Source organism: Musa acuminata, chromosome BXJ1-3 (genome assembly GCF_036884655.1).
Source record: "Musa acuminata AAA Group cultivar baxijiao chromosome BXJ1-3, Cavendish_Baxijiao_AAA, whole genome shotgun sequence".
Taxonomy (NCBI): Eukaryota; Viridiplantae; Streptophyta; class Magnoliopsida; order Zingiberales; family Musaceae; genus Musa; species Musa acuminata.
Genome location: NC_088329.1, coordinates 89492 through 150439, shown reverse-complemented (window position 1 = coordinate 150439; position 60948 = coordinate 89492). Strand labels below are relative to the sequence as shown.

General features: G+C 43.5%; 4 protein-coding genes across 10 annotated transcripts; 3 read left to right on the top strand and 1 right to left on the bottom strand.

The window, feature by feature from the left end:
* The first annotated feature begins 2246 nt into the window (after positions 1-2246).
* LOC135614220 (uncharacterized) lies at positions 2247-6761 on the top strand. Of its 3 annotated transcripts, none has more exons than XM_065111348.1 (8): positions 2247-2636; positions 3076-3163; positions 3250-3335; positions 4341-4419; positions 4515-4565; positions 5522-5643; positions 5733-5804; positions 6268-6761. In XM_065111348.1, exons 1-8 carry the CDS (start codon positions 2293-2295, stop codon positions 6368-6370), a joined length of 945 nt encoding a protein of 314 aa, XP_064967420.1. In that variant the 5' UTR covers positions 2247-2292; the 3' UTR covers positions 6371-6761. The 3 variants fall into 3 exon arrangements, with proteins under 3 accessions (XP_064967420.1, XP_064967415.1, XP_064967428.1); XM_065111343.1 differs by having other exon boundaries at positions 4506-4565; XM_065111356.1 differs by lacking the exon at positions 4515-4565.
* A 1486-nt stretch (positions 6762-8247) lies between these two features.
* LOC135614211 (choline transporter protein 1-like) lies at positions 8248-14722 on the top strand. Of its 2 annotated transcripts, none has more exons than XM_065111333.1 (10): positions 8248-8549; positions 9109-9467; positions 9948-10093; positions 10572-10755; positions 11007-11080; positions 11153-11266; positions 11480-11836; positions 12474-12731; positions 13253-13480; positions 14386-14722. In XM_065111333.1, exons 1-10 carry the CDS (start codon positions 8341-8343, stop codon positions 14575-14577), a joined length of 2121 nt encoding a protein of 706 aa, XP_064967405.1. In that variant the 5' UTR covers positions 8248-8340; the 3' UTR covers positions 14578-14722. The 2 variants fall into 2 exon arrangements, with proteins under 2 accessions (XP_064967405.1, XP_064967400.1); XM_065111328.1 differs by having other exon boundaries at positions 12471-12731.
* A 7814-nt stretch (positions 14723-22536) lies between these two features.
* LOC135614201 (uncharacterized) lies at positions 22537-32559 on the top strand. 4 transcript variants are annotated; one of them, XR_010487452.1, is made up of 11 exons: positions 22537-22747; positions 22825-23049; positions 23139-23237; positions 23585-23673; positions 24320-24436; positions 25733-25853; positions 26938-27022; positions 27168-27277; positions 29564-29710; positions 30455-30551; positions 32036-32202. XR_010487452.1 is itself a non-coding variant. In XM_065111299.1 (11 exons), the coding sequence occupies exons 1-11, from the start codon at positions 22667-22669 to the stop codon at positions 32339-32341; spliced, it is 1482 nt and encodes a 493-aa protein (XP_064967371.1). In that variant the 5' UTR covers positions 22537-22666; the 3' UTR covers positions 32342-32559. The 4 variants fall into 4 exon arrangements, 3 of the variants coding, with proteins under 3 accessions (XP_064967371.1, XP_064967380.1, XP_064967393.1); XM_065111299.1 differs by having other exon boundaries at positions 29564-29715; positions 32036-32559; XM_065111308.1 differs by lacking the exon at positions 30455-30551 and having other exon boundaries at positions 32036-32559.
* A 3399-nt stretch (positions 32560-35958) lies between these two features.
* LOC135635814 (nuclear transcription factor Y subunit C-3-like) lies at positions 35959-36276 on the bottom strand. The gene has a single exon (XM_065147172.1). The coding sequence runs from the start codon at positions 36274-36276 to the stop codon at positions 35959-35961; it is 318 nt and encodes a 105-aa protein (XP_065003244.1).
* Positions 36277-60948: the final 24672 nt, after the last annotated feature.

The following is a 60948-nucleotide window of genomic DNA, read 5'->3' as shown; positions in this document are numbered from 1 at the left end:
GCTTAACTGCTGTTGGGACTTATGGTTTAAGCTCAAATACATCACGGTTGGATTAAAATAAGTCACCTACTACTTTTGTAGAATGATTTGCTCTATGGTATTCTCTGCTCCCTTTAGAAGCCAATAGGTACCTCCATTAAGAAGCTCATCCTTCTTACCAATTGAACAAGATGTGATACAAGAGAAACTGCATGTCTCGACACTAGCATGCGATTAGTTAAATCATCATCGGTAAGCAACTTGAGGATCTCACATCTTTACTGCTCCTGCAAAGAGTTACTGCAACAAGTTACTAAAACAATAACAATAGAACTATTTGAGATCTTTTGTCGCACTTGAGATTCGTAACAAATCATCTCTTACTTCAAATAGTAATATTTAAATCTTTATTTACGATTTTTAATAGGATTTTTTTAGGTCTTCTGCTATCTCTTTTCGTTTCACTAATTGTAATTGTTTTATATATTTTAACTCCAACATTGATAGGTCTCTTATATATTTTTGATAAATCATATGATTGAGGGTTCGAAACCTCATCCGATATATATATATATATATATATGAAGATATCAGCTAGTTTAGTTGGTAAATACTTTGGCAGTACATCGCAAGGTCCTCGACTCAGATCTCGTCTTCGCCACTTACCCTTTGCAACAAAAAAAAAAAAAACATTGATAGGTTTCTTTAACACATGTCGATACCATTCTATTCTTTCTCAATTGATTCTCTATTAAAGCTATTACGAATGTAAATATTTTTTATTTTTATCTATCCTCAGTAACCCACTAATCAATCTACCACAGCATTCTCATCTCAGTTATACGATTTTTTTGTTTATATTATTTCTTAACTATCCAACGCTTAGGACTTGTAGAATTCTTCTTTTAATCCAAAAGAAAGGGTCACTAGTCTAATAATCCATAAAGCATCACTTGTATCCATAGTTCATCAAGTAGTTAACAAGCTTGTCAAGCAAATATGACGCTGACAGGTTCGGTGTTATGCACAGGTTAGTAGTTTTTTCACTTGTATTGCCAATTCCACGGCAACAACCACCCAAAACCAAACCTTTATACCAATCTTCAAACGTGATTTTAGATTCCTTGCATTTATCGTTGCAGATAGAACCATACTATAAGTGTATCACATGCATGCATGTAGAGATTTAAGGTATCACCTAATTACTTAGGAGTTCAAAGTGAGACTAGTAACTTCAATCATTCGAAAGAATCTAAATAGTCTGGAGTTGCAGAACAAGTAGAGAACTTATCTCATTACTTCCTTTGAGGTAAAGAAGGTCACAATTAATATCAGCTAGACATGATCATCCATTATTTGGTACCTTTTAGCGAACAGCTTACCTCCATGTAGGGATGCGTCTGCATCAGGCCGGACCTCGACAAGCCCCCCGGTACGCATTCCTTTGTTCTGGTGTCCGCTTGCTGAAGATCTTTCTTCAGCGTCACCGAGTAAAACTCACGGAGTCGTCTCCCCTCAGAATCACACTGGGGTATATCCATGTTGTCGCGACCCAGTTCCACCCGTGTCCATGAAATGTTCCACCTTTTGCCTTGGCAAATCACCGTCTTTGCGATAAAATTGTAGATCCTGCCCTTGCCCTCCTCATCCCCAGCATAACGATTGTGCACCGTGGATGATCTCGGCCACCTCGTGACAGCACAGCTCCACCACTGCAGCATGGAGTTGGTTCTTGCCACGAAACGGGGCCGTGATGCCTTCCAGGTACCTCACATAGCGCCGTTCGTCAGCCACGATCAGCATCTTCCCTGATGGCTTTGGAGATGAAGCCGAAGCGGGGTTGTCGCGATGCGGGCCATTGTCATCGGAGGGAAGGCCGGGCTTGCGGTCGGTATGCGCGACCGTGGCTGCGGCGGATAGGGAGGATGGAGTCCTTTGGATCGATTCACGGTTTGGAGAGGGGAGGGAGTGGAGAAGAGGGGAAGCAGAGGAAGAAACCATCGGGATCGGAATAAGGCCGCGAGGTGGGGGGAGACGAGTGCGGAGTGAAGGAAATTGAGAAATCCGATAAAGCATCGGATGCACATTCTTCCGGGTCGGATTCAATCGTCGGAATCCGTTTTGCACGGAATGGATACAGAATTTATGCGTTCGTTTCAAAAATGTTAATTCGGATTTCGGGTCCATCTTCCGGGTCGGATTGAATTCGGTCTCCGGATCTCTCAGTTTCAAGCGGGTTTACATATACCGGAGTTCCCTTTCGCCTCTTTCTCGTGTTGTTCATCGGGCACGCAGGATCGGGAGAACGAAACAATGCTGGCTGGCGGTTTTCTCCCTTCTCCATTCCCAGCTTTCTCTCGGTCGCCTCCTCTTCCTTATGCTCTTTCAAGGAATTGTCTCCGATCATGTAACAGCCGGCATGTGCTCTCCCACTGCGCCCAAAACCGCGGCAGCAGCAGGGCATGTATTGCGACCCGTGCTGCCGTTTCGAGAGGAGAAGATGATGATGAAGAAAAGGAAGGAGAAGGGGATGGGCGTTCTCCCGGAGCGGCGAAGGGGTCGGGGACGTCAGCACGAGGGAGGCGGCTGCTTAAAGTGAGGGAGGAGAAGCGCAAGAGGGAGTACGACCGCATCCTCAACTACCCCTCCTGGGCCAAGTCTGTAACTTTTTCCTTCTCTTGACGTTTAATTATTTTAACTTCTTTTCCTTTAACGAAATGGAGAAGGAATTATACCTTTTTTTGCTATAAGCATGAATGGTTTTGTCTGATAGCTGGCTAAAATTGAAACATTTGATGCGCAAAGTTTGTTTGACATAATGTCTGTTTGACTGTTTATTGGACGTTCACCTACGGTACTTTCTTCTTCTGCTTACCTGTAATTGTAATTTTATTTCTGGTGTCTTCTGCATAGTTGACATGCTTTGCCAATGCAATCATATTAATTCTTCTTTCTTTACTGCTATTAAGAAAAAAAAAAGAAAATAAATTCTTTACATGATAGTTTTCCACACCTGAAATATTTAAATTAGCGATTAATTATTTTCAAGATGGTGCATCAATACTACCTTGTCACTGTGTTTTCCTCTGTGTTAAGAATATTAGAGAATGCATGCAAAGATGATGCTGAACTTCGTGCAGTTCTTGGGGATAGCATTGGGAACCCAGAGTTGATGAGAAAGAGGGTATGCCATACAATATCTACATTGCATGCTTATGAAGGAGAACAATGCTGGCTGTACCTGACAGACCTTATCTCTGTACTTGACAGGTTGAGGAAAGAGTTCGGACAAAAGGTAGAGACTTTCGCAAGTCGAAGACAGGATCTGTTCTTGCTTTCAAAGTTAGCTTTAGAGAGTGAGAAACATGAATCTATTATTTTCTCTTCTGTTTCTTTTCTGTCATTCTATGATTATTTTGTTGACCAGATAAATAGTTGGTAGAACTTCAGTAGAAAATGAGTGGCATGCGTTTGATGATGGTTTCCATGTGAATTTCTTTGGTGTTTGGACTAACTATTATTAAGAAATAAGAATTGTGGATAACTTCTCTGTCTTGCTTAATAAAACAAACATCTGTGTACTTATTGTATAACAAAGTAGAAAGAAAATGTAAATGGTTATATATGGATATGAGGGCTTATAATCTATAATTACTAACTAATAACTAGACATTATTTTCACTGTTTTTATAATTGCAAAACTTAAATAGCTAATGGAAGTATAAGCACTATTGTCTTCACTCCTGTGTATCAGGCACAATAGGCATGTATTGTATATTCTAGATATTGTGCAGGACTTCTGCTCTTTTAAGAATATGTATGTGCAATCATGATTACATTGGAAAGGAAACAATCACCATTTTCATTTTTATATATCATGTAAAAAAAAAGAATAGGTAGTAAAAAGAAAGGTAATCATTCCCCCTTTTCAAATGTGCTATCATTGTATTACTTATCATTTTGGTAGTGCTTGACCTTCCTATTGCCCATATTGAGCTAGTGTCACAGTACAGTAAGGTAGGATAAGGCCACATCGTTAACAATCTAACCCAAGAGAAATTTTATATGACCATATTGTTGAAATTAGATAGCAATCAGAGACCACTAAAGATAACAAGATATAAACACAATGGCAACACAAAACTAAAGTAGATGATAGCTGATGGTGACACCATTTTTATTGTGCACAAGTATATTAGTGATCTACTGATTCTTGATTTCTGTCTGTATATTTTGAGTGAGCTCTCTACTTGATTACTTTTTGTCTCTATTACTAGAGCTCTTTACTTGATTTCTTTTTGTCTTTAATAGACATCTTTCTGTTTGGCTCTACTGAGTGCTTCTCTTTCTATTCTATGCAGTTTTAATCCTTTAGACTCATTCATATGGTTTGAACTTTATGGTGCTCCATCAGATCGTGATGTTGACCTTCTTGGTAGTGTAAGTTGATTGTTCTAGCAGTTTAGCATTTTTCTTCATCCTTTACCTGTGAGATGGTGCTATGCATTCATTTATTTCTGATTCAGGTTATTCAGTCATGGTATGTTATGGGGCGTTTGGGAGCTTTTGACTCTTCAAATTTACAGGTAGCTCAAATCGAACATGTGACATGATGCAGTTTCCATAAGTTCTTAGGTTATGTAATTTGTAATTTTTGAGAAGTTCTCGGACAAATTATTTTGATCAGTTTGTCTATCCTACTGGAATGAAATCAGATATAGGATTTCTGATGGACCATATATAGATGGAACATAAGTATTATCTTTCAAGTTGAAGCAACTGGAGCTTACCTTGTGCCACCATTATTTAAGACATAGGAAGAGCAAAGCTGAGGAAGGACCAGTGCATTTATCAAGCTAATCATGGGAAACCAGATATCTCCGGTAGTATTATGCATCTCAGACAATGAAAAGTGTCTATAAGCAAATCTGTAACTGCTTTTACCATTATGGACTTGAGTGTTAGTATGTCCCAGGTACCTTGGTAACATGGTGACATGTTTGTCGTAGTTTATAATTAAGGGGAAATAGTTCAGAATTTAGAATTGGGTCTGGCACAAGTTTGAAAATACTAGGGACAAGCAATTTTCCTCTAAAATAGAGTAAATAAGATTTGATGCAAAACAGAGTATTTTTGGGTAGAGAATTGTTGTTGACAATTATGCCAAGAATTATTTAGCCAAATAAAATACAAAATCTTGTATGCTACTCATATCTTCTTCTTTGATTTGAATATGCTGCCACTATACTTGGTAATCAGCACTGTTTAAATAAAATTATGGAATGTTATTCAAGATGCATTAGGCTTGTAAGAAACCAGAAATGACTACCATGAGAAGCTCCATTTTCACATAGGAGTAATCTAAATAGGGCAAATAATTCACATGGGAATGTTTGAAGTCTGCAGCATGTTGGTTGTCCAATGCAGCTTTCCTAGAGACACAGGAGCCAGAAGACAATAATGAGAATATTGCAATCTTCCTTTACATTTTTTGTGTTGTTTTCTTGTTTGGCTGTAACTCTCTCTAATTTGTCTACTTCAGTTGGCCAACTCATCCATGGACTACAATCCTTTGTACGACTCTGATAAAGCTGTGCAATCAATGTCTTCATCCTTCCATGATATTGGTGATGTTGAATTTCAGGACAACTGGGGCAGGGTTTGGTAAGGAATTTCCTGCAAAGTATTGCCACTATCAAAGGATATCTTCCGTTTGTAGCCTGCTTTCAGTTACCTTGTTATTTTCATTGCAGGGTTGATCTTGGAACTTCTGATTTCTTTGCTGTGGATGTATTGCTTAATTGCCTTACTGTATTGAGCTCAGAGTAAGGCTCTCTTTAAAAAGATGTTTCTACTTACTGTGCTATTTCAGTTTAATGCTTAAAGTTACAGTTATTCTCATCAATTATTTGATTGTAAGCCTAGGAAAATCCTTTTACATCTTAATATTTACCTGCCGGTTTGATTAACAGCTTTTCTCATTTGGAAATGGAGACACCCAAGATTTCCTTGTTGATTAATCAGTTCCTAATCTTCTGACAAAACCAAAGTTTCAGAACAGTGGCATAAGCAGCGAAAAAAATTACAAAAAATTGTGTATCTACCCCCACTCTTATGGTTGTACGAGATTGAGTTAACATTAGATCATAAAAGACAGTGAAACTAAATTGATCACAAGATATGACGATAGTATAATTTAACTCCTGATCTGCACTTAGCAATTTCGGTTAAGTTTTATGTTCCATTCATGCTCATCAGTTGTTCATCTTGGTTCTGTCTCGTGGGCAGATACTTGGGTATCCAACAAGTGGTATTCGGTGGGCGACGTATGGGCGACTGGGAAGAGGGCATGATGAGCGCAGAGTACGGATACAAGCACTTCAAAATTTGAGATGAAACAACACAAAGAAGCTGAAGTACAGATGAAAGAGTTTCACGATGTGACTTTATATCAGAATCTCAATTTCTCAGGCTAGCCAATTCTTTTGAAGCTGCCTAGTGGGAAGACCATACGGAAATCAGATGAGAATAAAGAGCAACTATTTTAACAATATGTTCTTTCTTGTGAAGCATGCTCAAGGAATAGCAGAGTCGAGCTTAATTGGATCAGGGAGAGGTAGGGCTGTAAGACTTGCTTTTACATGGAAGCTGCAGTACAGATTGTGTTGCATTTTGCTACGATAGTGCAAACAATTTACTGTACACAAATTTGGCACTGTATTGAACGTTTGAAAGCACCGCCTCTAGTTTTAATTTGGAAGAAGGTCTCTCTTAACCATCCATTGTGAAGATGCATCTTATTGCACAGGCAACAAAACGGTTCATATAGATAATGCATTAATTACTGTGATGCCTAATAATTTTACATACTATTTTACATAATAGATAATGCATGGTTTTATGTGTCTATCCTTTTAAAGGTTTGAAAGTAATATATTTGTTCTTACGAATTTTATGTATATTATTTCTGTTAATAATTATAATTAATATTATCATTGGGACCTAGGAATCTTCAATAATGGGATCCCTGAGGACAATACGGATGATCGCGATGCATAAAGAAATGATATATTGATACACATACAGATAATGATGTGAGTGATTGAGTATATATATATATATATATATATTAATTGGAATAATATATATAATAAAAATCAATGATCTCAAAGGTAAATGAATAGTGGGATGATCGTATAATAACTTCTTTTGTCAATTCAAATTCTAAAATTTATCCAAAGTTTTCACAAACACTAGTTCACCTCGTTCAGCACTAATTCAAACCAATAGTTATGACTCATTCGACTAATAGTTATAAGTCAACTATATACTTTAAGATTTTCCACTCCCCAACCAAGGCATTCTCATGCTTTTACAATATATTTGTATATAGTTAGAAATTGTATTGGGATAGAGCTGAAATTTCTTGAGACTCGGGAGTAGAAACAGAGGATCTTGACTGGATGAGGTAAGATCAAGCAAAGTGCCTCAAAAAAGCATGCTTGCCTATTGTTTATGGTACATTTAGCTGAACCGTAACGAGTGCTATAATCACAACCAATACCTCGAACCGATAACAAAGAAAAATATGAGGAATGAATGCAGTCTATAACTAACGGCTAACGATAATCTCACAATGTGGTGACTCATTCCTTCCAAATTCCAACTGTGCAGGAATGGGGGTACATAGTTGATGGAAGAAGAACGATTGGCAGCAGACGGTTCAGGAATTCGGGCAGTGAGATCTATTGATTTTGCTAACGATTTTGAGATATTTTACAGTTGACTAGCGAGGTCAAAATAGGTTGAAGAATCGCCGGATGACATGACTTGAATTGGCAACATACAACTTCTGATGATAGTTACGGGTTAAAGCTATTCTTTTCTCAAAAAAAAAAAAAAAAAAAAAAAAATATATATATATATATATATATATATATATATATATATAAAATTCATCCGCCAGCCGTCCCATTCAGCGGACCAGGACGCTTCGCGGTGCGAGGGAACCCTTCGGTGGGGAAACAGCAGAGAAACGGTATCCCCCGTGGCAACTCCACCAAGGATCTGTTTATCTAATCGCGGTGAAAGTCGTTGACTCATATTTTGCAACAACCCGAAGCCGCTCTTTCTAAAAAGCCCATTCCCACATTTTCCCTTCGCTGCACCCTCATCATACTCTTAACTAACCGTTCCTAATCCAATAACAAAATTATTGAAATTTAAACCACAATTATTTCGTATAATAAAGCTGGTCCGAAGGGATAGAGGACCGATGCGTCTACTTTCTCCTTTCCCAAGGGAGTGCGCTCTTGAGCTCCTCTCGCTCTCTCCCGGTCTAACGCTTCGCTTAGGGAGGAGATGGGCGGACCGCTGGGAGCGATCATAGGGCGGTACCCGGCGGCGGCCGCTTCGGGCGGCAATGAGGACGGGCGGATCGGTGGTGACGGTGGCATCATAAGGCACAACAGGAAGTGCAGGGATTTGGTGTTCCTCATCATCTTCATCGCCTTCTGGGTGGCCATGATCGTTAATTCCAGCTTTGGGTTCAACCAAGGAAACCCACTTCGGTAATTCTTCTCTCTTTCACCTCTAAATCGCGCATCTGACTCTTTCTCTCGTTGAAGGAAAAAGATGATCTTTTTCTTGGGTCAAAAGTTTCTTTGTCTCTCCCTTTTCCCCATCTCACCCAAAATGTTATGCTTTGTGGTGAAATCGTTTCTTTCTTTACGAGTTTGTTGCGATTTCTTAGCTGCATTGCCTCAGATCATCGGGTTTGTTTGTGAAGCTGATGTGAAGAAGGTTGAAGAAACATGTCGAGAAGGTTTTGATGTCTGGTTCGAGCAGCTTGTTACGGACGATAGAATCACCAAATAGCGAGATATCCTGCTTCATTCTTGTCGGGTGTTTGGATTCTTGTAGTTCATTCGGGTGTCTTCTTCTTGAAGCATATATTAAGATGCTGAAAAACTTTTACTGCATTCGTCTCTTCTGGAAGTGGAATTTTGGGCTTATATTCGCATATTTTCCATCTTTACGAAGTCATACATCTATTTTGATGGTAATTATTCTTCAAGTTTGCTTTTTCTGGTAATCCCTTGATCGACCGAAGAAAACTATCTGATGCAGGCTTATGTACGGGCTGGACTACAAAGGAAACATCTGCGGGAACAGGCATGCAGACCCTGACTTGCGTGAACTGGAGGTCAGATATTGGCTAAATCCTAACCAGGTCTACCAGAGTGGTCTTAAGAATAGCCAGTTCGATCTAGCTGATGCAAAGAGCATATGCTTGATGGAATGTCCTATTCCTTCGGAAGATGGTATCAACTGGGTCTGTGATTACCCAGAGGGAGACATCCGCCTCTCCGTGGATGATTGGATTGACAGGGACTATGACTACTATGAGTACCTAACAACAGAGACGATGAATAGTTCTCTGCAGCTCCAAGGCCCATGCTACCCTGTCATATTTCCAAGTGTGAATGGTAAGTATTATAAATCTTTCTATAAGTGATTTTGCACTTGCTCCATGAAAGAACATCGATTTGCTATCATTACAAGGAACCAAAAAATTCTGTTACTTGCTCCTTGTGTTTGGCTTTTGTTCCTTGAGCTTTGTACAATACATGCTTCTCAACGAATGGTTGTCTGCATGGTACCGATGTCTATGCAATGGCATATGTCAGGACCAACAACAGCATGGATGATCCATATAGATGTGGTATTTTCTAGGATGCCTTTCAGAGTATTTAAATGGTTTTTCTAGTTCTTGTCATTCGGTGATTTGGATTCTTAGTTTCGTGATAAACACATTATGGCAAGGGCCATCTTTTCGTGCTTAAGTTGCATGCTTCGGATGGCGTTGCATGTATCATCATTGTCAAGTGTTCATTTTCAAAATCTCATCATACTATTATCTTTATTAAAAGAACAGTTAACCAAGTTACGTTCTTTTGTGACTTTAGTTTACTGGAGCTGTCAGTTTATTGCGCGTGCATCAAATGTTTCTTTGAAGCAGTGGCAGCAGATGGGCGGTGTTGACATTGACGAAAACATCATGATAGATAAAACTATTCATAGAGCCATCAACTCTCCATCAGCTGTATTAAAGGTTGGTGATTTTGTCAGAGACTGGTAGTTTCTGCCTTGAACATATACCCTTCAAGTTTTAGTTCTGTGGTTCTGCTCTGAGCTTTCTTGCTAAAAGTGACAATTTAGATTAGAATGACCTTTTCATCTAAATGCTGATCTAGATCACCCTATTCTTTTCACATGTTCAGGAAACTCCACTTTTACCAGTTGGGATAAAATCCTGGAATGCAGCCAGCATTGGGGGATGAGTTTGATTTCTATTTGGTGTTAAAAAAAGAAGCTTAGAGTTTTTCGAAATAAACCCTTCGTTTTTTTTTTTTTTGAAGTGGATATGGATTATCTCATACTTCATTATATTCATGTTGAACGTGGACCCAAAATGACACTTATCATATAAGCACAACCTTACTTGTCATATATGCATTATCATTCTCTTTCCCCAAGAGTACCTCATCATCTGATTGAAACCATTGCTCATGAAATTTTCTGCTATGCAGAGATACATGGCAGATATTTGGAAAGCTGGGCCTGTCTTAGTTGTCTGCGGAGGAATTCTACCCCTCTTTTTGTCCATTATCTGGCTATTGATGATACGCCATTTTGTTGCTGGAATGACTTGGATAACAGTGATTCTCTTCAATGCCCTTGTAATATCTGTGGCAATGCTTTATTACAGAAAAGGTCAGATGTACATTTCCCACAAATGCTCTTTTGTAGTTGAGCAGTTATTATGCTGCATGTCCTGTTGACCAAATGTTTCTAGTACAAAATTGTTTGATGTCAACAATGAAAAATGGCCAATTTATTCATTTTCCAAATGTAAATACATCTCATGATCGAGGCTATGATTATACATTTTCATCTTATTTTCTAATGAAAACTTTCTTCTTAACTATAAGCATTGAACAGAAGTGTTATTTGATGTTTTTCAGCTGGGTGGATTGGTAGTGATGCCTTATCAGTTGTTATTGGTGAAAGCGACCCCTACGTTCACATAAGTGGCCGGGTTTGTCCCTATCATAAGACAAGCATTTGGTAATTGTCTCTTTGTTTTGGCTTACTTCAAGCGTCAATGCAGGAAATAAATCACCTTCATGTTGTAGCTGTTCTTATGACAATAGTCATGATTATTTCCTTCCTTTCTTCAATAGCGATTGTCCGCCGACTACTTATAGCAACATCTGTTTTAAAGGTAATTATGATTTTGAAAGCAGCTGAATCTGCAACTACAATTTCTTACATGAGCTGGCAAAATCCAGTTTGCTTTGTTGAGCATCTTCAAACTCACGTAGTATTTCAGAAACATCATGATCAGGATTTTGCAATTGGTATCTTCTTTATGCATTTTAAGAATAGTATGCTTCATCATGTAAAAGTAAAAGCTAACTTCTCTGTGCTTATTCAGGTTGCAGCTAAAGTCATAGGTGAAGTTCAGGCTCTTATAATTTTCCCAATACTGCCATATGTTATCCTTGCAATATTCTATGTTTTCTGGTTTTCTGCTGCCCTTCATCTTTTCAGCTCTGGCCAGATCCTCAAAAATGATTGCAATGTTAATTGCTGTTCATTTGACCTGAAGTCTAACAGGGTCAATTGTGATAATTGTTGTGGCTATAGTATCCATTACACTCCTCATATTGGAATATCTATCCTTTTTCACCTATTTGGATGTTACTGGGCAACACAGTTTATCATTGCATGCTCATCAACTGTAATTGCTGGATCGGTTGCCTCTTACTACTGGGCTCGTGGTGAGATTTCGGTAAGTAAAGCTGCAATTTTAGCTGTTTGAGACTCAGGATCTGTTTATATCTATGCAGGAACAATTCTGCATGCACTTAAGCTCACCGAGTTCGGAAATTTGAAATCTGGAAGTGTAGTTAAATCTTTAATAACTTCAGAAATTATATTAGTGCAAAAGTGGTCTGGTCATAACTTGATAGAAATCCTTGAAGTTCTCTTGCATCTTAAATTATTGTTATCTGGCTCTTGGGGTTCTTAGTAAATCCTTTTTTGTTGGGTGGATACCAGTCCAGAAATTAAAATCCTTGAGTGTAACAATATATTTCTATTTCAAGAAACACAGATGTCTTACATGTTTTTGCTTTTTATGTGTGTTGGCCCAGACTGGTACGAGTCCAGGACCCAAATTAAATATCCTTCAGCATAACAATAATTTAAAGAAGCCACAAATATCTTGCTATATTTTTTGTTTTTATGGTGTTCAGAATTCAGATGATGCAATGTCTTTATCTACCTTATTTAAAGAACATCATACTGTGCAACATGGAAAAGTTCAAATATTTATTGAGCTCAGCATGAACCTTATGATATTGATTATCCATTTTCTCTTGTTATTCCATTTTTGGTAGATGACTCTCTTAATTTGAATGCAGCAGGAGATTCCATTTCTTCCTGTATTTTCTTCAATGAAACGGCTCTTGCGATACAATCTAGGATCTGTGGCACTTGGTTCCCTTATTGTATCAATTGTTGAATGGGTGCGATTCATACTTGAGGCTTTACGCCGCAGGATAAGACATGGGGATCCTGCTCCAGTAACCTGCATTGAAAAGTTGATGTCCACTTCTTCTCAGTGCTGCTTAGGATGCATTGATTGGACCATCAAGTCTGTGAATCGTAATGCATATATTATGGTAAGATTTTGGATAGAAGCTTGTACTTCACGTCCATGCAGGACATGCAACATTTAATATTTCTGCCTCTAAAGAGCAGATAAAGCTTGCTCTCTTGTTCCTTAATTAAGTTGATTTTCAATTTGCGAAGTACTTCATAAAACTGATATGTCAATCAATTTTCTTATGTTCGAATTTCTTGTGTCCTTGGTGTTGCAAAGAATCTCAGAACTTTGACGAAGGCTTGAAAGAGCCTTACTTTCGACTTTGGCAACATTTTAAATGTCATTTGCAATCCCCTCCATAACTGAATTTTCATATTTTCTATACCAAAAAGGACAGATGAGGGAGATTTCTTTATTTCATTATTACATCTTCATTTGAGTGTATATAGGAGTTAAAGCAACTAACATCAACCACAAATTTATGATCATCACTAACTAGAATTAGTGCGACATTGTTCATTTGCAAGTCCTAGCGTGTTCTATATTTAAAATATTTTGTTTTATGGCAAACTTATATTGGTCATTTTTATCACACAGATTGCTATCACAGGAAAAGGATTTAACAGAGCATCTGCTATTGCTACTGGGTTGATTGTGAACAATATATTGCGCATAGGAAAGGTCAATGTCATTGGAGATGTGATTCTTTACCTTGGAAAATTATGTGTCAGCCTCTTTTGTGCATTATTTGCATTCCTCATGCTGGACACCCACAAATACAAGTCTGCCCATAACAAGATTTCATCCCCTTTGTTCCCTGTTCTGGTAAGTTTTCTTTTAAAATGTTACTTCCAATTTCTTTCGATTGCCTGGTTCCTGTGAGTTATTTTGTTGAGAGTTGCATATCATTGCACAAACCATACTCGATTGAATTTGAATTTCCGTAGAGACAAACTTGACCAATGCACAATAGAAAATCAGCAAGACATCAGGTCTAGGATAGTCTTGGAGTATTTTATTTGGTGTATGGCATCAGAGGATTGCTTCATGATTCCTCAAGTTTGTCTCGGAAATAGTTCATGATTTCTCAAGTTTGTCTAGGAAATAGACTTATCTGAATTTTAATGAACAGCTCCCTGTGTAACTTGTTGCGATCATGCAGTGGTAGCGGCATAATATGTGTGTCAAACTGTCTTAAATCACTCTAATTCATTTGATGAGATTTCCGAAAGTCTTTCTCATTTCTTAATTACTGACAAAGGATGCAAAGCCAGCTATTGGATTTACGAAGCATTTTGCTTCATGCATTTTGTGCAATATGTCGATCGTCCAATATTCCTAATACATAAGAATTATAGTGACAAAAAAAGTTTCTTGATCCCTTTACAAGATTAGTTAACATTTATGCAACAAAGATGTACTTGGGATAGGAGCGAATAAGGAAAATAAACTTAAATGTCTTAGTTTAGGAAATTAAATTCACTTCTAATTTAACTATCAGTTTAGTCAAAGTGAAGTGTCTGCATAGTGGCATGAGTACAATTAGAGTAAACAACTTGCTGGTCAAATGTTCTTGGCATGGTCATGGGGTCTGTTTCTTGAAATCTCGAGTTCTTCATTCTTGTAAGGCTTGTCTCCAGACAGAAGCATTTCCTGCTGGATTATAATTATCCTTTGTTCTTGGAGATGTAACTTGAAGCCCAGAGTAACATGCTTGCATCTTCATGTAGGTAAGTTGGGGGCTTGGCTACGTAGTTGCAACGCTCTTCTTTGCAGTGGTCGAGATGTCAATTGATACAATCATACTCTCCTTCTGCCAAGATGCTGAAGAGCATCAAGGAACTGCACAATATGCACCTCCGCTGCTCATGGCAACACTAGATGGGCAAGGAGAGATGCAGAGACTGACACAAGGCTCTTAGGCTTGCGTATCATCGCCGAGTTTACCTGCCCTTTTCCGATTCTTCTAATATGTTTTATTAATTATTGTGGCATTTCATTTGTATTATTCCAGTGTGACTTGCCATTTCCTGTTTAAGCCAACTATCCAACAGATATGGTTTCGAAGCCCTTTTTGTACCACGGGCACGAGAACCTCTTGGGACCAGTCATGATGGCTATGGTTCTCTTGGGACCGGTCATGATGGCTATAAAGGACTGTAAGCACCCTCTTGAGCGACCATATAATATTCTGTTATTAACTCTATTATATATATATATATATATATATATATATATATATATATATATATATATATATATATATATATATATATATATATATATATATATATATATATATATATATATATATATATATATATATATATATATATATATATATATATATATATGGTAGAATCCAAATGTTGGGTTCAGAAGGCCTTAGCACGGGGTAAGAGGACGCAGAGGCGGGTACTCTTGAAGAATATGCCACAGTGTTACCATTCTAGTTGCCATGAAGGAAGCAGTGCGTAGCGGAGATTGTGCTGGTAGGGGCAGAGGCTCAGGATCCAGACAATGGTGCACAAACTACAGTGAAGTCAGTGGACTTCGGGAGCTACTAGGCGACGGACTGTCCTAGAGCGGTGCTTCATCTAGGTGTGACCCAAGAGTGGGTGGATGAAGATCGATTGCCAAAGGAGCGAACAAAATCGAAGGTGGAGGAGACCCTGCGATGTATTGGCAGAGGCCACACATGGAGGGTTCACATTTCGAGTTTATTCCTAAAGGATCAGAATGCAATGGAGATGTCACCAGGAGGCGACATGGTGCAGCAGATCGTGGTGGAACAGTTCGTGGCAATGCGATACACACAACACAGTCCCGGGAGGGACTGGATCATATGGAGGTATGATCGGGAGCTATTGGAAGCTCCACTTCGGTGAACAACACGACGGCAAGAAGGGCTATGGATTCAAGGAGTGAAGGCCATGGTACCGCAGAGGCGGGTCTTCCGTGCGTGCATCGAATTTTGCATCGGATGAAAACTTTAGTCATCAGCATATGAGGGCTGTGTTCCACTAAGGGAAAAGTTCGAATGCAAGTACCAGTGAGTCCCATGGGAGGGACTTGATCATGCAGAGGTATGATCGAAGCAGCTGGAGAGTTGGACTGCTCCAGAGCTCATATTCGCTTAAGGGAGCCCGGCAAGTCAGAGGATAAGACCGAGTAAGTGAACGTTGCTACCAAGGAAGCTAAGGAGAACAGAATCGGTGCAAACCCTACAATGTGATGGCAGAAACCATGCATGGGAGTTGTAGTTTGTCTTTCCATCGACCAAACAGACTGCTTGGAGAACACAGAGGTGTTGAAGCAGGAGGTCGAAAGGGGTGAGGAAGCGACGACGAGTCCAGCGGGACTTAGCTACCCAAAATCAAGCATCAGTCAGAATGGAGGTGGACTCAGAGGAGTGCCACAGAGACATATCTACTGATCGTGAAGAAAAGGGATACAGATGCGAGGAGACGGATAGTAGGGCCATGGGCATGGCAGCGCCATGGTACCGCAGAGGCGGGACTTCCGTGAAAGCCATTGATCCCTTGCTCTCATGGAGGGAGAGCGCTTGGTCGTGAAAGGGGCCGAGGAGGTGGAGAATGCAGAGGCAATCTTCAAGTACCGAGACAAGGCTGAAGGGCAGAGGCCGAAGAACTTCGTAAGACCGGTGTCAACAAGTTTCTGATAAGACCCTAAAGTCCTATCGTAGGCTCTGATACCAATTGGTAAGACCCTAAAGTCTTATCGTGGAAGAAAGGGGAAAAATGGGGATGATAATGATCGCTTCGAGGGGATCGGCCTCCTTGATCGCTTCGAGGGGATCGACCCTCCTTGATCTCTTCGAGGGGATCGACCCTCCTTGATCGCTTCGAGGGGATCGGCCCTCCTTGATCTCTTCGAGGGGATCGGCCCTCCTTGATCACTTCGAGGGGATCAGCCTCCTAGGGTTTGTCCAAAGACAGAATAGTATTTTTCATAGATTACCGAAAAGAAGCAGTTACATCCATATTTATAGAGTTCCACCCAAAGTCCATCAGGACTTGAACTCTAATAATAAATAAATATTAAATAAACCTCTACTTGACTCTAACTGAACCAAATCGACTCAATAAACAACTAGACTAACCAGACTCAATAAACATTATTCAAAAGCTTATAAAAAGGGTCCTAACAGTTCCTCCCTCTTCAAATCAGTCTTGTCCTCAAGGCTGAGCAGCATCAATCTCGGGGAGCTTCTCTTTCAGCACTAGCCATAGACTATCTGCAACGCATCACAACCCGTTGATCAAGTAAGTATGATCTCCACTTTTTGACAATGTAAGCAATAGGTCGATCTTTCAGTGTAGTAATCGTTGTAAGAAATTCCTGGCCTTTGCTATCATAAGTTAAGATCCGTCCATCAGCTTCGAATATATCACAGCCTTCAATGTGGTGGGCTAATTGGGCTACAACTTTCCTGTCCATAAAATTATTAGTGCTATCTGTATCAATCAAAATAGTGACAGGTTGATGCTTCAAAGTTCCTCCGATTTTTATAGTTTGTGGGTTAGCATAGCCAGCCAATGCATGCACTGTATGTGTGATGGCTTCAATATCTTCATCAGTTTCCATACCTTCATAATCGGAGTCCAACTCTTCTGCTTTCGGTTCCTCTCTAATTGGCTCAATCATCATATGTTGCCCTTGTTTACATTGGTGCTCCATACTCCATTTTTCATCATAGTACAAACCCCTTACTGATCTTTCCTTGCTAATTTTTTTCTCATGTAGATTTGTAAATGAGATCGCAGCTATCATAGTACGGGGTTGACGAGCCTTAACTTCACACCGGATCTCTGGAATAAGCTCTTCAATAAATGTATCCAGAAGTTGTCGGTCTGACCAATCTCTAGCTTGATTTGATAATCTTTCAAACCTACTATGATATTCTAACACTGTAGAAGTCTGACGAATTTTGGCGAGCTGGCAATCAACATTCTCATATTCAGATGGGCCAAAACGAACAAGAAGCCCTCTTTTGAACTACTCCCACGAAGGAACTCCGTGGAAAGTTTCATACCAATCGTACCACTGGAGTGCATCTCTCTCGAGTTGGATTGAGGCCACTTCTACCTTGGATTCTTCTGGGGTTCTGTAAAGATGAAAAAACTTTTCTGCCTTAGAGATCCAATTGGTCGGATCTCCATCTTTCCATCTCGGAAATTCCATCTTCATGTGTGAGTAATTTGTGTCATAATCTTGGGGCCCTTTTCCTGTATTTTCAGATCTGTGCAACATAGTACTTGAGCTCCCACCTTGTTGAAATTTACTAAGGCTCCCCAGTAAGTCCTTTTTGAAATCATTAAGTACTTCTTGTAACCGGTTCTCAATTCTAATTTCCAATGCTTCCATTTGTGCTTTCATTGAGTTATCGGTGGCCATTGCGTAAGACTGCAAATTTGTCATCTCAACTCCTGTTTTTGGTGTCGGACAAGGGCATCAACACTGTAGATGCGAAGTTACCGAGGAGGTGGACGCCAAGGGCAGTGCTGCGGTCACTATGTTGGAGGAAGAGTAGCTGCCCTGTTTCTATCACTGCGTGGGGTGAGAGCGCCGGGGTTGGAAGGCGACTGCGTTGATGTGGTTGCAGTTGCTGCAACCCAAGGGCGATCGCCGAGCAACGGGGTTGAGGCAAGGCAGCGTACTTGCTGCGGTTGCTGCGTTCGCTGTTGGAGGGCTGCTGCTGCAGAACAAGGGGTTGGTCGTTGGCCGGGAGCGACGACGGTGGTTACAATCGGTGGCTGCGGTAGCCGAGGGTGCTACTATTTTTGTTGCTGCGTACTCTGTTTTTGTCGCACCACCGGAGGAGTTGGCCGGAAGGATCACGAGCAGTTGAGGAGAAGGCTGCGGTGACTGGCAGCAGCGGTGGTCGCTGGCCGGAGTGCAGCGTTGGCGGTGGAGAAGGAGGTAGTGAGGGTCGCGGCCGGGATCGAAGGGGGCTGCAGCAACAGAGGAAGCTCTGTTTCTGCAACCGTTGCAACGAGGGCTGCGGCAACCGGTGGCTGCGGCTGCGACCCAAGGGGGGAGCACGGCGACGGTTGCGGCTGGGAGGCGTGCGGCGGTGATAGAGCGATCGAGAAGCAGCGGCGGCGGTGGAGAAAAAGGTAGCGAGCGTCGTCGCTGGCCGGGAAGTTGCGATGCTGGAGATGGGAAACAGGGTGCTCTGTTTCTATCGCACCACAGCCGGAGCCGCTGGCGATGCTGGCAACGGCGGTGCGGCGGTGATCGTGCGGCCGAGAAGCAGCAGCAGCGGTGGAGAAGGAGGAGTCGGCGGCTGGAGAGGCGACCGACGCCTGCGGCAGCAGAGGGACCGGCGGTTGCTCTGTTTCTATCGCACCACAGAAACAGCGACGCCGACAGATCGCACGGCCGAAGCTGCAACCAAGGGAAGCCAGCGATGGCGGTGCGGCTAGGGCAGCGTCGCCGACGGTATAAGCGGCGATGGGTGGTCCGCTGGCTGGGAATCGGCGGCGGCGGCCCTTCTCGCTCGAGCGAGATGCGGGCAGCGAGGAGGCGAGGTGAGAAGGTTGCTGGCCGGGGCACAGTGGCAGCGGTGGGCGCTGACCGGGGAGCAGCGGCGGCGGTGGTCGCCGACCAGGAAGCAGCGCCGGCGGTGGAGGAGAAGGGAAGGCAGGGGTGGTCGGCGCCGGGAAGCAAATGTTCCTTCTTGGTTGAGAAGGAACAGCGTGCGTGGCTGTTGGCTTCGCACTCACTTTTTTTTTTTTTACGACGAACTACAGCGAGAACGCCGAGGATCGCCGCTCTGATACCAATTGATAAGACCCTAAAGTCCTATCGTAGGCTCTGATACCAATTGGTAAGACCCTAAAGTCTTATCGTAGACTCTGATACCAAATGATAAGACCTTAGGGATGATAATGATCGCTTCGAGGGGATCGGCCTCCTTGATCGCTTCGAGGGGATCGGCCCTCCTTGATCTCTTCGAGGGGATCGACCCTCCTTGATCGCTTCGAGGGGATCGACCTCCTAGGGTTTGTCCAAAGATAGAATAGTATTTTTCATAGATTACCGAAAAGAAGTAGTTACATCCATATTTATAGAGTTCCACCCAAAGTCCATCAAGACTTGAACTCTAATAATAAATAAATATTAAATAAACCTCTACTTGACTCTAACTGAACCAAATCGACTCAATAAACAACTAGACTAACCAGACTCAATAAACATTATTCAAAAGCTTATAAAAAGGGTCCTAACAGTTTCTCATCAAGATTGCCGTAAGTGAAGGACTTCGGGTCATGCAAGAGTGCACGACCAAGGAACGAAGCAGGCAGTACGTGGTGCTGTACCTTTGCTACTCAGTGGAGTAGGCGGCAGGGTTGATGGAGAAGACGGTACAATCCCAAAGGCGACCTCATCTATCAGAGAATTACTCCAAGTTGGGGTGAAAACTTCCTGCATTCTAGAAGTTCAATGGCATTGAGAAGGTGAATCACAGTAGCTAACTCAACGCAAGGAGTGCAAACACTTCAAGTGCTTCAGAAGTGTGAGCAAAGAGCAGGCGAAGGCCAGTAACCAGCTCGATGCATGAAGTACAACCTCGAGGAGGCGGGCGAAGTCAAGTAACCTTTGCCTTCTCAATTCTTAAGAGAATGGGCGAAACCGAGTACCCCAATTCTCTTATCTATCCAGCAGAGGAGCTCTGCACAAGTTCAAAGACCCTTCGAAGATAATGGAAGACAATAGTTGTCAAATCCTCACCAACGGTGATCAGTGCTACTGAGAGTAGATTGTCCGCTTCATTTCCCAACGAAACGCCAATCGAAAGCGCAAGTGATGCGAACCTACTTGGATGTGACAACTAACTGAAAGAAGAGTCAATGAGCAGATTTTGTGGAGGAAGGACCCAAAACTTCAGAAGTTTGCGAGATGATGCTCGTTAAAGCTCCAACAAGCATCCACCCAGTTCAAGCAGCATGTGGAATTTTGAGAGACTGGCGTAGTAAGGATGGTCTTTTCCTTCATCTGGGAGATCCGCAAGAATCAACAAGGATCAACACAACTCAGCCAACCCCACACCAGAGTCAGAGTCATTGGCGAGTTGAAGCAGCATGGCAGATCAAGGGTTCGACGACTCAAAAACAGCAGTGGAGAGCAGCTGGGAGCCAGGAGGCGCATTGCAGCTGGAGCAGAAGATTGAAGACTCAGCAAAGGCGAAGAGTTGCAGTGTTCACAAAGGCTTCGACGAGGACGTCGAAGGGATAAGTGGGGGAGAATGTCACGGACAAACTTCTAAACAAGGTGTTTGATGTAATGCTTATGTCTGTCCGTGTCTGTTGGCATGTTCATGCCTTGTACAGCATGTAAAGGGGTGGCCGAAGGCTTAATAGTCCCATTTTAGTTGGGTTGGTGGCCTCTTTAGGCTTGTAAATAAAGGTTGTGTCATGTGGACACGTGCGAGAGCTTTTCAGTCTGTAATGGACCATTTTACCCTTTGTTGTGCCACTGTTCAGAGCTTGTAAAGTCTGTTTGTAATATGCATTGTCTATAAAGTGTTTTTCGGACATATCTGCTTGTGGATCCCGATTGAGGCGTTCTTTTTAACCCGTTCTCTCTTTGGTTGGTCATAAGGGACAATGGGAGGCTTCGGGGAGGTTGACCTTTGCGGACAGACGCGCGAGGGTGCCGCACGACTTAGGCAAATCCAGCTAAGTCCGTGTCACTACGTGGTTTTTGTTATATACTTATGTCTAAAATAATCCTTAGATTTTTAAAGATATAGTATATAAGTCTCACTCGTTAAATCTGAATTAATAGATATAATGATACATGTAATTTAAGTTAAAAAAAAATTCATTTTAGCTTTGTGGTTTTGGTTATGGATCACTTAAACCCTTATGATTTTGTTTGTCTAAAATAATCTTTACATTTTAAAAAATATAGCATATAAGCTCTTTATGTCAAGTATGAGTTGACAACGTTAGAATCGACTTACATGATATACTGTCTTATAATAAATCATTAATATAATTATATGTATAATTTAATTTTTTTAAAAAAATCTATTTTATCGAGGAAGAGGAAACGATGAAGGCGTAGCGATAGACGAAAGCAGAGAGGTAGAAATAGGAGAGGTTAGAGGCAGAGGTGAGTGAAAGCTGGACCACAATGTCGTATGCATAATGAGTGGGGGTGCAGGAGAGGACGAAGTGGGAGGCGATAAGGAGAAAGAGGGACTAGGAGACCATTGCATGCTTAGCGTTGGATTTGTTGATACACATCCATCCGAGGTAAGATCAGAAGCTCTTGAGTGTGTCGTTAGTGCAGAAGAGGCTACGTGTGTATGATGCCTTGCTAAGCAATAACAACTTGGTACTGTTGTTGGTGGTCGCTTCCATGACGATGTTTCCTCCCGCCATTGATAGTGATCTCAATTTTTTAAATTTAAATTATATGTGTTATTATATTAATAATTTATTATGAGTCAATATGTCACGTAACCATATTTTAAACGTCTGTTCACTCAGGTTTGACGGGAGGGACTCATATGATATGTTTTTTTAAATATAGGAGTTATTTTAGATAAAAGTAAAATCATATGGGCTAAAATAGATTCTTTTTTAAATATAAATTATATTTATCATTATATTAATAATTTATTATGAAGTTAACATGGTGAGTAGATTCTAACATTTGTTAACTGAAACTTGATAGGAGGAACTTATATATTATATTTTTTGAAATATAAAGATTATTTTAAACATCAGTAAATCATTAGGATTTAAATGATGTAGGATCAAAATGATCTTAATCTTATATTTTACTAATTCATATATAGTTTTACTATTATTCTTTTATATATATTTTACTAATTAAAAGCGGAGGCAGCAATACAATAGGGTTTGGGAGCAGCCCGAAAACGGGCCAAACCGCGAGAAAAATAGAGGCGAGTTCGTCTGTAGTAACAGTGACGAGCATCCCGCAACTCGAGAGATCTTCGATTTGCTGGCCGCCATGGTGAAAACCGTAATCGCCGACGACAACCAGTCGAAGTCGGCGGAGGATCGCCTCTTCCAACACGGCATCCCCGCCCAAGTATCACTCTTTCTCTCAATCTCTGCAGCTTTTCTTCTCTTATCCCGATCTTACGGGTTCCGGTCGGTTTTCTGCAGGTTGGGCTTGTCATCGGACAGCTGAACCGCAGTTCCGATCGAGGGTTCGTGTACGATTTGATCCCCACGCCACCGACCGACGGGGGAGGCCCCGCCTGCTCCCTTAAATCTGAGGCTGCCGGCAAGGATGATAAGAAGAAGGGATCGAAGAGCGGCAAGCCCTCGGCGGAGTTTCCCGCGTCTCTTGTTGTTGATAACGATTGGGTTGCCGAGCACGCTCGGCAGGTAAAGATGGAATCTTTTTCGATGTATGCGAAGAAAGAGATCGGATCATGTTTTGTTACTTCAGTGGCTTTCTTTATCTCTGCTTTTAGGTGTCAAGAATGCTGCTGGGTGGTATGAATGTTGTTGGGATATATTTGTGGGCTTCTGAGGCCACGTTTAAGGCCACTTCACCTGCTGTGCTCTCTCAGGTGTATTTTTTTTCCCCCAATTTCTGCTTTATATATAGCAAACTACCACTGGAACGAAGAAATTTTGCCTTTTCCGCCTTTCATCTTTTGATTTAATTAGAGAAATTGGAGAATGATACTAGTTTTGTTGTATTGCTGCGCGGAAGCTTTTAGTATTTAGCTATACTTCTTGTACACTTAACAACCAACATTTGTTTCGTAGCAGTAGCGACCATTAATCTCAAGTTGTAGTACGCTCTCTTACATGTATATCGGCTACCTAGTTTTCTTTTCTAAATTTCTGGGATGTGTCAAACTTGTTTCTGCATTTCTTGTTAATCTTGTAATTCATCATGATTTTTCTGCAGGCCATTAAGGGGGTTGCACAAGCGGCTCCTTTTGCTGATAATGAGTTTGAGGAGAGATTGCTTATTCATGTATCCTACAGCCCAAGAAGGTGTTTCACATAGTTTCTCTTTTTTCTGTTGAATATACTGTGAAGCGTTTGAATCTCGGTATTGAACTAATTGTGGTAATTTGTCCTTTTGTCATGTTTATGTATTGTTTTTCTGCATTGTTAAACCTGTCAATGGTTTTTCTTCTTTTTTCACCGCTGTTATTGTTTGATGCATTTAACCTTAAGTTGTCTCATCTTGAAGTGTTTATTCTTACACTTGTTCACTGATAAAACCACAGCAATAAGCATGTCTCAGAGGATGAGGTTTATGACATGCCTATAGAAGAATAAACACAGGAATGGCTACCATTCTATCAGATATTAAAATAGCCTTTATGATAGTTAAAAGAAGGGAGAGAAAAGCATAAGAATACATCTAAATCTATTCCTGAGAAAGACAAAAGAGGCATAGATGACGGATTAATATGTAATGGTTGTATGGTGAATTATAAATAATAAGATGTCATAACTCTTGTGACTAATCTGAGGATTGTTGCATGTTCCAAGTCAAATACCACAGGTATGCCTTCTACTAAGCATTGCCATATAATGCATCCTTTTGGCATTTTAAGTGTATAAAGCATTAATTTTATATCTCGATTTGTTTCATCAATAATTTCTTTTTTCAATGTCTACATTCGAGTAGGTGGTCTTGTCGAGTCTGCACTCTAGCATCAGGTGGTTTGCAGCCATGTGACTTCAAGATGGGCAAACTGCTAGCTTCTCTTCAAGCTTTTAGATGCACATATAATTTTGAGATAAGGTACTGCTTGATTGCAATAAAACTATGAAATGCCTTCTTACCTTTTACAGAAAGCTTGTGCTTATTGTGCTAATTCAGAGTTTTTCTTATCGGTTGAAGCATTCTCATAAAAAAATTGCTGATGCATTATATTAAGAGAAGCAATTTGTTTGCCATAGTTGCAGATTAACTGAGTTTATATCATATTTTTTAACAAAACCTCAGATGCTTCTTAAGCCTAGATGCAGGTATAGCCATCGAAAGATGATGCCCCCTTGTAGGATTGGTGTTACATTCTTAATTTGAGTCACTAAAGAAACAATAGCAAACCAATTTTTTTTTCTTGCCTCCACCTTGGCTTTTCTATCATTCCATTTGTTGTTGTTTGAAATTGCTCTATCTAGGAAACATTTAGAAGGAACTTGGTACTCAAATCCTCCATGTATTGATTCTATTGGCCGTTCTTAGTCGCTAAGTGGTGGAAAGAGGGAGGTTTCTGCCGTTCCTTACCAAGATAGTGTTAGTACCAAGGATTACAATACCGAATGATATCGCTCGTACCGGGCGGTACCGTTGATCTAGCCCCGTATTGGACGATACGAGACTGTATCGGGTGAACTCGACCGTTACTACTCAAAACAGGTCGGTAACGGTCGATTTCGACCGTCGTCGCCTGCTATCAGGCGGTATCAACTTGGCTGCGACGAGGGAAGAAGAAGCGTCGAGGGAGAAGAGGGAGAAGGCGCTCGAAGAAGAGGGAGAATCAGGAGAACCTCAACGCTTTCCGATTCAGCGCTGCCCTCCCTCGACGATCTCGATCCAGGAGGTAACGGAGAGGTGGCGGCTTGATTTCTTCGCCGAAGGCCGAAGATGCCTACGACCTTTACCGCATTCTTTGTCAAAGGCTGGAGACGTTTGCGACTTTCGACGTCTTCTTTGAACACCGCAGATAAGGAGAAGACCGCGGTCTTCTCGTCTAAATACGACGAGGAGAAGAAAGGGAGGTGTCGTCGCCGAGGCAGCATATGGCTCCTTTATATATATATATATATATACACACACACACACACACACACACACACACGTACTAAGTGGTACACCTGCGTACTGCTCGATACGCTTGTACCATACCATATCGAACAAAATTCGAAACGTTAGAACGGTATGAAATTACGAACCTTGGTCAGTACTATGGAAAGAATTCATAATTAGAAAAGAGTAATGAAAATTTAAGGTCAAACAGTTGCCACAAGTTTTTGTTATTGTTATACTGATTTGTATTTGACTAATATATGGCATAACTTTTTTTTTCCGCAGATTACCTATTCCTCAATCTGGAATTTTAGGCATAATTACTTTCAAGGATCTTATTTGCAGAGGAATTGCTAATCTTGCCAAAGATTTGCAAAGTGCAAAAGCTTTGATAAACGGACATTTGGTAATTCTGCTTTTATGATTATGCATTTTGTAATTTTCTGCTATATGCTTGTAAAGATGAATGGTATGCTGGGAATTACTATTGGGGTTTACTGCAGAATTTAAGGGGAGTAGGGAGTCCTATTTGTTTACCTTTTTTTGTCTCCTAATTTTCTTGCTTAAATTATTTTCGTGCACTCGATTACTTACTTTGTTTTTTCTTGCCTAATTGAGCATGACTAAAAGGACATGAATACCTAAATATTCTTGTGTGGAGGAACAAGAAGGAAAAAAGCAAGTGTTAGCATCTATCGACAAAACTGATAGTGGAACACTTTGCTTGTCTTAAATTCTTTTGTCAATTTCTTAAAGGAATTTGATAAGGTCAAGTTCGGATGGAAGTACAAAGAAAAGCTAAGAGAATTGCAACAGTTCATCATAAAAAGGTCATATTGTGTTTGAATGTTAAGGTCATCAACATATTATTTCTCGGTGTATCAAAAAGGGTAAATCTAGTGCATGAGGCTCCTGTCAGTGCGGGTCTGAGGAGATAACGATGCTTTACTTCTATATTATATGATGTATAATCTAAACATCAAAATTAATCAAGTACTGGTGGATATTTCGATGCTGTAATGTGGTTTTTTAATTTTGGTATCCATGAACGCAGTTGGGCTGGACAGAACAGTTCTCGAACTGTCACTGGTTATGAAAAATGATCTTTTGATTATTATCAAGATTGTTTCTGGTCTGCAGCCAGTCCTATATATAAGAGCTAGGCTGGTGATGGTGGTTGGATGTGGTTCTCTCGATCATAATCTTTTATGTAGCCTTCTGATCTAAAACTTGCTTATTTGTTGTTGTGATTTTATAAGACTAGTTAATGCTTGATTCAAAAGTAGTTTAAAATTTGGATATCTAAATGCATATAATATCATATTCTAGGTTAGCACCACCTTTGTCAGTATAAGTGTATAACCATTATTATGTATAGGATCATCTTCCAAGCAATGAGATATTTTATTGTGGTTGTGTTGAGCATGCTATTGTTCATGAAATTTTTTTCCACTTATATATAGAACTGCTGCTTATTTTATGTTGCCCAGGTGACTGAAAATGTGCATACGTCTTCGGAGAGTCCACATGATGTCCAGTTCCTAGTTCCTTTCAACAAACATATATCTACTGAAGGTTTGTTGTTAATTCTTCTATAAACCTTTCCTTTCCCCCTCTCCTTGCAGTAGCCAAAAACACTACCAACAAGCTTTTGTCTTTTAGCATTCAAGTTGTTCTATATGATTTGGAAAAGGCTAATATTATGGAGTTTCATTTAAAGCATGCAGCTCCGAAGAGGTAGTTGGCCTTGTTGTCTTCAGCGGAGCTATATGTGCTTTTGCATATATGGGTCCAAGAGAACCTATTTTGCAAGCTATATCTGACTTAAAGGTACTAATATTAGATATCCCTTGTTAAACTTATATCTACCTTGAGAATCTTTTCAAAAAATATTTATCAACCTTTGTACTGATTTAAAATGGGTACAGAAGACATATTTGTTAATTTTAATGGTTCATACATGTTGTATTATATTCATGGTTATTAAATATGCTAATTATGATAAAGGACAAAATGCATATAATATTTTTGTTTCTTAAGAGCAATTAAAATATTCATTAATTCTAATGTTTTTGGGATGTCTTGCCTGCATATTATGTGATTGTAAACTAGCCTACCATTACATAGGGTTGCCTTATCTAGACTTGATCCTTGATGTGGATCTTATAATTTTGTAGTTAGCTTAGTAATTTAAACTTATTGGTTGCAAAAGATTAGTGGTAGCCTAGTTAGGTGTTGTCTTATGATGTTTTAACTTTTATCCAGTGATGGATAGAGGAAAGAATATGAAGATTATTGTCGGAGAATAAGTCCTATTTGTTGCATCTTGATTTCTCTTTTAGTCTCGTATAGAAATATAGTGAATTCAGTATGCTTTTGAAGCGAGATGCCTAGCACCTTTTGAGTCGCTTTAGTGAGCGCCTAGTGCTCGGGTTTTTTGGATCCTGGTGCCTTTTAGCACCCCACGGCTTTAAGGATATTGCTTTTACCCAAATTTAACAAAAACTAGTCTCTCTGTTAGATAATTGTCAGTATGTATATTGAGCAAGACAGCAAGAGAAGGAAGAGAGTGGTGGAGAGATGAATGAAGAGATGCTGGCTTTTTGTAGGTACTAATAGATAATGTTGAATGCATATGTGGCGTATTGCAAAATCCAAATGCATCTGTTCATTGGTTATCGTAATATAAATTAACATTTTTGTAAAGTAACTATTTCAGTAATTTCAATGATTGTCATTTTCTGTTATTGAGAGTTGAGACTAATAATTATGGTAGCTAAATCATGATTTGGCTGTAGGATCTTGCAATTTTTTGGCTCAGATCAAATAGGATGAATCAACTTAAGTCTCCAGACAGGATTCACATGGGTTCAGTTCAACTTGCAAGTCATTATCAGTTAACACAGTGACTTGTATGAGTCGACTTGAATTTTCTGAATCGACTCGGTAACCATATATTATATTCCTCAAATAAAAGTCTTCTCACTACTGCTGCTGCCTTACCGTCCCTTCTCCCTCTTCTCTCCCCTCACTCCACTTGGTCCATGGCCACAGAACATCTGTCATGATCTCTGACAGTGACAATCAATGCATAAATTTCAAATAAATTGCAAGATTCTTATCTTCATATCGAGCACTAGCAGAACTTGATCGTTCAAGCTCTTTCCAATGCCATTTTGAGGCGGCAAGTTGGGTTGATTTGTCTTTTTGGACTCCACCAGACAAGGAGGACATCTTGTGTTCATGTATTTGCTAAAGATTTAAATTGTTTGTCTGTGGAAGGTCCAAACATTTGTGATGTTTGTATTTCTGCATTCAAGTAATCTAGGTAGGAGTGACGTGGAAATAAGACCAGTTAGTAACTCTGCTTTTGGGAGCATGATGTCTTTGATCATGCCATGTTGCTACAGGGATGATCAATGTATAGTGTAGTTATTCTTGATAATTGTCATGGCTTGCCAATCATTGAGTGACTTAATAATTGACAAGGATGCTTTGAAACCTGTAGGATCAAGATCAGATGGTTCCTTATGAGCAGGAATGCGTTTTTGTCATGCCCTTAAACTAAACTTGAAAAGAGTACTGTTTTTTTGGTTGATGAGCAGGAATCCTTTTGTCTGAGTGTGTTTCTGACATGTAATGGTACTTGAAATTGGATGATGAATATGATTTAGTTTCACTTTTTGATTAATGTATTTTTACATGTTCTTTGACATATTAAGAATATATTGATTCTGTTGATTGATACTCGATGTCGATGGTACATGCGACTATGTCTTCATCCACCAACTATGTTTTCATCCACAAGTAAAAAAAAAGAAACTGAAACTATGAAATTCATAACTCAAAACTTCTATCTCAATTACACAGTGTCTTTGTTTATACAAAATTCACTCGAGAGTTTGATAACCATGCTAATAGTCCTTGATTTCATTGCCTAAAGCCCCCATGTATACTGTGTTTGCTCTTCATGGGATGTCTTATTGTCAGTCACTGCTTGTTATAATCAGAGTCTCCATTTTCAAACTAAAATTGTTGTACTTATTTGACATATATTTTCTCTAGTGCTTGCTGCTGTCTTGAAGAAACTTATGTAGCTTTCTGTTGTAAATTCAGAGTGACATAGTTTCCAGTCTAAGGAGCAGACTGGATATCATTACTGATGAGGCAGAGGAGGAAGTGGCTTTGTCCTTGGATGGTGGTGGGGAGTCAGGAGGAGATTCATTAGCTGAGAAATCCATCCATAAACTTGCCTTGCGGGAAGTAAGGTTGTCTTTTCTTCTTAGTAATGTGTAGTTACAGCTAAAGATGGTAGGCTTTTTTTGTATATTCTAATGTACCAGACAAATCAGTTTTATATTTGAATCCTATTAAATTCTCTCGTTATGAAATTGGTCTTCTTCTGTTTGAGATATATGATCTTCTTGATGTTCTTGATTTTCCTTCCAAGTAATTGTCTTCTTGAGCAGTATCTATACTGGAAACCGTAAACCTAGCTTCTGGCCTGACTTTTCTCAGTATTGTACTAGAACATCCTAGTGACGTCATTGTTTCATATCACTTGTTCACCTCAACCTTGGCTTAGGATGGCCAAATTTGTTATGGTTTCACCAGCTGTTAAAAATGCTTTCATGGGCATCTTTGATTCCAGTGACATGTCTGAGCATGGGTGAGCAATAAATTAAAAGTGTGATCATTGCAGATGTTTAAGCTTGCAGAATCCTTTGAATTTTCTTATTTGCATATATACCCATGTAATTTTCATCATTCCTTGAACACCTTATAAGATACTATGTTTATCTACACGTATTCATATAAAAGGTATATTGTTATTTGTTACAACATAAAAATATTGTAAATATGTATATATGCACCTCAAAATGACAAACTATAGATGTACTATACTAGTAATCTTTCATTTTGTATTTATGTGATTCACTCCGTATCTCATATTACATTCGATGTAAAATCTTACTACATTGACATGTTTTAATGATTTGTAAGCAGAAAACAGTGTACCTTGTTCTTCCCTAGAAGAATTCTTGTTCCATGGTATTCTGGCATATTCATCTGTGACTACCTACAAGCATTGGAGACCTTTGAGGTATTGCTAATAAACATTTAATTTGTACAAGTGCTTAATTATCTTTGCTACTCTAGTAATGCAAATAGTTCATTGTTCAACCCAGTGATTTAAAAAGCGCTAGGCGTCAAAAGGCGTTAAGGTCCAAAAACGCCCAAGGCGCTAGGCACTCGCCCGAGCGAAGTGAGGCACTAAAATATAAAAATATATAATATAATTAATAAATATAATTATTTAAAATTTTAAATAAAAATATACTATTAAATTAAGAAAATTAACAATATTAAAATTAAAATAATATATTATTAATCTGATAAATACAAATACTATTATTAGTATATTGTATACTGTTAACAGTATACAGAAGGAGAAGAAGGAAGAGGAGTGTAAGGGGGTGCTGATTGAGAAAAGTGGCAGCGGCAGCGGGAGCGGGAGTGTAAGAAGGCAGCGGGAGCGGGAGTGTAAGGAGGCAGCGGGAGCGACGATAGTGGCAGCAGTGGCAGCGGGAGCAGGAGCGGCGAGCAGCGGGAGCAGCAGCGATAACGAGTAGGGTTAGGGTTGGGCAGCAACAGCTGATATCGGTTTTAGTTGGTTCGATTGAACCAACTAACCACCGGAGACCGAACCAGACCTAAAATCATGGTTCGGTCGCCTGGTTTAACCCAGGCGCTTGCCCGAAGCACCCAGCGCCTGGGCTCGGGCGAGTGCCCAGGCGGCGCCTCTTTGAAGCGCGCCACCTGGAAGTGAAGCGAGGTGCTCGGGCCTCGCCTCGCATCACCCGAGCGCCTAGGCGAGCGCCCGAGCGCCTTTTTAAATCATTGGTTCAGCCTCTCACATATAATCATCTCTGTTTTCTTTTTCATCAAGCATTGCCCTTAACCGATTAAAGATGTGGATAGACCTGATAGTTCCTCTCTAGTTGGAATTAAACCATTTTATATTAAGCAAAAACCATGGCACAAATTTGTCTTTCTTTTCCATTTTGCTAGAGACTATTCTGATATTAAACACTTGAAGGTTGGGAGCATTGGCATTTGAATTTGCTTTGGAAGATGAGGAATGGGTATCTTGTTTCACTGTGTGGATTGAATGACAGATGTTAGACAAATTGTTAGGATGCTCCTAATGGATGTGCCTCTCAAACAGAAATTGTTGGATACATGGGCCTTTTGCGCCTGCCTACAATCATCAATCACCTGTATTTTGTGTGCTAGATCAACTCTGTTGAAAAGGCTGATCAGTAACAGATGGATTCCACATATGATTGTGAGGTGTTTTTTCTTTCTCCCAAGTTATGGCATGCACTCATAAACCCATTTTCTTGTCAAAATCCTTTTTTTCTGGTCGACATTCATGGTGGTCACTTCTTTGATCTTTAAGTGAGGGAAATAAACAACTTGCTGATGCATGCAATCCTGCTTTCTAGTTTTGTTTGTTCACTTCTAAATCTTGTTGCAACTGTGGTGTTTGTAAACATTACTTATCTCTGTCCCATTGTGTTCCAGGACGTGAAAGATCACTGCCAAGAAATGATGTCCATGGATGGTCCAATAGAAACCACTTCAGTGGTAGATCCGGAGACGGCACCGATCTCAGCGGCCACAAGATCATTCTGGGATGTAGTTCATAAATGTACATCTAATCTTGTCAATGATTCCAAGACGAACAAAAACTCGATCCAAAGAGAAGCCGACGCTGGGAAATTGGAGAGGAACAATCTCAACTTTTTAACTGCTATTCTCGTCCTCCTATCAGCTCTCCTGTTTGGATGGGCAGTTGTTGCCTTTGGACCGACAAAAACTGCTTATTGACCATAATTATGCAAGAAAAAAAGAATATATTTAAAGGATGAGTATATCATTTGCAGCTTGGTCAAGTGAAGTATGCTAACTCGTGATAAACGTTTCATGAAAAAGAACATTTCATTTTGCACTTTTATTTTGTAAAATTATGATTTAGTTTTGTCCTTATCGGAAATAATATGTCATGCCCTGTGTTCCTCATCCTAATTAAATAGTGTTTTATCGCATATTTATGATGGAGACTTATCTAAACCCCTGAATTGAACTAAACTGAGGGGATTCTATGAGTATGAAAAGATATGGGAATATTTTCAGCCACATCAAATTTCTCAGCAATTGCACAGGGTGCATGACAGTACTTTTATTTTTTTCTTGCAAGATTGTGAAGCCTAAAGGATCTAACCAGATCCATCTCAGCTGCAAGCGTATTTACCAACCAAGCAAACACAGAGACATAGTGGGTGAAAACAATTTTGTTTGGCATCTTTGATCTGAATAAATCCTACAAATATCTATCTTATGCGTCATTGTAGAACTACATGATCTGGAGTTTTAGATGGTGTTGCATACACAAGGTGTTAGCATCTAATCGCCATCAAGTTCCTAATCCAAGAACAACATATTAGCTACTATCTATTTAATCGTTATGAAAGCTTAGACTCTCAAGTTGCGGGTGCGCGATGATTGTTCGTGACAGTATACCTTATTTTTTTTATTATATATATATATATCGAGTGATACACCTTAGTGTACCGCTTGATATGCTTGTACTATATCGTACAGAGAAAAGCTTGATACGTCGGTACAATACGAACCTTGGTTGCCTCCTCATCCTTTTCACTTGGTTGCCATGCCCTCACCATCATCTCTTCTAATCTTCCTTTGCCTCCTCTCCTTTCACTAAAAGTGGGACGAAAACTTTTATGGAGATGACCTGGATGCTTTGGGGGAGGGAGGCTAGGTTGCTAGCCTTAGGAGGTAACAGGGACGAGGGGCGACGATGTGAACAAGGAGCGCATATAAAAAGCAAGAGTCAACTTTGTATACAGATTGGTACTAGTTACACTACCGGGCAATATGCCCAGTATGGTAAAATCAAGAGTCAGCTTTATATACAGATTGGTACTAGCTACCTTAATGGGCAATATGCCCAGTGTGGTAATGGTATGAGGTAGTTTACCCGGTATTGAACTTACTCGGGTGAAAATACCCGGTCTGTATACAAGGCCTGACTTGGACTGATACCGGATCATATTGTCTCGTACGGTTGAGACTATATTCCCTTGCACGTGTTAATTATTGAACATTAATGCTAAATAATTTAATAATAAAATAATAATCATAATAATTATTGAACATTAATCAGTAAAAGAAAACTCATTACCATGATATCATTATTTCATAATTTCAAATATATATACGTGAATAACTAAATGAATATCCAAGAATAATAATTAGATTTTGTATAATCAATAATTTATATGAGAAAACTATAAAGTAAACCATAATTTATATTTTTTAATCAAAATTAAATCCAATCAAATAATTAAAAATATAATCATGATTAAATCTAATCATAATTATAATAAATCATATTTATTAATTTTTTTATAATTAAGAATATACACTAAATTTCTCAATTTCATAATGATAAATGTAAATATTTGATAGGATATAAATCAAAAATATGCAATTTATGAAGGATAAAACTATAATTTCGAAGAAATTAGACTCGAGAGTAAAACTATAAATATATTGACAGAACATAAACTAGAATTACGAAAATTTTAAAGGGCAGAACTATAATTTTGTAAAACCCTAGTCGCTACGGTGGTTCCAGCTTGCGTCGTTGCTCGCGCGCGGCCGCTGTGACCTTTCCTGCCTGCGGACAGCGCGCTGGTTACGACTATTGTTAACGTGCGACCGTTGCGACGGTACCTGCCCACGTGCGGCCGTTGCCGCCGCGAGGGCTGCCTCTGTCCACGAGTGGCCGATGGTTCCTGCCCGTGCGTGGCTGCTGCCTATGCACGGCCTACCCATGCGCGGTCGTCGCCTGGGTTGTCTGCTTGCGTGCGGTCGATCGTTGCATGGACGGGTTCTGGCCGTGTGCGGTCGGCTGTCGCATGGGCACTGTGATGCCCGCACTGCGACACGCACGTTGCCCAATGCAAATTTACCATCAATAGATTCGCAGCAAGGTCGATCATTGGAGAAAAGGGATCAATCATGCATCATAAATAAAATAATAGATCTAATATATTTGATCTCTAGAACCTAGGTTCTGATACCAATTGTAAACATAAAAATATGTAATATGCTATATTAAATGCGGAAATAACCTTTATGTCAGGATTGAAATCAAATACTTAGATCTGGTGGAGATTGAGAGAAAAAATCTTAATTAGCTCTTAGAGTTTTTGTCTATTTATAGGCGAGAGCAAAGGGTCTAAGATAAGTTATTAGGAGAGTTTCTCCCATCAAGGTTATCTCCTGAGAAATCCTACATTTTTTTTTTATTGGCCAATAATCATTATCAGAATCCAATCATATATATAATCCAACGTTGAACAGCGAATAAATGGAATGCCGAAAACACTTAATCTGACCTTCGGATATGCGAGTTGATGCTCAATAATGGGTCCAAATTAGACTACAGAAAGAATTGATGCTTTATAATGGGAATCAGTCTGACCTTCGGCAGAATTTGCAAGTCGCTCTGGTAAGCAAAAGTTACAAGTTGAAATCGCTGCTGTTACTGAATTGACTAATCCGGAGAAGAAAGTTGAAGCCACCTTGGAATTAATTGCCCATACAAGGAACAGTAGGTGCTGCATGCAAGTTGCATTTGAATTTGAGGTAGTAATTCATGCTAGACGTGTATAGATTGTCACATAGCATTTGTTTTTAGTTGAGTAATTGGAGTCTTCATTCTTATTCTTACTTATGGTGGTGGTCGTCCATATTTATAGTTGATGTGAGCAACCAAGTAGGGCATTTGTGATTTCTTTCAGTTTGGATGCTTCAAGGGGTGGGTGATGGGATATTTGTCCAAAGGAACTAATTAAGGAGATCTTCAGCAAAGTTTTGGCTTCGTTCTATTCTTTGTTAATATTTTATCAATTTTTTTTGTACATGGTACAAGGATTTGTGCTTCAATTATTTGTTTTCGTTTCTAACGAGACATCCAGATTGATTAATTCATGTTGCACAAAATAAAAGATTTCAGTTTGGAGTCCAATTATGAGCGTACACCATTTAATATAATAAAAATATTTTTTTTAATTAAAAAAAATTACCTGCTTTCCATGTTTAATAGATGTTGATAGATAGATATGTCTGAAGAGATCTTCATTGACTTTACAATAATATCCAAACAACCTTCTTCTTCCTGTTGTTTCATAAAATGCATCCCGATGCTACCAATCGCTGTTGCACCGTAGGTCACCTTGTTTGCCGGAGAATATCAGGTCTCTTTATACGTGTTCTTTCATCTGACAGTAATCATAGATGCATTCTTTTGGTAGAAATCATCCAGAGCTTTTACATTGATACGGTAGAACTAAACACAAGCAAGTGCCGAGAGATCGGCATCCTTTTGCAGCTGCAGCATGCACGCCATCCGGCTGCTACTTGGGCTGTTGTTGCACCACCTGGACGAGGAAGTCGAAGACATCAGTGTTGGTGACGGCGGCCGCCACGTCCTCCTTTAGGAGGGTCCGCCTTTTGCGGCGAAGGGCGGCCGCCCAAGCTCGTCGCACGAGCACCCCGATGAGGAGCTCGCAGGCCTTGGAGAACACGACGGGCGCCTCGGCTGAAATCATCCTCACGTCGTCGCTCGACTGCTTCATGATCCTCTTTATCCGGGCCAATGGCAGCGAGTGGGGGCCGGTTCTCCCTGAGACGCCGCCAACGAGCATGGAGGAGTACGCCCCGGCCTGTCTCATGCTGCTTCGATGTAACTGGAACAGATGCTTGGTTCGATCTGCCACAGAGCACGAAGCAGGTACGTAAAAGATTCTTAAATACTTTCCACTGGAGTTTGGTTGCCGGCCTTTGTTGACGGCCGGCACGCGGACCGATGATGAAAAAATAAGCTAAATTATATTAAATTAAAACAACATAAAATATAAATGAAAATATCGTTTAGGAATGCAAATTCTATAGCAATGAAACTTTTGAATGACGAATTTGCCCTTATACCCTTCTATAGAGCACTCATGTATTCCACCTTCTTAAAGAACCCTTGGTTAATTATTTAAATAAAAGTTTTAATGTAAAAGGTAAAATTTGAATTCAAGTAAAGAGTCGTCAACCATTTTGTTATTATTGGACATTTGTTGCTCGCGCTAATGTTTAGTGTGGTGCGTTCGGATACAAGCAAATTTAAACGGTTTCCGTGTTAGAATACTTCATGCACGTTCAATATAATAATATCTTTCAACCAAATACCTAGATATATTTTGATCCCCGGATGAGTCACCACCGACATCACACGCCACATCCCAACCAATGTTAGAATCCGATACCACACGCCATCAGAACCTCGTGATGCACGCCAAGTTGGGTCCCGTGCTCGAGACACTATACGACACGACTATCCCAAGAGCTCGGGGCGATGTCGTCTGATGCCGCTCAGGCATCCCTAAAGACGCCAGCTCATCAGAAAAGACGTCCCATCCTACAAAGGTCAGCGGCCACACCAAACCGAGGCGTAACCAATCCTCGCACACTAGTATAAAAACCCATGGTCGGCACTCGGCCAAGGGGGGGGAAAATCGAGATAAAAACACTCCATTGACTTACTCGTTGGAGGGGCCAAAATCGGGGAGCACCCGACGAAGGCCATTTTGCAGGAAGGCGGTCACCCCCGAGCGGCGAGCGTCTCAACCCGGGAATCGCCATCCAGTACACGAGGACGCGCTGCCATTCATCCCGGAGTCGGAGAGACATGACCCATCACAAACGGCGCCCAAGTCAACAAACCAAGGAACACTGATCAACATCCTCTCATGAGGGCCCAGTTGACCCCGCCAGCCCGAATCTTGCCCGAGTCGCTCCGAAACGGCCACCCCCGAGCGGCGAGTGTCTCGACCTAAGAGATACCTTCCATCGCACAAGGGAGAGCAGTGAGCCGGCCCGGACCCCGACCCACGCCAACCAGCATTCCTTCCCGAGGGCGTGGCCACCTCATCATCCTACTCACTCGGCAAGAAGTTCCCGACATCGGCCCGCGGACTTAACCGTGCTGACTCACCAGCCATGGTACTTTTGTTTACTAACATTTTAGCGCTAGAGGAAGGGCTCAATGTCGTCGAAACAACTGGCAGGAGTTCTCCCCGGGAGAGAACCACCGACCGACCTCCCTTCCGTCGAACCAGAAAGTCAGGCCCTCCCCGCCCCCAGAGACGGGGGGATCCCGGCTTCGACGCCAAATCGCTACTGACGTTTGTTCAACGATCTGGGACTATCACCCTCGGGGCTCACCACAGGGCCCTCGGTTGTGACACCCGAGGCGTTCCTTAGCCTGACCAAGCAAGTGCAGGCCATGGTGGGCATGATGCAGACGCTCGCTTCGATCATTCCTCAGATCGTGCGGCTAGCGACGCCCCTGACTGACCCGACCCAACAACGCCCGAGCTGGGAGCAGGTCGGGATCGGAGAAGCCCGAAAGTAAGCAATGGAGTCGAGGGGTCCTCTCGGGCAAAACATACCCGCGCCCTGCCGAGTCACGCTACCTCATCTCGAGCCTGACACCATATCGTCCGACTCGGCGGACGACTCGCTTAGAACCCAGCTGTCCTGGGTCAACCAACGCCTGGACGCATTCTAATGCGAGTTTCAAAAATCGCGGAGTGAGTCCAGCGAAGGCGGCTCGGGCGGGTCCCCTTTCACTCAAGAAGTATAGGACAAGCCAGTACCCCTCAACTTCAGGCTGCCGACATTGGAGACATACGACGGTGGCTCCGATCCCATGGAGCACGTCTCCACATTTCGGGCCCAGATGGCCCTCCATGGTACCTCCGATGCATTGATGTGTTAGGCATTTTCGACCACTCTGAGGGGATCGACACGAACATGGTTTAGTCGGCTACGCCAATCCTTAGTCTCATCCTTCGACCAGCTTGCTGGGGAGTTCGAGCAAAATTTCCTTGCTAGCACGCGACCTAGGCCTTCCATGGCCACCTTGCTCGTGCTATCCCAGCACGAAGACGAGTTGCTCTCTCAGTTCGCGGCACGTTTTACCACCGAGATACGAGGGTTTCCGGATGCTCAACCCTCTATAATCTTGTAGCCCTTTCTGATGGGTTTGAAGCCTTCGAGGTTCTTTTGGTCGCTGATCGAGAAGCCGCTAGCGACCATCTCCGAAATGCTCCAACGCGCCAACCAGTATGTCACCGCCAAGGCGCTGGTGGCGAGGAGGCGCATGGAAGGCAAGAGGCCAAGGGCGGAACTGTCCCGGGGAATGACCTCAGCGACCCCAACACCACCCCACCGTGGGCTCGATCGACAAGAGCTACCACTCCCGAGGCCCCCGCCTCTCCCCCTAAATACATCCCGTACTGAGATCTTCCTCCAAATCAGGGAGACGGGTCTCTTGCAACAACCTCGTCCTATGAAGGCCACTCACAAAGATCGGTCCTTAGATTTGAGACACTAAGGATGTCCTGTATGAGTGCTCCACTCTTTGATACCAGACTTATAGGTTTGGATATCCCAGATCTAGTACAACTGGTCATTGGCAGTGGAAGTCGACCTTACGAGGGCTATTGAGTGTCGATAGAGGGTCATCCACTCTCGATGTCATGAGAGGAATATCCCATGTATTCTTGCTCAAACAAATCTCTGGCTAGGGTCATTCGGATTGAGAGAGAAAGAGTTCTCTAGGAGAATCCGATTAGAGCGAGACTCGAGAAGAAACCGTATGGGTCTGACAGCACCATGTTCGATATACGGTCTCTAGGATATTAGATGGATGAGGGACTATAGGTACATGGTAACTAAGGACAGACAGGTCCAATGGATTGGATTCTCCTGTATTGTTTGGGGACTACGGCGTAGTGGCATAGTATGTCCGTAGTCGATGAGTCAAGTGAATTATTATAGAGATAATAATTCACTAATTTAGAAGGAGTTCTGATAGGTATAACTCATGGTCAGCTCGATATTGGACCTAGAGGGTCACACATATATGATAGGTATTGCAATGAGTAGAGGTTCAGATATGAGATATCCGCCGGAGCCCCTATCTTATTAGATATCCAATAAGCCCCTGAATTATTGGATCCCATGGACGAGATCCAATAAGAGCCCATGAGAGATTATTGGATAGAGATCCACTAATTTAAAAGGCTTGGGTAATTGGATGTAGATCCAATACCCACTAGGAGGGGTTTGACAGGGGACCTCTATAAATAGGAGGGATTCAGTGGTTCATAGGCTAGAGCCTTTGCTTGCCTCTCCTATTCTCCTCCTACTCTCCACCTCAGAGAAGGCCTAGAATTTTGAGGAGCGTCGTCGCAGTCCTGCTGTGTGGATCACCGCTAGAGAAGAGGACGCTTGACTTCATTCACCCTCTCCTAGAGATATGCAAGGAAACAGGGATATACGATCTCCCTAGGTAACACAATCTATTCTATACGCAGTTTGTTTTGCGGATTTTTGCGCACCAATCTTTGCACGACGACGAGCATCTTTTTGGGAAATTGGAGATTTTGTTTTCTTGTTCTTCCGCTACACATGTGATGTCACCCCCAAGATTTCCCAACACTCTAGAATCAAATAGAGGCACTGATCTGGAGAGGGCACCTTGGATGGTGCCTCAAATTCCGAGATGCCACTCCATGCCCTAGGGGACTTGCCGAGAGACAAATCGTTGTCATCTCCGGGGGACTAACGACCGACGGTAGTAGCTCTACGGTGAGAAAGGCCTACGCCAGCAACATGATCAAGAAATGTCCCTGGCCCAAGCTTGAACCTGAAATCACCTTCGGGGCCGGGGAGGCCGAGCGCTCCCATCATGACGACGCTCTAGTGATCTCCATCCAGATCGCCAACGCCCGAGTCAAGAGGGTGATGGTTGACACCGGGATTTCCGTCGACGTTCTTTACTTCGACGCCTTCAAGAGGCTCGGCTTGACCGAGGGAGACTTACCCCTATGGCGTCAGTACTCACAGGATTCACAGGGGATTCCATCTCCTCGCTCGGGACCATGGTCCTCCCCGTCACCATTAGGGAGGTGCCAAGGACAAAAACAATAATGACCACCTTCATGGTAGTCGATCTGCCCTTGACCTATAACGTCATCCTCAGTCGCCCAACGCTCAACAAGATAAAGGCGGTGGTTTTCACTTACCATAGGACCATCAAGTTTCCGACCACGGCAGGGATTGGGGAGGCCCGAAGTGACTCAGGGGAGTTAAGGCGATGCTACCTTACCGTGGTTACTCTCCCAGGAAAGCCACGCCAACTCCGGTTCCCGATCCCCGTGAAGAACCCGTACCACAGGTGTCGCTGGAACCTCTCGAGCCACTCATCGAGGTACCCCTGAAGAGGAGCCGACCCGACCAGACCGTCAAGGTCAGAGCCATGCTCCTTGAAGCGGACCAGCTCCACCTCATTGATTTCCTGAGGAAGAACGCCGACATGTTCGCATGGTCCCCCGAAGAGATGCCCGGTATCGACCCAAAAGTGGCCCAACACCGGCTCAACATCGACCCCGAGGCATGATCGGTGAGACAAAGACCAAGGAGGTTCGCCCCCGACCGACAGAAGGCGATTGGGAACGAGGTCGATCATGTTATAAATGTTGGATTCATTACTGAGGTTAAATACCCCCGGTGGCTGTCGAATGTAGTCCTAGTTAAAAACCTAATGGAAGCTGGAGGATGTGTATTGATTACACCGATCTCAACCGGGCATGCCCCAAGGACGGCTATCTGCTCCCCAGGATAGACCAATTAGTCGACGCCACCGCAGGCCATGAACATCTTACGTTCATGGATGCATTCTCAGGCTACAACCAAATCTGGATGGCAACCCAAGACCAAGAAGACACTGCCTTCGTCACCAACCAAGGGGCGTATTGTTACAAGGTGATGCCCTTCGGCCTAAAGAACGTTGGGGCGACTTACCAAAGGATGGTTGGCAAACTTTTCAAGCACCAACTCGGGACGAATATGGAGGTGTACGTAGATGACATGATTGTAAAGAGCAAGGTCACAAGAACACACCTGGCTGACCTGGCGGAAACGTTCCAAATGCTCAGGCGGTTCAACATGCATATGAACTCTGCGAAGTGTGTCTTCAGAGTTAGCTCGGGGAGGTTCCTCGGCTTTGTCATTCACTAACGGGGGATAGACGTCAACCCAGAAAAGGTGTGAGTCGTTACCGAGATGCGTTCCCCCCGCTCGGTCAAAGAGATGCAGCAACTTGCCGGGAGGTTGGTAGCGCTCAGTAGGTTCGTGTCGCATTCAGGCGACAAGTGCCTCCCCTTCTTTCGGGCTCTACGACGGGCCGACAACTTTACATGGACTCCGTAGTGCGAGGAGGCCTTCGAAAAGTTGAAGGCGTGCCTCGCCCGCTTGCCTCAACTCACCTCGCCCGAGCCGGGCGAGACCCTTGGTCTCTACTTGGCGGCCTCGGCGCAGGCCATCAGCTCGGTGTTATTAGGATCAAGAGCACTAAGGGGGGGGGGGGGGGGTGGGGGGGTGGGGGAGGGAATTAGTGCAATGGAAAACTTTCGTCGGTTAAAATGACTTTCGTCCGATAAAATCTGATTTCGATGAAAACCATTTCGAAAAGATCTTTAAATTGAGAGCATGTGAAAGTGTAGTTGATGTAAAGCAATGAAGGCAGTTTGCAGTTAAGATAAAAAGTAGAACGCAAATGCAAACTGAGATTTAGAGTGGTTCGGTCAATCTTGACGTACATCCACTTTTGGCTTCCTCCTCCGACGAGGTCACCGACGTCCACTAGAGGCCTTCCTTCAATAGGCGAAGGAAACCACCCTTTTACAGCTTTTCTCCTTTTGACGGGCTTAGGAGACAACCATTACAAGTTTTCACTCATCTCTTGAATGATCAACACTTAGAAAGAAAGAGAAAGAAGAACTCCTGGGAGACTAAGTCTCTTGGGCGGTGCCACCGCCGGCCCTAGCGGTGCCACCGCCGGTTAGGAATTCTGGGTCCGAATGGGTCGTTCCATTCGGCCCAATTTGGGTCTATTAAGGGCCCAGTTGGCCCCTGATTAAGTTAATGGGAACACCTCCCAATCCTAACTTAATCAACATACTAACTACGATAATTAAGATATCATTACTACAATTCGTGTTCCGGTGCGTCAATCGCTTCTTCCGGCGAGCTTCCGGCGAACTTCCGACGAACCCTCGGTGATGCTCTGGCGGACTCCCGGCAAGCTCCTAGACTTCGCAACGATCTTCTTGGCGAGTTCTGACAAGCTTCTTTGGCAAGCTCCTGGACTTCTCAGATGGTTCCCGCAGAACTTCCGACGAAATATCCATACTTCCGATGAACTCTCGAACTCCCAACGTGATCTTTGTCTTGACTCTGGCTCAACACCTGCTGCATGTCTTACTGCCATCATAGTTAATCCTGCACACTTATCTCAACATATAGATTAGATAAATAAATGATAATTGACTTCATCATCAAAATTCGAGATTCAACAATCTTTCCCTTTTTGATGATGGCAATCAATTGATGACGGAGTTAACCTTAACTCCCCCTATCTATATGCCATACTTGAGATAAGTCATTTTTGAATTCAAAGCCTTTGAATTCAAGAGACATATTGATAAGTTAAGTTAATTTAAACTTATCAATACTCCCATCATGATTCCTATCATGGTGTAACTTTTTGAAAATGATGTCAAGGCATGACATCCATTTTCAAGTCTTATATTTCAAAAATGAAGGATAGCATTCATAGCAATTCATCATATGGTAAGATATCAATATTGTAAAATTGCAATGTAAGCTCTAGATATCTTAACATAATGCAAGCAATTCATTCTATTTCAAACATGAAGGATAGCAATCATAGCAATTCATCATATGGTAAGATATCAACATTGTAAAATTGCAATGTAAGCTCGAGATATCTTAACATAATGCAAACAATTCATTCTATTTCAAACATGAAGGATAGCAATCATAGCAATTTATCATATGGTAAGATATCAATTTGTAAAATTATAAATTAGGCTCTAGATATCTTATCATTAATGCAAACATTTCAAGTATATAGCAATTCATTCTATCATCAATTTATCACATATTTGTCCCCCTTTGTCATTAATAAAAAGGAGAGTGTTTCAACAATAAGTGTGGTAAGGATTCATGTCATTTTTCAACCATAAGTGGTAAGATACCATTCAGACAAATTATTTTTCAAGCAACCATGACATGGTATCATTCAAAAGTTCATCAAGGAGATAGCTTTCATTACTTTTTCCCTTTTTATTTGTCATTAACGTTTTGCATGAAGGAGGAAACCCATTGAGTTAAAAACAATAAGAGAATGATAAAGTCATGCTTTATTTTTCACAAGGATTAAGATATACATTTGAAATTAAATCCTTGCAAGTGTTCATCTCAAAAAGAAATATTCCTTCATCAAGAAGGAATTCATGTGAAAGAATCATTACATCAAATCCAATTCTCGATTAAAAATCATTTTTCACAAGGTAAATCCATGAGAGATGCATTTGTTAATTAATTTCATATGTCAAAAATCATAGAGCATTGATATGAAATAAACTTGATATGACATAGGCTCATGAAAGCTCCATTCAAGAAATATATTAAGTCCGGAAGAAAAATACAAAATCATGCATTCAGATAAAGTCTTGTTATGGCTCTTCAATCATGAAGGTAAAACATGCTTATCATCATGAAAATCAAGACACACAGTTTCCAACATGTTATTGAAGCATATAATCATGTAAAATTCGTATAATAAGACTTTCAGCATTGAGTTTTTAAGTGATTGATCAAAGAGTCAAGAAAATCCAAAAATAAAATTTAACAAATTCATGTATTCGGACAATGTTTTGCCATAGTTTTTCAATCAAAATTATTAGTGTTTTGGTAGTACTTAAAGATTAAGAATCTGATGTATGAATGAACCTTCTCAAATCACAATGAGAGTATAACATGCTCATCGGGGAAACTTTTAGCACCAAGGCACAAAATTTTCAACTTTAAAGTAAACATGTTATTGAAGCATTCATTCACCTCAAATTTGTATAAAATTTTTAGCATGAAATTTAAGTGATCAAAGAATTAGGAAAATCCGAAAACGAAGTTCAATCAACATTAATATTCCTAACTCTGTAAATGCTCACAAAATAATACATCAAGTCATAGATACCAATGGTTAAACATATTAAGGATTTGCGATCATCAAATTAAGTGGCATTGCGCACAAGGTGAGGAGCATAAAAAGTTTACAATAACATAGTTTTACAGCATGACAAGAAGGAATTGTGTCCACCTTTTCTAAATATATACATATGCTCATTTAGGTGGTGGAAAGTTAAAATGTCTAAATAAAGAGTCAAATTGTCGATGAATCTGCTACAGCTCAGATAAGATTTGATCTTGGCGATGCTCAAGTTGATCTTATCTTTGTTCAAAGTGATCCATCTGAATCCCTATATCTTCGATAGATGATGAAGGTGCTTGCTCAATTGGATGTGATTCCTCAAAGGGACCAGTTGGAGGAGATTGATTACCCCTAAAGATTGGTGTTTCTGGTTCTAGTTCAGGTTGAGCGGGATCGGTTCTTCTAAGCATTCTAACCCACAGATCATTTCTAAATATACATCTTATTCGTTGAAGTAGATTTTTATTTATGATGCTAAATCTATCTAGCTTTATAACCTCTTCATCGGGTGGAATTGCAATATTGTAGGCATGGAGAATTCTAGTGATTATGCCACCATATGGAAGCATCATGTCCTTTTTAGATATTTCTATCATATTTTGTTAGATAAGGTAACCAAAGCAATTGTTGTATCCCTTCATGATCGAATATATGGTTCCTAGTTCTATTTGACTTACTTCATCATGATGGCATTATTTCAGGAGAATGATACTAATTAAGATGTGATAAAGTATTTTAGTGCTTAATGGTTACAGATGTTCACAGCTTTTTGGAAGTATCATTAAGTTGGGATTGTCGAAAATTATTCCTAAGGCATCAACATACGTGGTCCCAACTGTTTCATCATCCCATTGTCCTCTAAAATAACAACCTCTATCTTTTACAAGGATGCCTATGATGTCACAAAGGGATCTATCCGTAATGGATATATGACTTCTTAAAAGATAGGTAGACACCCTTTCTTCTTCATCTATATGTAGATTATTATAAAACAACCTAACAAGCCTAGGGTAGATAGGTTCACTTATTTGTAGGATTGGGAGAAGGTCTAGATTTGCAAACCATTGAATTGGTTCTAAATCGCTTAGTTCATTTAAATCAACATACTTTCCCTTATGAACATTTCTAAATTCTATGGAAGCAAATTTTTGGGCATATAGATTTGAATCAAAAAGTGTGGAATCATAGTTTTCTTTTAATCTTCTCTTCCCTTTGTCCCTAGAGGATCTTCTAGAACCCATAAACACTGTTATTTAGGAAGATAAATAATGAGCAAGAGTAGATGATACAAAACAGAGATCAAAATATTTTAGAGAATACCTTAGTTGAGATCTTCAAGAAGATGTAGGATTGATTCTTGATCTTGCAGGAAATAGGAAGTTTTGGGCAGCTAGAGGGGAAGAATGAAATTGAAGGAGGGTTTAGAGCTGCAAGGGAGAGAAGAAAATGAGTTGGGTTCGGTTCTACCGTTGGCCCTAGCTTGGTTTTAAAAGGGGGCAGGTTGCAGGCGGTGGCACCGCTGGCTGGGTGGTGCAACCGCCTGCCACCCGTGACAGTTGGCGGTGCTATCGCTAGCTGGGCGGTGCCACCGCCTACAGGCAGTGAGCACTGCTTTTAGGGCTGTGTAAGCTGATATGGGTGTTTTCAATTTGAAGGGAGTTTTTATTTATGGAGCAACCAACCATAATTACATAATTATGTAAAAATTTTCATCACATGATAAGAAATTTTGTACGTTCATGATAGATCTTGTAAAATGCATACTCTACTCTAATGTCATATAGAGTTTTCAATATGTTCATGACTCATCATGCAAGCTTGTAAGCCTCGCTAGTTCATGATTTATATCATACAAGAATTCGTATGCAAACTTGGCTTGCAAGACATAAGTTCATGATCTTGTAAGATATAGTTGGATCCGAAAAAAAAAATTGAAGAAGGAATGCATTCGATGAATTCGGAAATCCGGAGGATGTGTGAAGGGGAATTCATGCATAAGAGTTTACGAGTTTCGAAATTTAAGGGATCAAACTTAAGTGTATATCACACAAGATTGTATCAGTATCATTTTGTAATTGATAGTTTTAATTTTACTAATCCTCTTTTTGTCATTTTAGCTAGAGAGCGTTATGAGTCATTTTTGGATCTCTGGTCATAGGCCTTGAACACCCAAAAAGCAAGATATAATTTCTTTCTCCTAGCTTGTGATGGTATATGTTTCTACAAAAGAGGATGATTTTTAGGTACCCATTTGACCTTGGGTGCCTCAAAAACCGATCTAATTTGCTTGTCATGTTGTATGAAATTTTTTACGGTTCCTTTAGGAACCCAAATCAATTTGCTTGGACTAACCTTCTTGAATGGACAATGATAAACTCTATATCCATGTTTGCAACAAAAGTTGTGTTTGTTTTGGTGCGAAATATGCAAGATAGGGCCTTTAATGAAAGTGGTTGGATTTTGGTGAGAGTTTCTCACAAATCTGATTCCACTTCTTTTATGAACGTGACCCTTATTGGTAAGGATCATGTTCAAGGACTTGCTATCAACCTCAAATTTCTTCAAGGTGTCCTTGAGTAGCAAGTTCTCCTTTTGGAGTATTTCTAAGTCATGACATTTCTTACATGGAGCTAAACTATCATTATGCTCAATTTTTAATTTATCAAAATTACTAACAAGAGTATCATGCTCCTTTTTGAACAATTTATATTTTCTACTAATTGTTTTGCATTCATCAAATAAATCATGGAAAGCATTTAATAATTCATCAAATGATAAATCTGCATCAATTAAATTTATTACCTCATCTCCAATGGTCATAAGTGCATAATGAACAACTTGCTCAGTGTTGGGATCCTCTTCTTCGGATGTGCTTGAGTCATCCCATATTGCTTTGAGCGCCTTCTTCTTTAGTGTTCTCTTCTTGGCTTGGGGACATTCACTTTTATAGTGTCCCGGCTTCTTGTATTCGTAGCAAATTACTTAGTCCTTTTTGGGTTCAAATTTATTTTTAGTGTCATTTTAAAATTTGTTTCTTTTAATGAATTTTTTGAATTTTCTTATTAAAAGTGCCAAGTCATCGTTAAAGTCCTCATCACTTGAGTTTTCTCTCAAGTGGTCTTCTTGAGTTCTAAGTGTCATATCCTTCCTGTTCTTTGGAAGGGTGTCCTCATGCTCTTCATGAGCTTTGCAAGTCATTTCCTAGGTCATTAATAACCCAATTAATTTTTCAAGAGGAAAGTTGTTTAAATCTTTGACCTCTTGAATGACCGTGACTTTAGGGTCCCAACTCTTTGGAAGGGATCTTAGAATTTTATTAACGAGCTCGAAATCCGAAAAACTTTTACCTAGTCCTTTTAGACCATTGACGATATCCGTAAAACGGGTGTACATGTCTCCTATGGTCTCACTCAGTTTCATTCGAAAAAGTTCATAAGAATGTACTAAAAGATTGATTTTTGACTCTTTCACTCTACTGTGCCTTCGTGAGTCACTTCGAGTGTATGCCAAATATCAAATGCAGTTTCACAAACCAAAATACGATTGAACTCATTTTTATCTAGTGCACAAAATAAGGCATTCATAGCCCCTTTGCATTTAGTGCGAAAGTCTTCTTCTCCAATTCATTCCAATCGATCATTGGAAGAGAAGACTTTGAAAATCCATTTTCTACAATATTCCAAAGCTCAAAATCCATGAAAATAAGAAAGATCCTCATTCGAGTCTTCCAATAGGTGTAATCCGTCCCATTGAACATGGGCGGACGTGTAATAGAGTGACTCTCTTGGTTCCCGGCAAATGCCATATCTCTTGGGTTTTAATCCAACTGAGAGTGAACCCGCTCTGATATCAATTGTTAGGATCAAGAGCACTAAGAGGGTGGGGGGGGGGGGGGGGGGGTTGAATTAATGCAGCGGAAAACTTTCGTCGGTTAAAATGACTTTCGTACGATAAAATCCTATTTCGATGAAAATTGTTTCGGAAAGATCTTTAAATAGAGAGCATGTGAAAGTGTAGTTGATATAAAGTAATGAAGGCAGTTTGCAGTTAAGATAAAAAGCAGAAAGTAAATGCAAACCGAGATTTAGAGTGGTTCGGTCAATCTTAACCTATATCCACTTTTGGCTTCCTCCTCCGATGAGGTCACCGACGTCCATTAGAGGCTTTTCTTAAATAGGCAAAGGCCAACCACCTTTTTATAGCTTTTCTCCTTTTGATGGGCTTAGGAGACAACCCTTACAAGTTTTCACTCCTCTCTTGAATGATAAACACTTAGAAAGAAAGAGAAAGAAGAACTCTTGTGTTTTACAACACTTTTAAGCCCTCAAATACTCAAAATTAAAGCAAGCTTTCGGTGCCCTTTCATACAGGAAAGGGTGGGGTTTATATAGGCCTAAATCAGTTTGAAAATGGAGCTCAAAGTATCCATTCCCGGATTTTCGTGGTCCTGGCGGTACCACCGCCATAACTGGGTGGCACTACGGCCTGTCATATGTCACTGAGCGATACTACCGCTCAATTTGGGCGGTACTACCGCCTGACAACGCTCGAAGACCGAGCTCAAGCGGTACCACCGCCTGATAGGGGCGGTACCACCGCTGGCAGTAATAACTGCCGATGGTACCACCGCTGGCAGTAATAACTGCCGGTGGTACCACCGCCTGATAAGGGCCGTACTACCGCCCAGAATTCCTGGGAGATCGAGTCTCTTGGGCAGTGCCACCGCTGGCCTTGGCGATGCCACCACCAGCCAGAAATTCTGGGTCCGAATAGGCTATTCCATTCAGCCCAATTTGGGTCTGTTAAGGGCCTAGTTGGCCCCTGATTAAGTTAATGGGATCACCTCCCAATCCTAACTTAATCTACATACTAACTATGACAATTAAGACATCATTACTGCAATTCATGTTCCAGTGCGTCAATCACTTCTTCCGGCGAGCTTCTAGCGAACTTTCGGTGAACATCCGATGAACCCTCGGCGATGCTTCGGCGGACTCCCGGCAAGCTCCTGGACTTCGCGACGATCTTCTTGGCAAGTTCCGACGAGCTTCTTTGGCAAGCTCCTGGACTTCTCGGTTGGTTCCCGTTGAACTTCCGACGAAATTTTGGTCTTGACTCGGGCTTTCGACGAGCTCTCGAACTCCCAACTTCCGACGAGCTCTCGAACTCCTAACGTAATCTTGGTCTTGACTTGGGCTCAACACCTGCTGCATTTCTTATTGCCATCGTAGTTAATCCTGCACACTTATCTCAACATATAGATTAGATAAACAAATGACAATTGACTTCATCATCAAAATATGAGATTCAACAGGTGTTAGTTTGGGAGATACCACCAGTGCAGCAACCTGTACATTATGTCAGCCATATCCTCGGGGGGGCCCGAGGCACGGTACTCCCCGATCGAGAAGCTAGCTCTCGCTCTTATCAAGACGGCCCGAAAGTTGCGGCCCTACTTCCAAGCCCATACGATCAGAGTGATCACCGACCAACCACTATGACAGATCCTCTCCAACTTTGACGCATCAGGTCGTATGCTGCGATGGTCGGTCATGCTCAACAAATTCGACATTCAGTACTCCCCCAGGACCACCATCAAAGCTTAGACACTGGCTGATTTCATTTCCGAGCTAACTCCTGAAGACCATGCTATGGGGTGGGAGAACAATCAGCGCACGTGGACCCTGCACATGGATGGCTCGTCAACTTCCGGAGCGGCCGAGGTCGGGCTTATCCTCAAAGGCCCATCGGGAGAAACCTACGAGAGGTCGCTCCAATTGCAATTCCAAGCCACTAACAATGAGGCCGAGTACGAAGCGTTGCTCCACGGCCTACGCCTCGCTCTGGAGATGCATGTAGATGACCTTGAAGTCTTCATGACTCCCAGCTGGTGACGTGACACGTCAATGGGAGCTACGAAGCCCGCGACCCAATGATGGTGTCATACCTAATGGAGGTAAAGCGACTCGCCCACCGATTCGACCACCTTTCAGTCGCCAGAATACCTTGGGCGTAGAATGTGCGGGCCGATGCGCTGGCCAGATCGGCCTCCACCCGCGGCCTGGGGTCGGCCCCAACCACTGAGTCCATAGAGGCCCCAACAATAGTGACTCACGAGGTCGCCGAAACGAATTTAGCACCGAATTGGATGGAGGAGATCCTCCACTAAAAAGTAGGCGGAGAGGAGCCCGACGACTTGGTGGTTGCGAGACGGTTGAGGCGAACCCAAGCCTGGTACCCGCATCATTGACAGAAAGTTGTATCGAAGGGCCTTCTCTCAACCTGTCCTATGCAACCTCGTGCCATCGGAAGCCGAGATGGTCCTCGCCGAGCTCCATGAGGGGATTTGCGGGGAGCACGTCGGGGGACGAACATTGGCCTTCAAAACCATCCGGCAAGGGTACTATTGGCCAACCATGCGCTAGGACGCCATGTCATATGTGCAGTAGTGCTCGCAATGCCAGCGACACGCCCAACTGCCGTACCAGCCAACGATCCCCCTTACTTCGATAGATGTTGTTAGGAAATCTTGGGGGCGACATCACATGCACAGCGGAAGAACAAGAAAACAAAATCCCCGATTCCCAAAAAGATGTTCGTCGTCGTGCGAAGATTGATGCGCAAAATCCACGAAACTCAGAACTACGTATAGAGTAGATTGTGTTACCTAGGGAGATCGTATATCCCTATTTCCTTGCAGATCCTTAGGAGAAGGTGAAGGAGGTCAAGCGTCCTCCTCTCTAGCGGTGATCCACACAGCAGGGTTGCGACGACGCTCCTCAAAACTCCAGGCCTGCTCTGAGGTAGAGAGGGAGAGGAGAACAGGAAAAACAAGCAAAGGCTCTAGCCTATGAGGCTCTGAATCCCTCCTATTTATAGAGGTCCCCTGTCAAACCCTAATGGGTCCTCCCCTAGTGGGTATTGGATCTGCATCCAATAAGACAAGGGCTCCGTCGGATATCTCATATCCGAACCTCTACTTATCGCAATGCCTACCATATGTGTGTGACCCTCTAGGCCCAATATCGAGCTGGCCGTGAGTCATACCTGTCAGAGCTCCTTCTAACTTAGTGAATTATTATCTCTGTAATAATTCACTCGACTCATCGACTACGGACGTACTAGGCCACTACGCCGTAGTCCCCAGACGATACAGGGGAATCCAATCCATTGGACCTGTCTGTCCTCAGTTACCGTGTACCTATAGTCCCTCATCCATCTAATATCCCAGAGATCGTATATCGAGCATGGTGCTGTCAGACCCATACGGTTTCTACTCGAGTCTCGCTCTAATCGAATTCTCCCGGAGAACTCTTTCTCTCTCAACCCGAATGACCCTAGCCAGGGATTTGTCTGAGCAAGAACACATGAGATATTCCTCTCTGCTAGTTATAGGTGCCCAGCAAGCCAATCACGTGAGTGATGGCACGTGTGAGTTGATACAGAATCTTTTTGCTTATTATATTTTGGCGTATATCACTTTATAACTATTGCATAAATGCATATATATATTATGATGTCCTTGGATTTGTGCAATGGGAATCGGATTGTGATGAGATCATGATAATGAGATCGATTCACCTTTAAACACATATCCTAAATAATCCCGGTCATAGGTTACTCGAGAGGGACATCGTGATAACCGGATAGGCTGGTGTGCTGTATACCCGTCCATATGATGGATGCAGTTGGTCTCATAGCTGCTCGTGTAGGGACACTAGGGATACAGTACAGGTGCTCATTGGAGAATGAGTTCACTGATTGATCCGCTTACGGAATGCTGGATGGTTGATAATGCCTTATTGTCAGACAGCGATTCCGTAGTCCTAGTGGTGTATCTGGTCCTTAGACTTGATACACCAAGGATGTCCTGTATGAGTGCTCCACTCTTTGATACCAGACTTATAGGTTTGGCTGTCCCCAAATCTAGTACAGCTGGTCATTGGGAGTGGTAGTCGACCTTACGAGGGCTATTGAGTGTCGATAGAGGATCATCCACTCTCGGTGTCATGAGAGAAATATCCTATGTGTTCTTGCTCAGACAAATCCCTGGCCAGGGTCATTTGGGTTGAGAGAGAACGAGTTCTCCGGGAGAATCCGATTAGAGCGAGACTCGAGTAGAAACCGTATGGGTCTGACAACACCATGCTCGATATACGGTCTCTGGGATATTAGATGGATGAGGGATTATAGGTACATGGTAACTGAGGACAGACAGGTCTAATGGATTGGATTCCCCTGTATCGTCTGGGGACTACGGCGTAGTGGCCTAGTACGTCCGTAGTCGATGAGTCGAGTGAATTATTACAGAGATAATAATTCACTGAGTTAGAAGGAGTTCTGACAGGTATGACTCACGACCAGCTCGATATTGGGCCTAGAGGGTCACACACATATGGTAGGCATTGCGATGAGTAGAGGTTCGGATATGAGATATCCGACGGAGCCCTTGTCTTATTGGATGCAGATCCAATACCCACTAGGGAAGGACCCATTAGGGTTTGACACGGGATCTCTATAAATAGGAGGGATTCACAGCCTCATAGGCTAGAGTCTTTGCTTGCCTTTCCTATTCTCCTCTCCCTCTCCACCTCAGAGTAGGCCTGGAGTTTTGAGGAGCATCGTCGCAACCCTGCTGTGTGGATCACCGCTAGAGAGGAGGACGCTTGACCTCCTTCACCCTCTCCTAAGGATCTGCAAGGAAATAGGGATATACGATCTCCCTAGGTAACACAATCTCTATACGCAGTTTTGTGTTTTGCGGATTTTTGCGCACTAATCTTCGCACGACGACGAATATCTTTTTGGGAATCGGGGATTTTTGTTTTCTTGTTCTTCCGCTGCGCATATGATGTCGCCCCCCAATGATTTCCCAACAGTGGTATCAGAGCCAGGTTGTTCGTGCGAATGATTGGTTTTGAACTGCGTGTATTGTGTTTAGGAAGAATTTTGACTTCAAAATCGTTGACGCAAAAGCGAGGAAGGGCAGCAACAGTTGCTGCCCTCGATCTGCATGCCTGCAGCCACCTACAGCGGCAGCCGCAGCCAGGCAGCACAGCGCCGGCGCATGCGCAAGCGCTGTGCCTGTAGCAGCCGGCCGGTGGTCTGCTTGCAGCAGGCTTGCTGCTGGCGGGGCTGGCAGCCCACAGGCAGAGGCGCTTGCCGCCGCTGCTCCCGCGGGCGAAACCCCCCCCCCACAGGGGCGGCCGCCCGGCGGGACAGCACCGCCTGCGGAGGCAGCGGCGCCCGAAAGGGGCGCCCACCTGCAGCGGCAGCGCCGCCAGCGGGCGTGCCGCCTACAGGCGAGGGCAGCGCCCTCGCCCCGCCGCACATGCCGCCGCCAGCAGGGTGACGGCGGCGGCAGCGACAACAGTAAGAGGGAATTAGGGTTTTGGGCAAAAAGACAGTTTTGCCCCTGTGAATTTGAGAAATTCCAATTTCTGTCTTTTGTCAAAATTACGAAAATACCCTTAGGAATTGAGAAATTCCCTATATATCCCTGATTTCAGAAAATATTAATTAATTAAAAGGTTTAGTTGATTATTATTTTTATTATTATCTAGTAGTCCTACATGATGATGATTATTTATACATGTGATGTATGATGTGTGGACGGATGATCATGGACCGTGTGATGTGTGTACTTGTGATTATTATTATTGAGGTCTGCGAACTTCCATTATATTTCTCGTTTATTGTCGGGCCTGCGTGCCTATGATTAAGTTGTAATCACATGAGGAGGCGCAGCGGGAGCGTGGATGCGATAGCGGGACCCACGAGACGGACGATCGAGATGCATCAACATGTCGACGAAACCGACGAGGATGAGATGGACGATCACAGGGCATGGAGATGCACCGTTGCACACACAGATCTTGATGTGAGTGATTAGGCCTACTGGCTCGGGCCTAATCATATTAGGTTGTGGTCCATGATCATCTGGTTGATTGCTTATACGCATACTAGATATATATTAAATATGTATATGTGTGACATGTCATATTAGGAGACCAAATCATAGAAACATCTCTCGATAATATTAAGTCGGTAAACGTGAGGCAATTAGATTGACCCACGTGGCCTTCCATCGTTATGAGTAGGAACCGATTCCCGGTGTAGGTTGAGTTGGTCGAGTCCCTCGAGACTCGCCTATATCGCGATTCGCTATCTTGCTTACGACAAAGAGATGTCACCGGTGACCTGAGGGCATGGTATGCTTGGTCGAGTCCCTCGAGGGTATATCATCAAATCAGACTCATCTTGTAACGAAGGTGATATGACAAAAAATGGCAGACCCAACTCCTGGCGACGTCACCCGCACGTGGACAGGCGCGGCGCCCTAGGAGGGCAATAAACGTGACGGTCTGTGCCCGGACGTCAGCCTCACTGAGCCCACAGCCCCCTCGGGTGACCCAGCACAGCCGGACGAGACAGAAGCAGGTAACGGTTGAAGCTCGCCCATACCCTGCGATCCCCCGGTCTCCCACGCAGCCCCAGTGGCAATGTCAGACGCCACCAAAGGTACAGTCCTGCCCTGCAGACAGCTACGTCGGGTAACATCAAACCTCCTCTATAAATACCCCGAAGCCCTGAACAAAAGGGGGAGGACACACTCAACACACGGAGGTTTCTCCTCCTCCTAAACCCCCTCCACGTTGCTAACTTGATCGTCGGAGGGGTCGGGCCAAGCTCCCGGCCCGACCTGTGTGCAGGTGCGAGACGGTGTCGCCTCTTCCCAGTGCTGCCTCCCGACCCGAGCTACCGACCCGACCCGCCGACCCGAGCTGCCGACCCGAACCACCGTGCTCGGCCGCCAGGAGACCCCGAGGAGCGCCCCCACGGAGATCACCGCCATTCGGACCCCGAACCAAGCCGCGACGGCCCCGACGCCACGGCTAAACATTTACTTACCGTAACAGATTGGCGTTAGAAGGAGGGCCCGAAATGACGGTACGTTAGTTTTCTCCTTGGTTGCTCCGCTGCAGCCGACCTGCACCAGCAGCAGCGACTTTTGGGGCCGGGTCTCGGCGCCTTGGCCCCCCGCGCCTCGACCCCTCGGTCCCACGCGCGAGGCCAGCCCGAGCGCATCGGCCCCACGCGCGCGGCCAGCCCGCGCGCCTCGACCTCACGGCCGAAACGCCCGCGTCGGCCCCACGCGCGCGACCAGCCCGCGTGCCTCGGCTCCTTGGGCCACGCGCGCGGCTCGGCCTCACGCGCGCGACCAGCCAGCGCGTCTCGACCACTCGGCCCCACGCGCGCGTCGGCCAATCCGCCCGCGCGCGACCAGCCCGAGCGCCTCGACCCCTCGGCCCCCACGTGCGCGGCTCGGCCCCGAGCGCCTCGCCCGCGTCGGCCCCACTCGCGCGGCCAGCCCGCGCGTCTCGGCCTCTCGGCCCCGCTCGCCTCGCTCGCGTCGGCCCCCACGCGCGCGGCCAATTCGCCCGCGTCGGCCCCCACGCGCGCGGCCAATCCGCCCGCGCGCAACCAGCCTGCGCGTCTCGGCCTCTCGGCCCCCACGCGCGCGGCCAATCCGCCCGCGCGCAACCAGCCTGCGCTCCTCGGCACCATGTGCAGCAATACGCTGCAGCCAACATGCTGCCTCGGCCCCTCGGCCACATGCGCAGCAATCAGCGCGCTACCTCGGCTCCTCAGCCTCTTGCGCAGCCAACACACTGCACACTGCCTCAGCTCCTCGGCACCATGCGCAGCAATACGCTGCCTCGGCTCCTCAGCCTCTTGCGCAGCCAACACGCTGCACACTGCCTCAGCTCCTCGGCACCATGCGCAGCAATACGCTGCCTCGGCTCCTCGGCCTCATGCGCAGCAATACGTTGCAGCCCGCACGCTGCCGCGGCTCCTCGGCCTCATGCGTAGCCAACACGCTGCCTCGGCCCCTCGGCCTCATGCGCAGCCAACACGCTGCAGGCCGCACGCTGCCTCGGCCCCTCGGCCTCATGCGCAGCCAACACGCTGCACGCTGTCTCGGACCCTCGGCCACATGCGCAGCCAACACGCTGCACGCTGCCTCGGCCACTCGGCCTCATGCGCAGCAAGCAGCGCGCTGCCTCGGCTCCTCGGCCTCATGCGCAGCCAACACGCTACACGCTGCCTCGGCTCCTCGGCACCATGCGCAGCAATACGCTGCCTCGGCCACTCTGCCTCATGCGCAGCAAGCAACGCGCTGCCTCGGCCTCATACGCAGCCAACACGCTGCACGCTGCCTCGGCCCCTCGACCCCTTGTGCAGCCAACACGCTGCCTCGGCCCCTCGGCCTCATGCGCAGCCAACACGCTTTCTCGGCCCCTCGGCCTCATGCGCAGCCAACACGCTGCAGGCCGCACGTTGTCTCGGCGCCTCGGCCCCATGCGCGGTCACCCCGCCTACGTTGTGCTCCTCGGCCCTCGGCTTTACGCCATCCCGAGACCACACCTGCGCGGTCACCCCGCCTACGTTGTGCTCCTCGGCCCTTGGCTCTACACCATCCCGGGACCACACCTGCGCGGTCACCCCGCCTGCGTTGTGCTCCCCGGCCCTCGGCTCTACGCCATCCCGAGACCACACCTGCGCGGTCACCCCGCCTGCGTTGTGCTCCTCGGCCCTCGGCTCTACGCCATCCCGGGACCACACCTGCGCGGTCACCCCGCCTGCGTTGTGCTCCTCGGCCCTCGGCTCTACGCCTCCCGAGACCACACCTGCGCGGTCACCCCACCTGCGTTGTGCTCCTCGGTCCTTGGCTTTACGCCTCCCGAGACCACCTCCTCGGCGCGGCTAGCCCGCCCGAGACGTGTTCCTTGGCCGCATGTGCCTGAGACCACCTCCTCGGCGCGGCTAGCCCGCCCGAGACGTGCTCCTCGGACGCATGTCCCCGGGACCACCTCCTCGGCGCGGCCAGCCCGCCCGAGACGTGCTCCTCGGACGCATGTCCCCGAGACCACCTCCTCGGCGCGGCCAGCCCGCCCGAGACGTGCTCCTCGGTCGCATGCCCCCGAGACCACCTCCTCGGCGCGGCCAGCCCGCCCGAGACGTGCTCCTCGGCCTCATGCCACCCAAAGCGCCTCTGCAGCGCGGCCTATTCGCCCCAGACATGTGTCTCAATCGTGAACCGCGGAGAGAACCGCCACTTAAAGATCAAAGCCACGCCTCGAATCCCCTCCATCCAAAGCCGAGCCATGGCTTCCTTTGGGGGGGGAATATGATATGACAAAAAATGGCAGACCCAGCTCCTGGCGACGTCACCCGCACGTGGACAGGCGCGGCGCCCCAGGAGGGCAATAAACGTGACGGTCTGTGCCCGGACGTCAGCCTCACTGAGCCCACAGCCCCCTCGGGTGACCCAGCACAGCCGGACGAGACAGAAGCAGGTAACGGTTGAAGCTCACCCATACCCTGCGATCCCCCGGTCTCCCACGCAGCCCCAGTGGCAATGTCAGACGCCACCAAAGGTACAGTCCTGCCCTGCAGACAGCTACGTCGGGTAACATCAAACCTCCTCTATAAATACCCCGAAGCCCTGAACAAAAGGGGGAGGACACACTCAACACACGGAGGTTTCTCCTCCCCCTAAACCCCCTCCACGTTGCTAACTTGATCGTCGGAGGGGTCGGGCCGAGCTCCCGGCCCGACCTGTGTGCAGGTGCGAGACGTTGTCGCCTCTTCCCGGTGCTGCGGCGGAGCTGCCTCCCGACCCGAGCTACCGACCCGACCCGCCGACCCGAGCTGCCGACCCGAACCACCGTGCTCGGCCGCCAGGAGACCCCGAGGAGCGCCCCCACGGAGATCACCGCCATTCGGACCCCGAACCAAGCCGCGACGGCCCCGACGCCACGGCTAAACAGTTACTTACCGTAACAGAAGGTGTTGACTTAACCGAGCATCATGGTTGGTCGAGTCCCTCGAGGCCATGGTGATTCGGAGGCCGAACAGGACGGGAATCACAAGGAGTTGTGATCGGCAAGAGTTGCCTACCTTTTAGGCTTAGTGTGATTGGTCGAGTCCCTCGAGGTTACACTAAGACGCTGATTGGATCCTGATCCCCACTAGAAGTCTGCCGGAGACTTCCGTTTCACGTGCTGAGGGTGTCGCGTGACTCGATAGTAAAATAGTGGGAGCATATTAAGATAGAAGTCCATATCTTGATAGTTTATTTCTTGCAAAATCTGCATGTTATTCATTTCTGCTACATCTTTATTTTCAGAAAATGTCGCTTTCAAATCCCTTACGTGGCATACTTGATGTCAACCGCCTCACTGGTCCAAATTATACGGATTGGCTCCGTAACTTGAGAATTGTTCTCACAGCGGAGAAAATCGTGTACGTCCTTGATACAGTGATGCCTACGCCCGAAGAAGGGGCAAGCGAGGATGAGATCGCTCGCTACGTGAAGTACATTGATGACTCCACTCTTGCTCAGTGCTATATGTTGGGCTCTATGACTCCAGAGTTACAGAGACAACATGAAAAGATGGATGCCAGATCCATTCTCCTACATGTCCGCAAATTGTTTGAGGAACAGGGAAGGACTCAACGATATGAGATATCCAAGAGCCTTTTCCGCGCTAGGATGACTGAGGGGACACCGGTTCAGAACCATGTCCTAAAGATGATTGAGTGGATAGAGAAACTCACAGGTCTAGGAATGGTCCTAGAGGATAACTTATGTGTGGACATTGTGCTTCAGTCCCTACCAAATTCCTTTTCACAGTTCATAATGAATTTTAATATGAACAAGCTTGAGGTGACTCTCCCAGAGCTCCTCAATATGTTGAGGGAGGCAGAGAGTACTATTAAGAAAGAGAAGCCAGTTCTCTACACTGGTGAGACCAGAAAGAAAAGGAAAGCAGAAAGGTCCCTTAAGAAGGGAAAGGGCAAGGGCAAACAAGGTAAAGCAAAGGTTGCTAAGAAAGACCCAGCAAAGGACAAAGGCCAGTGCTTCCACTGTGGTAAAGATGGGCATTGGAAGAGAAACTGCAAAGAGTACCTTGCAGAAAGGGCGAAACAAAAGCTTGATGAAGCTTCAGGTACATTCATGATCAGTCTCCATTTGTCAGAATCTTATGATAACACATGGGTATTGGATACCGGTAGTGCTTATCATATATGCAATTCGTTGCAGGTTCTGGCAAGGCCTAGGAGACTTGAGAGAGGCGAGATGGACCTCAAGATGGGTAATGGAGCAAAAGTTGCTGTAGTAGCTGTTAGCGAGGTCGCCTTACATCTGCCTAGTGGAGCTTTTAATGCATTAGATGCATGTTATTTTGTTCATTCTATTATCAAAAACATTATCTCCATTTCATGTTTAACAGTTAGTGGATATAAATTTGTTTTTGAGAACAATGGTTGTTCAATATTATTAGATGATAAGATCATCACGAAAGGAACATTGCATAATGGTTTATTTATGTTAGACACTACTCCACATATCATGAATGTAAATGTGTCTAAGAGGAAACGAGATGAAGTGAACAGTGCATACCTGTGGCATTGTAGGCTAGGTCACATCCATGAAAGAAGGATTCAAAAGTTGCTAAATAATGGATATCTAGATCCATTCGACTATGTGTCTTATGCAACTTGTAAGCCTTGCATTCGTGGAAAATTGACCAACTCTCCATTTAGTGGAACTGGAGAGAGAGCCACTGAGTTATTGGAACTCATACATAGTGATGTATATGGATCCATGTCAACTCATGCCATTGGAGGTTACTCCTACTTCATTACATTTACTGATGATTTCTCAAGGTATGGATATGTGTACTTAATGAAGTACAAGTCCGAGGCCTTTGAGAAATTCAGAGAGTATAAGAATGAGGTGGAGAACTAGACTGGAAAGAGTATCAAAACTCTTCGATCAGATCGAGGAGGTGAGTACTTAAGTACAGAGTTTACTCAGTTCCTCAAGGACCATGGGATATTATCCCAATGGACACCTCCTTATACACCTCAGCTCAATGGTGTCTCTGAAAGGAGAAATCGTACATTATTAGATATGGTACGGTCCATGATGAGTTTCGCTGACCTACCCATCTCATTCTGGGGATATGCCCTAGAAACCGCAGCTTACCTTCTGAACAGAGTTCCAACTAAGTCGGTAGTGTCTACACCATATGAGATATGGAAAGTGTTGAATCTCGGATTTTGATGATAAAATCAATTGATGGGTTATTTGATCTAATCCATATTATTGAGTTAAGTGTGCAGGATTAACTACGAT

Excerpts from the sequence above, each read along its gene's own strand:
- LOC135635814 (XM_065147172.1), bottom strand. The coding sequence starts at position 36,276 with ATGAGACAGGCCGGGGCGTACTCCTCCATGCTCGTTGGCGGCGTCTCA.
- LOC135614220 (XM_065111343.1), top strand. The coding sequence starts at position 2,293 with ATGCTGGCTGGCGGTTTTCTCCCTTCTCCATTCCCAGCTTTCTCTCGG. Across the intron at positions 2,637-3,075 it reads AACTACCCCTCCTGGGCCAA|AATATTAGAGAATGCATGCA; the intron begins GTCTGTAACTTT and ends CTCTGTGTTAAG. Across the intron at positions 3,336-4,340 it reads TTCAAAGTTAGCTTTAGAGA|TTTTAATCCTTTAGACTCAT; the intron begins GTGAGAAACATG and ends TATTCTATGCAG.
- LOC135614201 (XM_065111299.1), top strand. The coding sequence starts at position 22,667 with ATGGTGAAAACCGTAATCGCCGACGACAACCAGTCGAAGTCGGCGGAG. Across the intron at positions 27,278-29,563 it reads AAGCTATATCTGACTTAAAG|AGTGACATAGTTTCCAGTCT; the intron begins GTACTAATATTA and ends TTGTAAATTCAG. Across the intron at positions 30,552-32,035 it reads AAGCATTGGAGACCTTTGAG|GACGTGAAAGATCACTGCCA; the intron begins GTATTGCTAATA and ends ATTGTGTTCCAG.
- LOC135614211 (XM_065111328.1), top strand. The coding sequence starts at position 8,341 with ATGGGCGGACCGCTGGGAGCGATCATAGGGCGGTACCCGGCGGCGGCC. Across the intron at positions 9,468-9,947 it reads CATATTTCCAAGTGTGAATG|TTTACTGGAGCTGTCAGTTT; the intron begins GTAAGTATTATA and ends TTGTGACTTTAG. Across the intron at positions 11,081-11,152 it reads ACGTTCACATAAGTGGCCGG|GAAATAAATCACCTTCATGT; the intron begins GTTTGTCCCTAT and ends GCGTCAATGCAG.